At 39.3% G+C, this 72,089-nt stretch overlaps 1 protein-coding gene across 1 annotated transcript; it reads right to left on the reverse strand.

The window, feature by feature from the left end:
- Nucleotides 1-12,339: 12,339 nt before the first annotated feature.
- On the reverse strand, nt 12,340-31,113 carry UBE2QL1 (ubiquitin conjugating enzyme E2 QL1). The gene is made up of 2 exons (XM_070747012.1): nt 29,214-31,113; nt 12,340-13,672 (listed from the first exon to the last, which is right to left on the reverse strand). Exons 1-2 carry the CDS (start codon nt 30,018-30,020, stop codon nt 13,541-13,543), a joined length of 939 nt encoding a protein of 312 aa, XP_070603113.1. The 5' UTR covers nt 30,021-31,113; the 3' UTR covers nt 12,340-13,540.
- Nucleotides 31,114-72,089: the final 40,976 nt, after the last annotated feature.

The raw sequence follows: 72,089 nt of genomic DNA on the forward strand, positions 1-72,089 counted from the left end.
TAAGTTCTTAAGTAGAGGTACCACTCTGTAGGCTTTAATATTGGGATGTTGGATGCGCCGTTTATTCACCATTGCATTAAAATATTCTGGTAGGAGTTTTCTCATTTTTCTTTTGTCTTGGCCCTTATAATCTAGGTTTCTGTCTGTAATTGAGTTAAAATCTCCAATTAATAATAGTTTTTTACTTTTTGTATCTAATATTAATTTAGGAATTTTAGTAAAGAAAGCTAATTTATTCGTATTTGAGGCATAAATGTTTACAATAATTGCAGATTTACAACCTATAGTGATTTGAGTTATGAGATATCTACCATCTTCATCATTGTAAATTATTTCAGGGTTGACCCGCAATTTAATATACCGTAAGTCACTATCCCCCTTTTTTTAAACTGGGGCTGAGCTGACGAAACATGGCATATTTTAAACCATTTGTATATCACACCATAGAATTGGAATGGTCCATCCAATCCAATCCTTATCTTTAATGTACATAATTCAAAAAAGTGTATCCCCAAGAGTTAATTGTTTACATTTTGTTTGAAGAGATGCCACACAGGACAGCTCTCCATCTCACTAGGTTATGTTTTTTCTGATGAATTACTATTGCTAATGAAAATAAATTAATATTATGAGATGGGCTTTGCTGGACTTTTATTTCATTCTCTTCTGTGGATACTATTCTGGGAAAAGGAAAACATCCATGCTTACCAGACAGACCAAAAAATAAAAATAAAAATCCAAACTTGGTGTACATTTCTGACCTGCAACCATACCATATCTAGTGTTACAAGTAGTACTGTACTCTTAAAATATAGCCAGCAATATACTCAGTAGCGGCTTGCTACCGGTGCAGATAAGGACGCCCCATTGGTAGCAAAGGTTGCAAAGGGGATATTGAGACTCTAGAAAAACTGCAGAGAAGAGCATCAAAAATTATTAGGGTATTGGAGACTAAAACATATGCAGAACGGTTGCAGGAACTGGGCATGGCTATTTTAATGAAAAGAAGGACCAGGGAAGACATGATAGCAGTGTTCTAATATCTCAGGGGTTGCCACAAAGAACTGTTTAATACTCTTCTATACTAATTGAGCTATCTTTAAAATAAAGGACAGCTTTCTAAACATAAAGCTTTGTGATGTCTTTCTTTCAATTGTATTTGCCATGTCTTTGTTCCCTACCCTGTAACCTGGACTTGGTGATCTCAGGGGTTTGGGAGGAAATTGTGTTTTCCTCTGTGTTGAAATAAGATTTCACTTATCAAATGTTGTGCCACTGTGGAAAAGGAAGTGAACCTGCCCTTCCTTTCAAACAGTAAAATGTATTATTGAATAAGAGTTGTGCATATGCCTGGTTGCACACGCGGGGACACAAACACAGTCTTAAGACATCCAGAGCTAAATGCGAAAGCATCCCTCGACATTCTGTTCTTTCATATTCTAATGCTTCTAAGATACAACTATTAATTGACCTTAGCTGCAGGATTAAATTAATAAATTAATCAGCCAAAGTTGTCATCAATTAACCAGTAGGCGTCCAATTTTCAGAATGAAGCTAGGTGGTTTTAATTCAAGGGCATAAGGAATTAAGGCCATACACTCTGTCTTTCGTTCTGCTATAGTAGCTAAATGAAGCTTCTCTTTTTGAGTGGGCTTGTACAATTTTTTACAAATATTTCATATTTGCAATGAACACATTATTTATCTACATTTTAAAAATGAATTAATGAATTCATCAGCTATACACTACCAGGTAACCAACAAGAATGACATTCCGCTATCAAACTCCTTCAGATTTTAAGACTTATCACTGATTAAGTCATGCAAGAGATATATAACTGTAGTGGCAATAAAAAGAACAACAATTGAAAACCTCCAACAATGGCCCCTTTTTTAGACTTGGGAGAGAGGGAACATCATATTATTATAAAATATATTGCAATGTTAGTGTATCATTGCACTAGGGCAGTTGACAAAATGAACTGAGATTTAAAGAGCTTTCCCTGTCGTTTACTGCAAAGGTACTTATTTGGCAGTGCTACTTGCTTCCTTCTTGACTAATTGTTCTACATTCTGCGTGCATGTGCATTCTTTCTCTGAACTACAGCCTCCCTGCACATGGATAAAAGCAGCAGAACAAATACATGTGTGGAGCCATACTGTGATTGAAGACAAGAGGTTGTACGCAGAGGTTCCCATCTGAAAATTGCCCTACCGAAAGTGGCTGGATTGGAGCTTATTAATTTAAAAGCTTCAGATCTGCAGAACTGATGTGAAGAATTGCAGTTATAAATGGCTAATCCATTTATTCCATTTGCCCTTTATCTGAACAAAGCGTCAGAATCGATCAGTTGGGAGCAGAGGTGAGGGAGCAAATCAAGCTGAAATAATCACAGCAGATTGAAAAAATGCTTTTAAACCTGGGATTAATACTCATTTGTGCCTTTCTTTTTAATGCAAGTCTCTTCCACTGTCGTCCCCACCCCCACCCCATGTTCTTCTCTTAAAATCCTAAAACGTAGGTGGGTTAATGACTAACTTTGATTTAGATACAAGACCCCTGAGGATCCTAAAACAAAAACAGAAACAGGAACTTAAGATATCTTTTCTATCCACCTAACCTTCTCTGCTATTGTTACAGGAATGATTTGCAGCAAAACAAGCAAAGCATTTTATGTAGCAAACCATTATTTGGCTTTAAATGTGAATGAGTTGCTGTTCGGCTGTACCAGTTCCACTTGAATTATTGTGGAAAAGACAAATATAAAAAGGCAATTAAATCTGACGAATAAGTGATTTAGCTGATATTATTTGTTTATATTTTTATTGAAGAGCTCACTTAGAACTTGTACTCCAAAGTGGAAAATGATTAAAAATCAAAGTATATCAAAATGTAAATATTGATGTATTCATGTATACTTCTGTGACAGTACAATCCAGTATTGTTTTTATATGTATATGAATACAATAACTTAACCTTTTTGCATCCTTCAGATCTTATGTTTTACAGTTGTGGAGATAATTGCAAACTCTTTGATATTTAATGATAATAAAGTTTGTGACTGATAATGCTTCCCCTAGAACTGTGCAGCACTTCAGATTTCAAGGGGACAAAGTGATTTGGTTCAAGTGGCAATTGTAGCACCTGCCTGCTATTGCTTAAACTTAGTGTGCCTTGTGTGAAAGTATGAAAGAATGTACATTAACCTTCAGACTAGAGAAGAAACGAATGAACTGTTCAGAGGGAATTTGAAGAAAAGATTACTCAGTTCTGAGAAAGAGTATGGTGTGAAAAAGAAACTCAAAATAATCCCACCTTGATTTTCTTTAGTAGGAGGCACAGAAATGCATAAAGAAGCTATCAAGAGAAACCCTTTAAGAGAAATCCTTCCACCCTTCCACCTCTCACAATACTAGACAACACAGTATCAACAGTAGAGACCTTCAAATTTCTAGGTTCTATCATATCTCAAGACCTAAAATGGTCACCTAACATCAAAAACATCATCAAAAAAGCACAACAAAGAATGTTCTTTCTGCGCCAGCTCAGGAAGCTCAAACTGCCCAAGGAGCTCCTGATACAGTTCTACAGAGGAATCATTGAGTCTGTCATCTGCACCTTTATAACTGTCTGGTTTGGTGCTGCAACCCAACAGGACCGACACAGACTTCAGAGGATAATCAGAATTGCAGAAAAAACAATTGCTACCAATCTGCCTTCCATTGAGGACCTGTATACTGCACGAGTCAAAAAGAGAGCGGGTAAAATATTTACTGACCCCTCACATCCTGGACACAAATTGTTTCAACTCCTACCCTCAAAACGTCGCTACAGAGCACTGCACACCAAGACAACTAGACACAAGAACAGTTTTTTCCCGAATGCCATCACTCTAGTGAACAAATAATTCCCTCAACACTGTCAGACTTTCTACTAAATCTGCACTTCTATTCTACTAGTTTTTCTCATCATTCCTATCACCCATTTCCTCCCATGTTGACTGTATGACTGTAACTTGTTGCGTATATCCTAAGATTTTTTATTAATATTGCTTCTTCATTGCTTATTTGACCCCTATGACAATCATTAAGTGTTGTACCACATGATTCTTGACAAATGTATATTTTATTTTATGTACGTTGAGAGCATATGCACCAAGACAAATTCCTTGTGTGTCCAATCACACTTGGCCAATAAATTCTATTCTATTCTATTCAAGGTAGGCAGGTCAAGAAATAGACAATGCCGGGATTCCAAGGAGGGCTCTTTATTATGGTACTGAAGGATTAAAATAGAAATTCCCAGATGTCCAGAGTTCAACTCCTGGAATTATCCAGCCACAGCACAACCACTACTGAGAATTCTGAGAGTCTACATATCTGGAGGCCACCCACGTTGAGAATAATGTAGTAGAATAAGAGTTTTCTTGCCTCCCTTCCTTCTTTTTGTTTCTACAATACTGTGGGAATAGATCAGGCAGCTAATTTTGACTGGAGGGGATAGATCCAAATGTCACCATCTCTTGTTTAATTTCTATTTCTATTTTTGTTCTAATGGGACTAATCTACAGAAATAGAGCTCTATATCAGAAGTGCAAAGGTATAGCTGCATTCCTCAAGGCACTGGAACTTGTCTACATCTATATATTTTGGAACATGTCTACATCTATTTATTTAAAAAAAATATATTCCCCTATCCCGGTATAGTGATGGTAAAGAAAGGAGAATAACAGATTAACAGAGTTGGAAGGGAACTTGTAGGCCATCTAGTCCAACCCCCCTCCTCAAACAGGAGATCCTACACCATTTTTGACAAATGATAGTCCAATCTCTTTTTGAAAGTCTCAAGTGATGAAGCTCCCACAACTTCCGAAGCAAGCTGTTCCATTGGTTGATTGTTTCTCTCCTTGATCAGCTTCTATCCATTAGTCCTTGACTATCCTACAGGTGCTTTGCAGAATATCTTGACCTCCTCCTCTCTCTGGCAGCCCCTCAAATATTGGAATGCTGCTATCATGTTTCTCCTGGTCCTTCTCTTCACTGCCCAGTTCCTGTAACTGTTCTTCATATGTTTTAATCTCCAGTCCCCTGATCGTCCTGGTTATTCTCCTCTGCACTTTTTCTAGTCTCAATATCTTTTTTATAGTGTGGTGACCAAAACTGGATGCAATACTCCAGGTGCCATTTAACTAAGGCTTTATAGAATTGTATTAGTCCCTCACTTGATCTAGATTGTATCCCTCTGTTAATGCAGTTTAGGATTGCATTGGCTTTTTTGGCTGCTGCTGTACACTGCTGGCTCATATTTAGCTGATTGTGTACTAGGACTCCAAGGTCCCTTTCACTGTTACTGCTATTAAGCCTGGTTTCACCCATTTTATATGTATACTTTTGGGTTTTTTTTATCTAAGTAACTTTACTTTTCTCTGCATTGAATTTCATTTTGTTAGATAGGGCCCTGTGCTCAAGTCTGTCAAGATCCATCTGGATTGTGAACCTATCTTCTAGGGCAGACCTGGGCAAGGGGCAGTCCGTGGGTGCATTGGGCCCATCCGCTGTCTGTGATTGGCCTGCCCGCTATCTGTGACCAATCCACAGAATTTGGGGTCCGCTCCGGTGCAAGGATGAAAGAGCTCATCGCGTCTGCCGAGACTCCTCTAGTTCCTGCTTTCCTGATGAATCATGAGGAAAGCAGGAACCGGAGGAGTCCCGGCAGACGCGGTAAGCTTTTTCATTCTCACACTGGAGCGGACGCCAACCCCCTACCGAGAGCGGCTGAGCACAGAAACCACGCAAATACTCCAATGCAGTGACTGTGGTGCACCGTGTTGCCGTAAAGCAAACAATTAGGGATCTATAGCGTGGATCTGGGTGTTTAGGTCAGGCCAGGGTCTGGGTCTTTACAGTATTGGGTAGAACTGAGTTAATTATATTAGTCTGGCCCTCTAAAACCATCCCAATTTCTCATGAGGCCCCATGGCAAAATTAATTGCCCACCCCTGTTCTAGGGTGTTAGCTATTCCTGACAGCTTAGTGCCAGCTGCAAATTTATTTGTTATGTAAGTATTTATTTATTTAATTTATGGGCCACCCTTCTCCTTGAAGACTCAGGGCGGCTTACAACGTACTGGGCCTAAGACAGAGCTTTGTGATACCCCACTGCTTACTTCTCTCCATGTGGATTTAGTCCCATTAAGGACTACTCATTGAATATGGTTTGTCTGCCAGTTGTTGATCCATTTGGTGGTGAGGTTGGCTATCCCATTTTTCTGTAGCTTACGAAGAAGTAGGTTATGGTCTACTTTGTTGAATGCCTTGCTGAAGTCTAGGTATATTATGTTCACAGTATTTCACTGGTCTACTAATTTAGTCACGGTGTTGAAGAATGAAATGCAATTGGTTTGGCATGATCTGTTTTTAATAAAACTGGGCTGGCTGCTAGTTATTACTTCAGCTCTTTTCCTCCAGTTCCCTGGTGTTCCAGGATTTTTGAAAGATGTGGTGCAGTGGTTCTGAGATGACATCTGCCAGCTCCTTTAGAATACTAAAGTTGTCAGCTAGGTTGATTGGAAACCTATCTGACTTCTCAATTGGTGTAGAATTAGTTTTCCAGTTGATATCTGGGTAGTTGAAGTCTCCTATTATTACTATACTGTGTTTGCCACATACGTATGTTTGTTAGTTGGTCAGCAAAAAGGATATCAATTTTTTCTGCTTGATTGGGTGGCATATACAGTGATCCCTCGATTAGTGCGGTCTCGATTAGTGCGAAACGCTATACCACGGTTTTTCAAAAAATAATACATTTAAAAATAGTCCGCGTTTTTTTTCCTACACCACGGTTTTTCCCGCCCGATGACGTCATACGTCATCACCAAACTGACGTCAGCTGTTGCCGCCAGTGCTGCTGCAAGAGGACTCGTGCCCCAAGAAAGCCGGTGAGAGGGGCGAATTGGGCGGACGGGGGGTAGCGGCAAGGAGGCCAGAGGCGCTGGGTGGGTGGCCGACATTAAAAACAATCATTGCCAGCCTCCGCACTTTCGTCGCTCCCTGGCTCCACCATCTGCGCATGCGCGGCCATGGAAAAAGGGCACGCATGCGCAGATGGTGTTTTTACTTCCACACCACTATACCGCAGAAAATCGATTAGTGCGGGAGGTCTTGGAACGTAACCCCCGCACTAATCGAGGGATCACTGTAGTATACTTCTATGGCCATATCATTCTTTTTTTCTTTTATGTTGACTCATATGCATTCCAGCAGATTTTCTTCTTTGGTTACATGTAACTTCGTAGCAATATAGTGGTCCTTAACATACAGTGCAGCTCCACCTCCTCTTTTTTTTGGTTTGATTTTTTTTTTTAGAAACATAGAAACATAGAAGTCTGACGGCAGAAAAAGACCTCATGGTCCATCTAGTCTGCCCTTATACTATTTTCTGTATTTTATCTTAGGATGGATATATGTTTATCCCAGGCATGTTTAAATTCAGTTACTGTGGATTTATCTACCACAACTGCTGAAATATTTTTTGAAGAGTTTGTATCCTTCTATCAGTATGCTCCACTCGTGGACTTTGTCCCACCAAGTTTCTGTTATTCCAACCATGTTGTATCTACCTTTATGTATGAATATTTCAAGTTCACCCTGTTTATTCCCCAGACTTTGTACATTTGTGTATAGTGTTGTGGTTGGCTCTGGACCAGCTCCTGCCCCAAGGACTGTGGAGGTGGATGTGGGTGAATCCTCCCAGTGTCAGAGGCGGTGCCGATTGTTTCGGACAGCGAAGCAGTGTCGGAAGCAGGGAGTGACTGTGAAGTGGGACCCTTAGAGGGGGTCATGGCAGGCAGCCCATTAGGAAGCAATTCCTCCTCCTTTTCTTCACTGGACTCTGATGAAGAAGCATTCATTGACGTACGCAGACGCAGGGCAATGACTAGGAAGGAGCAGCTGCGAAAATACTTCAGGAGAAAAGGGAGTTTCACCTGTGGTTGGGTGTGGTTCAACTAATTGGGGCTGCCATTAAATTGGCAGCGTTTTGCCTGCAGAAGTGTGGAAGTTTATCCGTTCGTGACAGTGGAAGTGGCTTTACTCTCCGGATTCTCCAAGGACGCTCTGTGCTTTGATATCAGGACTCTGAACTTAAACCATAGTCAAACGTGTGAGTTTGAAAACGTTTGAAGGAGAGTAGCTGTGACGTCTTCACAGCTACTTGTTAATTGTTTTGTGTTTGTTTCTTGTTTTTTCACCGCATTCAAGTCTGTTTGCTTTGAAGGTGAGCCCTTTGACTACCGAAAAGGGTGTTTTGTTTCTATTTTTCCTTGGATAAAGACAGAGTTCTTGACTTTTCACGTGTGTCTGTCTGCTTTTTCTACCTTTGCATTTAATTGAGGGCTCGTGCCGAGAGCCGGCAGAACATATAGGCACTTGAGATTTTTGTGCCTGACTCTGGGTGTGCTTCCTGTGTCTCCTATTTGAGTTTGACTTCCTTCCCATCCCTCTTTAGTTCATAATTTTATTGGTCTATATATACACATATATTGTATGTTATTTTATTGGATTACACACACACAAACATACACACACGCATGCAGTGCTTACTGAAGAGAGAAACGGGGATTAGAAATTGGGCAAAGCCAATATATAGAAATCAAAGAAAATCTAAATTGTTTTGCCAGCTAGGATGGCTGGTATAGTAGATTGATTTGAAATAAAACACTTAAAAGGACAAATAGCGTAGCTTGCAGATCCACAATAAAAAAGAGACATAAAAAAGGCTTGTCTATCCCGTATAGAATATAGAGAAAAGTTTTTAATGAACCATTTAAAAAAATATCCATCATCTGGCTCAAATGGTTCCATTTTACTCCTGATTATTAAAGAGATTGTAGTTCTCTGCCTTCGTTCTGTGTTCCAGCCCACTGAGATTTGCTGCAAACTTTTGGCTCAACACTTATAATCAACAGTTCAAAATTAGCCTTGCCAGTATGCAAACTGGCAGGTTGAGCACCTCCCTCTCCAGCTGTGACTCCCCTTCAGCTTCAACAGTAATTAGAAATGGGGGGAAAAATTCCCCTTTGGCTCCAAGGCAAAGGTTTTTCCCAAGTCCAAGTGCTACAAGGGAGGAGGTAGAGGAAGGGCCCAATGCTCCTGGCCCAATGCTATGTGGGTTACTTGCAGTGATGGGCTCCTACAGGTATAGTCAGGTACGTAGAACCAGTAGAAAAAATTTGAATGTTTTTCTTTTTTTCCCCTTCTGGGCTCTGGGTATGTTTTTCCTATCGCAGTAAATGAGCTGGAATGTGTATAATTTTAGAAGAGCTGTGCGTGCGTGCGTGCGTGTACATCCACATACAGTTTATATAGTAATGTATATTTTTGTGTGCCTGTGCGTAATATGCATGTACACATATGACATATATACAGTACATGGAATTAAGTAGTATATTTTGGATGTTCAGTAATAGTAAATAGGGAAATTGTATCTCTTTGAGGCGAGGAGAGGCCAGGCACCCTAGCCCTAACCCTAACCCTTGATGTGAATGATGTCAAGTGAGCCATTTTTAAGCCAGTCACATGACCTTAAAGGCACCCCTTGGTCACATGATCAAACCACTCCCACCTGGTCACATAGCCAGCAAGCCACACCCACAAAATAAGCCACACACATAGTGTGGTAGTAAATGTTTTTGCAGGTTACTTATCTGCCTGAGGATCAGAAAAGAACTTTTCATAATAGGATTTGACTTCAAGGAACTTAGGATAAAGAAGTAAAATCATGACACTTGTCGGTGCCTTTAACAATTCAAGCTATTGCTAAGGAAGTAGATTAGAGAGCCAACTGGAACCTATGACAAATGAGTAACACTAGCTGTGTGAATCTGTCCCGTCACATAATGAAGTGAAATGTCCAAGGCCCTACTAGCTTGCCCCACGTCTGCCCCAGTTTCCTTTGCCCAGCTGTAGACATCTTCAGAAGGAATTTTCTCATTTCTTGCTGTTTAAGGTGCCTATTGAAAGACAGGCACATAACTCAGGGATGTTAGGTATGAATGGGGAAAAACCTGCTTCCTGTAATTTGAATTTTTATTTTGTAGGACACAAAACTCCACATATTCGTTCTTAGTTATATACCTTGCTTGTATTTATTTTTTGCATTTATTCTACATCCATACATATTATGCGTGGAGGGGGGGTATTTCTAATATAACCGAGTGAAATGCAAATTTATTTATCAAATTATAAGGCTGCCTGACCACTCCAGGAAGCTTACAATTAAAAGGTTCAATTATAGACAGCCAGAGGCTGGGTTCATAGCAGCTCCTTTTCTATAAATTCTGAAAATTTTATACTGAAGCTTGCCAACCTGATCTTAACCATGTGTGCTTAGGTTTATTCCCGTGTTTATTATTTATTCACTGTATGCAAATGCATCCTTACAAACTTGTCCAGAGGCACCAGATGGAGCGGGGTATTGCTTTAATAAATCAGTATCTGTAAACCTTACCCCAGTCCAACTTTATAGTCTCTTGATCTCCACCTATGCGCATACATTTATTTTGTCCGATACATGGTTCAACCCACTGTGGCCCTTCCAGCTCTCTTGCAGACTGGTTACACTGATGCTCCCCCCCCTAAAACCCCCCTGGTCTTTCCATATAGTTAGGCAGATGAATATGTTCAGCTGCTGCTTTGGCCCCAGCGGGGTGAGAGAGGAGTTAATGGACAAACATCTGGCATAGCTCTTCTTAGTGAGGGCAGTGCTGTCTGTTAGACAAGCACATCCCAACATTGCAACTCTGCTGCTTTGCTCCTACCAGGCTGTTCCCTTTCCTCTTCACCTTCTGCACCAAAAGAAGTGGTTGTGGGCAGCTGGAGAGGATCAGCTGGAGAGAGAGCAACACATTCCCCCCTTCTTCTCTCTTCCTAAGTCAGGAATTTATTCAGAAGGACATGAAATGCTGCCTCAGGGCTCAAAATCCAAGGCTGGAGCCAAGCCAAAACTATAGAATTTCATTCAAGTCCAGTCTCCAATGTGGCGCAGGATGAAAAAGCTAATGTGCTGCGGAGGAATACAGTTCATACCGTGTGTTTTTGTATGCCTAATTTTCTGTGTATAATAAATATAAAATACTTATTTACGTTTATTCTGTGTTGGTGGCCACAAGATAGTTTTTTGCCTGGTGACAACCCAAAGATTTTCAGGTGTCACTGGAAACAATTTTCTGGTGATGTAATATAGGAATATCATTTGAATAGGTGAGATTTCCTATTTCCAGAGTAACTGTGTGATTTGCTTGGAGATACGGAAAGAATTTAAGAGCAGAGATGAGAGTGTTATATTTCACAGGCGTTTCATGGTTTGATTCCTATCTCAAAACATGCCACCCCAGGGGTGAAATCCGGCAGGTTCTGGAGAACCAGTAGCAGAAATTTTGAATAGTTCAGAGAATCGATAGCGGAAATTTTGAGTAGTCCAAAGAACCGACAAGTATCACCTCTGGCTGGCCTAAGAGTGGAGTGGGAATAGGGATTTTGCAATATCCTTCCCCCAGTGGGGAGTCAGGAGGGAAAGGGGATTTGCACTGCCACCCCCACTGAACGGGTAGTAAAAAAAAAATGGATTTCACCATTTTGTCGCCCCAGAGCAAGAACCATATCCCCCACTTCAAATTAAAGTCAAATGTTGGCAGAGTGATTTTTAAGGGGTTTAGAGGAGACCATCGGTGGGAAGGCTATAGGTTGCCCACCCTAAAGGGATACAGTAATGTGCAGACTCTGTTCTGTTCTTTTGAAGTTGCTCACACCAAAGTGTATAATTGAAATGCCACAATGTGCATTGTTTTTTGTATATATGTCACCCAGCTTTCACAACCACACAATACTATTTACTTCCATGCTCGATGAGAGGTAGTATTTCTTCAGATGTTTCCCTGCCTCTCTCTCCCCCTCCCCCTTCAGTCTTGATTTCTGGCTATCAGCCAATTCCCTTCAGGCAGCGAATTACTCCCTGTATCTTTTAGAGCAGTGAAAAATAAAAAAATCTTTGCTATAGACCTTTTCCCAGTATTAAAAAGAATTAAGTGTTCAAGCAGAAAAAAATTATATTAATATTCAGTATTAATATCAACAGAAGCAATGGTATTAAGCCATAAACATTCTTTCTTTTTCTTTTTTTACATACGCATTGCTAAAATCTGTGTAACATGAACAATTTTTTGCAGACCAAAGCCTCTGCCTGAAATTTACTCATTAAGGTGTATTATAGCTGTAACATTTCCAACTGTTACTCCGTAGTGTAATGGTTTAAAGTAGAATGATTTAAATATCAAGACAATCAAATGGTTCAACTGATTTTATTTAGAATTGGTCCAATGCAATTTTCCATTTGGGTTCCACATTTCACATTCACCCTTTGTATTCCTCAGAACACTATAGGAAATTTTAAAAATCAGTTTAATATAAGAAGGAATGTGAATCCTTAGTACCTGCTGGACATTTATATACGTTTCTGACACGGGACTCAAATGTACTTGTTTTTTATGTTGTCAAAAGGAAATCCAGGCATGCAAATAATCCTAAAGATGCCTCATTAAAAAAAAAACTGACTTAGCTTTTGTAACAGGTCTGTCATTTCAAGCTGAATACCATGCATTTAAGGTTAAGCCTTCCGCAATCTACGTTTGGCCATTGCAGAAGTGGACAGGAAATTATCCTCTCCCTACTGGGAATATGAGAATTACTGTGTTTGGCCACCAGTTTCTTGCAATCTCCCACTTATGGGCTCCTCTAATGTCTACCTGACCTCCATGGGATCAGACCAATTTTACTGACGAACTATTGCATTCCACATATCACGCAGCTAGCACATTTTGATCAATGGAGTGCTTTTTGTTTTAAATACTAGTCTTCGTGTCTTTGCTAGAATCCTGACTTCTTCTCTTTTTTTTAAACATAAGTTCATGTTACAGAGCACAAATGAGGTCTAAAATTCAGCCACAGTAGACCACAGCTCCACAGAAAACACATCTTCAAGGTAAGTTGACCTGCTTGAAAAAAGAGATTAAAAACAGCACAGCAAACATGGATCTTCAATGCACTGTTTCCCTAATTAAATATTAACGGCTTCATTTCACAATTAAATGAATTAAGCATCAATGGATGGAATTTCCACCACCACCAATTGTCGTTGCTGTGCCATGGGGAAAAGCAGGTGACAATGTGGCTCAGATGGGAGAAGGGGGACATGGTTGGTAGGGGCTAGTGATCTCAGGATCTGCACTAAAGTGACGTAAGATGATCACAGGATCGTTCACCAGTTTCAAAATATAATCTTCTACAGTATTTCCCTTCCTTTCCTTTTGTAAACAGATCTGCTCATAAATAATTTGGATATCTCCATGACATTCATGATACTTAACAGAAGCTGAAGTAGAAAAAGGATGGATGTGGTATACAGCATCGAGAAAATGTCAAAAAGTACTTCATTCTTGTGGTTGAGTTGTGTTGTTTAGCGTCTGATGAGTGGGTTGCAAGTTGTATCAGCCGTCAGACACGGGAGGAGTGACCCATCCATATTTTTCATGGGTCTTCACCAAGCTCTTAAAAGTTGCTTCAGCTTCCTTACGACTAAAGGACTTTTTAGATTTTCCAGATTTTCTGCAGATGCGGCCCTGAATGAAAGAAAATAAACAAGAGAAGAAAATTAGGAATCTGGCATTTCACAGATATTGGTAATAAGACCACTATTATTAGTTATTGGGGCTTTCCATTTGCAAAACTTCTCTTCATCAGAAAACACATTGATGGGTGGGGGGCTTTTTGGCCACAAATTTCTCTAGCTATCCCACCCATTATTTTCTATGATTCTGGCTCACTTCTGCCTTTTTTTTCCCTTGGAGAAATTATCAGAAAATGCATGGCAGTACAACTATTTACCACATTTACTTTCTAAGTGTTCCAGAGAGCTATTATTATAAATAGAAAAAAATGCCAGAGGCTGTTATTTTACTTTGTATTATGCCAGTTTCTTATTTGCATATTTTGAAATCCAAACACATGAAATCGGGTGGAAATGCACTCTTGTTTCCTATCCTTCTGTAGACTGCTTTGTGTTGTTACTGTACAATTGTCAAAGATTATGTGGAAAGAATCAGAAGGAAACAACACAGTAATTTAGAACTTTAAGAAGCATTTCACCCATATTTCTAAAAAGGCATTAATTCATAACTCTACCATCTGTCCGGAAAGTCTTTAGAGAAAAGAAGAACAGTCATCTCCAGGCCTCCAGGCCTTTGCTTCAATGTCACCATGTTCTGCCCACCTAACACCTATGTTACCCACCCAACATTATTCCTCCCTTGGAATGTAAGAACAGAGGTAATAAAAGCATTATCCCCTTCTTGCTCCTTCAAAATTGTATTTGGAAAAAGGTAAAGATCTTTAAAATACACTGTCCTCTAATGCTGTGTTCAAATATTGGAAGTATGTGAAGATTTCTTAAACTGCAATACAGTATTGGCTTCTTAAAATGTTGGGCATTTTTAAAGGGTAGCATATGACAGTTTTATCTTGAAATGGAATATTTTATGTAAAAGGCCCACAGCTGGAATGATAACAGCAACAAAAAATAATCTTTATTCTTTGCACATTCATCCCTTGATATATTTGTAAGCCATTTTTTTGCGGTGTGGAGGAAGATGTCTATTTTATTGAAACTTGATCAACTTTCTTCAAGTTTTCTTTGCATGATATGGCAATGGCTTGCAACCTCCTTTTTTCAGGATTTTTAAAATGTTAAGTCAAGTCTGCAGTGTTTGACTTTCTAGATGGGTTTATTCCACTACTAATGAAATCCAATCTGATTTAACATTCTTGATCAGCTAAAGTCAGTTAGACACAAAGACACTTGAATATAAAGATTAAAAACACCCAAGTAGGAGATGGAGAATACAAAACTCTTTCGGTAGAGAGGGGTATCTTAAAAACATTAGACTGACTCAGCAAATCCCAACAACATTTATTATAATATGATTATCATACCATTGCAAAGTCTTATTTTGTTTTTCTATACAATTTTAAATAGGTTTTAGAAAGAAACAGCATCTGGCTAACTTGGTTTGGGTTTTGAAACAGCAGTTTAATACTTGGGTGGGAGAGACTGAGAAGTTAAACAATCATCCTGGACAAAGGCAATGAAAAAGTGCTTCTTGGGCATGTCCATGAAGTGCAAGAGTCAAAGTTTATATAAAACACACTTTGTTTAATATGTGTACACTACTTTAGTCTTAGACTACTTTGAAATTGAATCTCAAACAGCTGTTTGCTAGAATGCAAGAATTTTGTAATGACCCCTGGCATCAGAGGATTATAGTATTCAGAATTCCCCAAGAAAATCTTATCCTTATATCTAAGGTGCAGCCATTCCTAGTAAATCTATTACAAAGGAGAGATAGATATTCAGGGACATGAATTTCAGAAACGAAGGAGAGTTAAGAGGCAAAGATAAGGGACAAGTAAACAAACAAAGAAATAAAGAGTGTAAGACAAAGTTGACGGCCAGTTTATTCAACCAGAAAATTGGAAATGTCACAAACACACAAAAGTACTACCTGTATGAGGCAATATCCTACGGGAACTATAGTAGACAAAATAAACTGAACAAACAAAATGGAGACCATCCTTCCCAGCTCCATCTTTTTAGCTGTGAGCAGGGTCAAAACAAGTTCATCTCTACTTAAGCCCATCAAACCCAAAATTGACCTTCCCTGGCACTGTAGTTTTAGTTTAACAGAAACTCTGAATTTATGAAACTTCTTTGTTTTCTTTTTGCTTCTCTGTATTCTAGGATCTCTATGGATCTTCTCCAGCTACTGAGTTAAATTATTATGCATGGATCTTTCAACTGGCAGAAGGCATGAAATTGTGAATCATTTGTGGTATCATTTCTTCCCAGTCACATTCCCTCAGCACCACCACCATCGGGAAATGAAGCCTCATAGATGTACATGCCTTAAGGTTGGGCTTAGGGTGTTGGACAGGTTTGGAATAAAGGGAAAAACAGTAGTTTAGTGACAGTTCAGTTGATGGCAACTTAAGGCTGTTTCCCAAAGGGCTGGAGATGACATCATGGAAATGTGGGAGGAAATTCCTTTGCCAAAGGAGCATCTGTGTTGTGGGTAGTTGGAAGTGGGGACACGGCCCAAAAGTGACTCAGAATGTGCAGTGAAATGAATGAGGACTGGTATTTGTATGTTAACACCTCTTCTACCTACCTCCTCTCCTAGCTGAAAAGAGGGTGACTTAATAAGGAAGCAAACAATGGATTGGATGTAAAATTGGATTGAATTGATTGGATATAGAAGGAATCTGAGAGAAAAGGAATGGTAGAATAGAAAGCTGCTTTCTTTGCATTCTCTATCTTTGGGGACCTTTGGAGAGAAATTGGCTGTCCAAATGCTACCAATTTCCTGAAAAGGTTACCAACTTTTTTTAACCATGCCAGATTCAAGTAATCCTAGACTAAAAATAACGTGTTTTAACAACAATACTTAATGATTCAACTCCAACTTCATACTGGGTCAAAATCGAACCAACCTCATTAAAAGTGACAAATGCTTCAAAGAACTTGTCATTCTTCTTAGAATTTGTAAGGGAGGCTTGGGGAAATAATCACTTTATGATAATTGCTTGTTCATGGCACCTGCAGTCAGCTTTGTTTTTCAAAGTAGTGGTCGGAGTAACTGATCTGCATTCTTATGAGCTGTTTGATTTACTAGAAATATTCTACACCTTTCTGAAAGTATCATTCTCACCAAACTGTGAATTAATCTGCAATAAAAATCCTGGAGAAAGTTCTATAATGGCTGTACTGACTTTGGGGCATGTGGACTGGAGGAAGAGCTCACCAGTGCCCAGGAGGATTTTAAATGTACTGACTTTACTGCTTATATGTCCCTACTATCATAAAGTTCAGTGCGCCTTATTATTCTGGCCACGACTACGGAAAAGAGTCTTAGGACAATGCTGGCTCCCTTGGCTAAGAAACAGGGATGAGCATGGCCTCCTAGACTGGACAAGGGAAACCTTTACATATGGTTTTATAAATCCCTTGCTCTTTGTTGAGATTTAATGAGATTTCTGTTTGGGCATACTGAAGCAGTAAGGTTTTGATAATAAAGTGCTATATGCAACAAGAAAAGACCCATAGCTGTATTTAATCTTTGAAAATAATGGACATATTGCACAGAAAAAGCCACTTCTCCTTATTCTTCTTGAGCAGTTCACATATACACTTATATATACACTGGAACCAGAAAGCTGGCTTGATTTACTATTTTTGTTTTTAATTTCCCTAATCTTATTAATTTGAATATGAAACCCTCCTCTTGGCAATTGTGCTCATAAACTCAAATTCCAGGCCATAGGTTACCTTCCAGCATTTGCTGGAAGCCATTTCTCTTGTTCTGTCTCACTGCTTCCCTCTTATGAGTCTATTACTAGAACTCACATGACAAGGCAGCTCCTGCAGAAATAGTCCCATTGCATCCAATTTGCAATAACAAGCTGGAAGTCTGTCCTCTGCCCACACTACCCTTTCCTCAGCAGGTTATTCCTAGGATGTTGTGACTTGTAGTAACTCCCAGTATTACTGCATAAAGACCTATGGATTAAGCAGACCAATTGCCATTTTCCAGGATAGCTGACAACAACTGAATATTCATATTTAAGCACTGTTTAATGCATAATTAAATTTAAAAAAATAAACATTACAACTTCCTTTATCGTTAACTGTGTTAACTACCGTATTTTTCAGACTATAAAATGCACTGATGTATAAGATACATTAAGATTTCAAAGAGATATAAAATATAAGAGTATAAGATACACTAAGATTTCCTCTTCAAAGGAAAAAAAGTTTTTGTCCTCTCCGGACCCTAGCTTTCAAACCCTCTGCACACCCCATTTTTTGCAAAATAAAATAATAATAAAATAAATTGCATATAAATCAAACAAATCAAATAAATATGTTTTGGCCCTCCAAAACCTCTGCAGACCCTGTTTTTTTTTCTGCAGAAGGTCTGGGAAGTCTGCAGAGTGCTCCTGGGGACTAGGGAAAGGCAAAAATGCCCCGTTTTTCGCCGGTACAATAGGGAAGGTATGGCATTCTTCTGACCAGAAACTCAATGCAGGGAAGACTCTTGGTCACACCCATGTTATTAAGAAGGCCACCTTCAGAAACTAAAAGCTTGAGATCAGAAAACTCCCAAATTCTGTTTGTGTGGTATCTGCAGCACCCCAAAACTATTTTAAAAAACTTAAAAGATGAGAATAGTAAAATGTGAATTATTAAAGAATGTTTGCTTACCCTCATTATTTACTAGAAGATGGTGGTGTAGAATTTTATGGCCTTGAAAATGAGGAAAGTAAGAAAAAATTATTGGTGTTTGTGTATAGGTCTACATAGGTCTTGTGTATGCGTGTGTATGCATATTCACACACACAAATGCACACACATACAAATTCAGAAATTATTTCAGGAGCTCAAGTACATATAATTCCAATAAATCCTGTCTATAATCGTTGTGTACAAATCCTGATATTATCAGCATGGTTCAGCCAAGCATAATAATGATAGATTTTATGTCCAAATGTTACTGAATTTATGAGCTTTCTATCTTCCTTGCAACCCTTCTTACTGTAGAATTTTTACTCTTTTTTGCAGCTTTATTCAGAAAAAAAAATCCCCCAAAACAAAATAGCTCCTTCCCTTGAGCCATGAAGCTCTTTCTTGAAATACCATTACAGTATCTGCATTCCTTTTTTTTTTGTTCCATGTGATTCTATTCCCCTCTATTCTGTATTCTGCTTTATAAAATAATTATGACACAGTTCTTTTAGGCAGGAAACAACACTATAAAAGTGCTGGTGGTGCAATGGTTAGAATGCAGTATTGCAGGCTACCTCTGCCCACCCAAAGCCTGGAGTTCGATCCTGAAATGCTGAAGGCTGACTCAGCCTATTCTGAGCCACCTCCCAAACATAACAAACTTCTGTAGCTAAATAAACGACTCCTTTATTAGGAGCGCCAGCAGCCCTAACAAAAAGTCTCTCACAGCAGGCTAACCAGTCTGCCTGGCAGGGAGATGAATAGTTGTCTGCCATACCTATTCATCTCCGCCCTTTGCCTTTTATCCTCAGAGCTACGGTTGTGCGTCGCTAGTAGCAATGGCTCTTCCGTCCCAATGATCAGCCCATAGATTTCCACTGTTCTCCTCTCCTCAGCCTTCAGCACATTCGCACACCAGGCACAGGACCTTTCCCCATCAGCTACCTCCAGACCTGGGGACTGTTGACTCTCCATTTGAGGGCTGATGGACGGCTCAGGCTCCCCCTCTGCCTCTATATCTGACAACTCCATTCCCTCTTTCTCCTCAGAGCTGTCAGGTTGCCTTCATGCTGGCCCGGACTCTCATACTGACTTTTCATCTGATTTGACTGCTGGAGGGCCAGTGGCCGATAGGCCACAACGCAGCCTTCCATTTTTCCAAGGTTGGTAAAATGTGGATCCAGATTGTTGGGGGCAATATGTTGACATTTGTAAACTGCTCAGAGATTGCTGCAAAGCACTATGAAATGATATATAAGTCTACGTGCTATTGCTATAAAGTTGGTCCTACTCCTATCTCATTAAGTTTTACCTGAAATTCAACCAAATTTATTTATTTATCATTTCTATTTGTATGCCGCCCAACTCCCTACAGATCATGACTTGATCCTAAAGTTAGATTTCGAATGGTCACCTTGTGAAAGAATGGGCTGCAGGCTTATATCATTTTTTTTAAAGAAAGCCATTAGGATATTTGTAGTACCCCAAAGCATTCTGGAAATAAAGATTATTTTTGAAGTTGGCACTTTGTCTTCCCATGTTGCAGCTGGATGAGTTCACCAGTTTCACCATGAAGGGATGGAGCAACACAGGTTTATTTGTGTGCACAGGTTCAGAGTATTCACATAACAAAGTCTGAACCCCAGGTTCCTCCCGAAGCATGGTTCTTATACCTTACACAATAGTGGGATGACCAAGGCGTGTCATCAATCTGCCAATAACAAGTTATATTTGAGAATAAGTTATTATACAGAAAAAGGAGAAGTACCGTATTATTCGGAGTATAAGACACACCTTTTTCCTCCCTAAAAGAGGCTGATAATTTGGCTATGTCTTACACTCTGAATGTAGGCTTTTTCCAGCCCTAACTACCTGCTAACAATCATCCCAGCTCTTACCTTGCAGATCTTTATTGTTTCTCTCTGCGAATAATGTTTTCCAAGCCCTAAGTCTCTGCAGGGTTTTTTTCATTGCTCTAACTTGCTCCAAATAAGTTTCTTTCCAGTCCTACCCAGGTGCTAAAGATGTTCCCAGCTCTTACCGGCTTGCAAGCTCTTTCATTGTTACTCTCTGCTAAGAATGTTTTCCAAGCCCTAAGTCGTTGCAGGTTTTTTCCCCCTTTGCTCTACTTGTTCTGAATGTTTCTTTCCAGGTGCTAATGATGTTCCCAGCTCTTACTGGCTTGCAAGCTCTTTCATTGTTCCTCTCTCTGAATAAAGATTTTTTTAAAGCCCTACCCAGGGGATAAAATAATGTGCTGAAGCTGACCAGACTAAGGACATTAGCCAGGTGAATACCTGGTAAGCAGATTCTTTTCCCTATTTTCCTCCCCCAAAACTAAGGTGCGTCTTATACTTGGGTGCGTCTTATACTCCGAAAAATACGGTAAGTAAAAACAAATCACATCCTAAACAAGAAAATATACCTTAATATGTTCTTATTTGGCAACTGAGCCAGGGTGGCGCAGCAGGTAGAGTGCTGTACTGCAAGCCACTGTAGCTGACTGCTAGATCGACAGGTCAGCGGTTCAAATCTCAAGGTTGACTCAGCCTTTCACCCTTCCGAGGTGGATAAAATGAGGACCTGGATTGTGGGGGCTATATGCTGGCTCTGTTAAAAAGTGCTATTGCTAACATGTTGTAAGCCACCCTGAGTCTAAGGAGAAGGGCGGCATAAAAATTGAATGAACGAACGAACGAACTAACTAACTAACTAACCAACTAACAACATTATCTTACACTATCTGGTACTTTCTATCTTGTGACACAGTTCCTTACTTGTTCTAGTAAGCAAAAGGGTTTTCTAAAGGTTATGTATGAAGTAGGAAAAGGGGAAGTTAGTTATAGGTCTCAGAGATGGTACTTTATATGCACTTTAAGATTAATACATTGGTGAATGTAGTGATTAACGTACATCTTCCTCAGCCATATGTTATAACTTATATTTATATTTTTCTTTTAAAAAACCTCAAACAATATCTAATGGACAAGCTTGGCAAGTATTATGGGAGGTCTCGGCAAGTATTGCAAGAGACCAAATTTTATGTGATTTCCATTCATTTCAATGCTGCCCGCACCAGAGAACCTCCTGCCAGATTTTACTCCTTATTTTATACACTTATTCAGACTTAACATAACATAGACTTAAATGAAAATTCTGAATATATATGCATTGCAACCCTCCTGCTGTCAACAAAATTTTGTTGTGATTAGTTTGTTGGCCAATGTTAATCATGATAACTTTCAACATTCCAAGTATAGATCTGATTGTTAAAGAGACAACCATAAATTAAATACCCTAATATTCTGTATATGTTCTGGATTACAATCCTGCAATAATCTCCTTTCTTTGGACATGATAACTACAGCTGATAGGAAGCTCTGGAGATAACTAGGTTCTTTTGAGCCCTGGTAATAAGCTTTCCCAGTTTCAGTTTCGATGGACATGTTGAGCTCCCAGTCTATAATCTAGAATAGATGACAGGACATCAACTCTCACCCAGAATTCTCAACCAACCCGATGGTGAGATGAAATAGAAAACTCAAGAAGGTACCCAGTTGGCAAAACTTGGGATAAATGATATTCCTGTCTTGTATTTTTTTTAAAAAAAACAAACCTATCAGCATTGCCTAATTAAGATGACAAATTATTCTAAAGATATTATAAAGGGATACAAGATGTCAACTTACAAAGGTAACACAAAATGATTATAATACTGTACATTTCAACATCTCTCCTGGCAGATGAGAAGAGAGAGTTATAACAGAATCATTGTTTCTCACACTGATCAGAGCTTTGGTACAGCCTGTCTTAGCAACAGAATGATCTTCGTTATATAATGCAGAGCAGCTCTAAATGCTTGACAGCAGTTACATAGATTATCATGAAATCATTGACCACCCTATAATTTTAATACTGATGCCATTTTTAGTAAGAATAATATATTTTGTATCTGTTCGCAATAATGTATTTCATTTGTCTCCCTTGGCTGTTTAATAATATGTGGGGAAAAAGGCACCTGGCTTTTCTATAAAAAATGTAGGAAATAAAAACCAGTGATTGGACTCTCTAATAAAGTATTGCAGGGTGAATAACACTATTAGAAACTGAATGTGCCATTCTGGTTTGTTCCGAAGGAAAAGCCATTTATTTAAAACAGTCTTTCTCATTAGTAAACATCTGTAGCACATAAACTTTAAAAGCCTTTATTAGACTTTGCCCCATCCTGAAAATCTAAGCAGTCTGTGCTATTTAGGAGACCTTAAAAAAGGCCACAGCTGTAATCCATGCCAGGGGTGAAATGCTCTCGGTTCACTCGTGCCTATCAGTCATTGGCGAACTGGTCACAAAGGCAGCGCGAGGCTCCACCTATCTACCCGGATGCCGTCATTTGGGTTCCTTTACCCTTTGCACATGTGCAAAGCATTCTTTGCATGTGCAGAAGGAAAAAGAACCCAAATGGCAGCATTCACCCCTAGTCCATGCAGGAATGCTGGAAAAAAATATCCCAGAAGTCAAAGGCCAACCAATTATCTACCGGTGCCATGAAATGTCAGCAGTTGAGATCAACTTGAAGGAGTTTTTAAGTTTGTAATATTTTTAATCTAAAGAAAGTATTTTTCAGTTACAACATATAAACTTCTGACTTCCAATTCCCTTCTCCCACGTGATTAAAGAAATATTGAAAACTTATATTAAAAATCATATTTAAGTCATCATCTGGTTCAATTTTTAATTTTAAAATGTTCATTCTTTAATTTTGTATTTGTGAAAGATAACCTTCCATTAAAAGATGGAGTAAAGCTAGAACAAGAGTAAGCTAGTATATTGTTAAGGAATTGTGAATTTATTAGTTCAGTCTCTTTTTTCAGTGATACCAGTTATTAGATCCCAAGGAGTCAATGGGAATCTGATCTCTTTGGGCAATACAGAGCAAAGCATAATCTCATTAAAATAAGAAGCATAAAAGCCATGAACTGAAGCTAAGATTAAGGAGATAAAGTTAATTTATCTTTAAGGTATCACAAGAGTCATTATCTGTTTTTGGAAGAGTAATGGTTGAGTCACAGAAAGCAATTAAGTAGAAGCTTATTTTCTATCGGTATTGCCAGGCTATAAAAAACTCAAGCACAACCAATTTGCATGACATATAAAGGGATATGAATTTAGTCAAGTAAGTAATGAAATATGACACAATACATTTGTTTAATTAAATATACAAATACTTCTCTCCAAAATGAATAAATATTTACAGAATATAAATATTTACAATAATTATATCAGAGAATCAAAATCCACAGTTCTTTAATGAAGAATTTTGGAAATGGAGAAATAGGATTATATTCAATGTCATACAATTTGTGGGAAAATGAACATGGTTTGCTTGCATCAATAAACTCTTCCATCATAATTTTGGATGAGGATCAGGGATTACAGGAATGGAATATTATGAACCGAATGTACAATATTTTCTAAAACTTGAAAATCTATTTCCCTAAGGGTTTTCTCATAAAGGGAGGCAAAAAACCTCCACATTGCTTCATTTTTAGTCTTGATAAATGAAATATCAATCACTCTGAGATCTGAGAAACCCATATTATTGTTGACCAGGCAAAAATGATTTTCTCATTAAGAGAATATAAATTCATTGTGTTTGGCAGAGAGTTACTACTTTATAAATATATTAATATTTTAAAGTATGGAAGATGTACAGTTTCAATTACATATGTATACAGTAGTTGTTTCAGAAAAGTTATACTTTAATAGAAACTTGATTAAAATCAATATACAAATTATTGTCTTGATGTTTGAATTGTTACTTTTACACAATTTAGAAAATAGTGAATACAGTAGTTCACTATTTAATGGAATGTTGTTTATTGGTACATTAATAATATGTTCAGGATGTTCTTAGTAATTTATCATGCAGTATGTTCACCTGGTAGCCTAGTTATTTTCAATTTTGGGGGTTTTTCTAAAATATTTTACTTTTAACAGACTAATTCTAGTTGGATTTAATTCTAAATAACCCTCCCAGTAGTGAGCTGAAGGCAACCAATAACTATTGGACATTGTCCCACAATGGAAGAACATTATTGCAAGTGGGAGACTGATCTGATTTTTATAGTGCTCAAAAACCACAGGGAATTTGCTGGCGTTAAGTGAGCTTAAATTAGTTTGTAATGCTGGCCAACATTATTGGTAGCCAACTTGGAGATACTCTGATACACAAGTAATCTTCAGGGTACAACCATTTGTTCAGTGACTGTTCAAAGTTAGGATGGTCCTAAATGAATGGTACTTATGACCAGTCCTTAGGGTTCCAGCTGTTGCAGTATTTTCTCAATCGTATGATCACAATTTCCAATGTTCCCTGCCAGCTTCTCACAAGCAGAGTCAATGTCAAGTTGGTAGAAAGATGGAAGTCGTGATCACGAGATCCATCCTGAATGATCTGTGTGGCTCTCACTTAAAAATGGTAACAGGGACTGCTGAAATTGCTGTTACTGAGCAATACAATCACATGATGTCATGCTTTATGACTGTACTGATTAACAATGGAAATGCCAGTCCCAATTTCCATTATAACCCTAGGACTGCCTACAATAAGATACAGTGGATTTTTCCTTACAACTGAATTTGAGAGGTATGGTGTGAATTTAATAATCTGGCAAGATTTTTGGCTATATATAGGAATCAATGATAGTAGTCTTTAGTACTGTCTTCGGTACTCCCAACATACTATTACCAACATACTAGTCATAAAGTTCCTGGCCAACCGGACACAGAACTTAAACTGTTAAATACTATGTAGATCTATAACTGTGACAAATTCTCCATTTGGAAATTAACATAAATGAAATAGGTCATTCAAGGTAGTTAAAAAGAAAGAAAGCACCTCAGATAACCACTCTGGATCTTATATAGAGTTGTAAGTAACTTATACTATTTTAGCTAAATATTTACTATTATGTAAAACATCCTGCTCATTGTAAAACATCAATTTGCAATAAATAAGAAAATCACAGCATGCTTTATTGTATTGGGTGGAGGTAAGGGGTAAGTGGAAAAAGTATTAGGAGAATAGGCACCATAGTGGGAAGGGGGAACTGTTTACCTGATTGATGCTAATGAATATCTGTAAATAACCAGGAATAACTGAATGGGAGAAAATATCTGTTTGGGTATCCTATTCTTACCAGTTCACATGCAAACTTTAACTCCAGTAGCTTCTTGACAAATACTGTACATGCAGAATTTTCTTTTATATACACTGAGAGCATATGCACCGAAGACAAATTCCTTGTGTGCCCAATCACACTTGGCCAATAAAGAATTCTATTTTATTCTATTAATAAGTGTAGCCGTGGCACAGGGCCAACGTTTTTTGCAGATCCTGCAGATATTAATGAGATAAATAAATAGATGTTTGTATATTATAAATTGTGTCGCTAATATTAGCGATGATTACTGTAGTGTCTACCATCAGAGCAGACATGGCTGATCAAAGCAATCAGCCTTCTCACTAAAGCTTCCAAAGATGTTTCAGAGAATTTGTGGACTTTTCGGATAAATTGCCAAGTGGGGTACTTGTATGAGGGCAATAAAAATGACCTCCTCCTTGCATGGTAGTATAGTACATAATACAAGACTGCAACCAGAGCTGCATTTCAATGCAATTTTAAGATTCCATCCTTTCATTTAATAGGTTGATAAAGAGTCATTGATTTGTTCTTAAGAGATTAATAGGCTTAATGTGCATTAACACAGTTTAATTTTTAATATATTTAAATATTTTAACTTTTTTTAATTTCTAAAATTTATACATTGCCTCAATCTACTCAGACTCTGGTCAGTTCACAATAATTACAATAAAATACAAATATCCAATTTAACATGTTAATTTTTTTAAAATGATTTAAAAGTAGTCACCTGTTTATAGTCATTTTGTAAACAGATTAAAGTTTTTAGAACCTTATGCTAAATGTCTAGTATAGCACTTGAGATATTGCACCAGCACAGGGGAAGAGTTGAATTTGTGGTCCACTCTCAGCCATAGAAATTCACAGGGGAAAATCTGAGTGTGTCCCTCTCAGCCCAACCTGCAGGGTAATTGTTCTAATCTAGAGAATAGGAAGAAATACTATGTATTCAAATACTGTGAGCTCTTGAATGGAAGAGATATACTGTATAAATCTAATAAATAAATATGTAAAAAACAAAGGGCACAAGCTAACAGAAAAGAAAACCTCAAAAGACTGCACCAATACATTTCCACAATTTCATTGTTGAAGTATTTATTATATTGGGATTCTTCTGGTATCATTCATTGCCTATTGTACTCTCCTGGTTCAACATCTATTACATTAAATTAATATTAAATATTAAATTAATTATTACATTAAATGCCCATTCACAAACTTATCTGTGTTATGGATAAAAAATTCAATGGATAAAGAGGCAATTCTTCAGGTCTGAGCCTCAACCAAGGTCTCAGGTACTGGGTGGGGCTGAGGAATCCTAGGCAGAGGCCTACCAGCAGGCTCTTTGCTGGTGGGCTAGCTGTTCAGAGGCTTCTGTGCCCCTTGGTCTACTAACCAAGAGAGAAGATCTAGCCCCTTAGGGAAAACACTTATGGATTCCCGATTTAAAGCAAAGGTATTGTGTCTTTGTCCTTCCAAAAGGAATCAATTAAATGCCTACTTTGCTGCATGAAGCCTACAACTGTACACATGAAGGTGGTTCCCCCCACATTCCCCCCAACTCCCATTTTAGCCACCATAGTAATGGTGACCTTGTGGTAAAGCATTTTTCTATAGCCTATATTCCATCAATCAAGACTTTATTTGCTAAATCCTTTGCACTTAGAACAGAATAGAATTCTATATTGGCCAAGTGTGATTGGACACACAAGGAATTTGTCTTTGGTGCATATGCTTTGAGACAGTGAAAGTAAAAGGAGGTTGTGTATATAACTAGTCTTTATTTACTTGTGTCAGATTAATTATAACTGCAATGTTTTTGTTATTTCTGTGTGCCACAAATTGCCTTTTAATTAAATCAAAAGAAAAACCCTTGAAGCATTTGTATCAAAGAAAATAACTATGCAGGTTATCCACCTGTCCTTTCACAAAATGTGGCAGATCATAACAGATATTTCTTCCCACTTCTGTAATTCCAAAAACCAGCCAGCATGAAGTAAACCAGAATGTAGAGGTGTATGATGATAATCTTGATGAAGATATGAGTTATTAAGAGAGGCTAAATGACAATTTACTGTTGGGGAAGTGGACAACACGAGAAGGAAACTTAGAACAACCCTTCTCTTGATTCTTGCTTGGTGTAAGAGTAGACAGAAGAAGATAAATTCGGACAGGCTTTCAAGAATCTGTTCTCATATCCTATAACAATTAAGCACCATTTCTGTCCTCATAGTGCCTGTTTTTGATCTGAACTACTGGTACCTCAACCATAGTTTATGGATTATGAACTTCACCTGTTGGGTACATGCTATTTACTACTTCATAAATTTGTGTATAAAAATTGAATGGGTGGGATTACACAAAATACTAAGCCAAAGACTGCCACAGAGAGGAGGGGGTCAAGCTATTCTCCAAAGGCCAGATAAGGAATAATAGATGGAAATTGAACAAGGACAGATTCAAACTGGAAATAAGGAAAAATTTTCTGACAATGAGAACAATGAACCAATGGAACAGAAGTTGCCTTGGGAGGTTGTGGGAGCTTCATCACTGAAATATTTCAAGAAGAGACTGGACTGTCATCTGTCAGAAAGGTTGACAGGATCTCCTGCTTGGGCAGAGTGTGTGTGTGTGTGTGTGTGTTGCACTAGTTGACCTCCAAGGTCTCTTCCAACTCTGTTAATCTGTAAATATGGTTTGGTTTAACACACTCTATGAGCTCAGCCCCTCATTAAATGTCTTATATAAGGTCACCAGCAATATTGATATATCTACTAACAAAGCGACCAGTCCTCTAAAATGTTGCAGTGAAGCAAGTTAAGACCCATCTGGAGATGGTATAAAATAGCTGCAGCAACCAACTCAAGCGCTTAGCTAAAACTCATGGAGATCCAAGCCATTCCCAATTCAGCAAATCTCCCTTAAAACACGACAAGCAGACAGAATGAAGTTACCAGAATATTGTTTGCACTACAGTCAGGGGGCATCAGCGAAAGCCCCCAGGTTTCATATAATAATAATAATAATAATAATAATAATAATAATAATAATAATAATAATAATAATAATAAGATTTGTACGCCGCCCCTCTCCGAAGACTCGGGCGGCTCACAACAATAATAAAACAGTGTGACAATGTAAACAAATCTAATATTAAAAAAGCATCTAAGAAACCTATCATTTAAAAACCATGCAACACAAGCATACCATACATAAAACTATAAAAGCCTGAGGGAGATGTCTCAATTCCCCCATGCCTGACGATATAGGTGGGTCTTAAGTAATTTGCAAAAGACAAGGAAGGTGGGGGCAGTTCTGATCTCTGGGGGGGAGTTGATTCCAGAGGGCCTGGTCGCCACAAAGAAGGATCTTCCCCTGGGGCCTGCCAGAGGACATTGTTTAGTGAGTCGACGGACCCGGAGAAGGCCAACTCTGTGGGACCTTATCGGCCGCTGGGATTCGTGAGGCAGAAGACGGTGTTCCGGAAGTATTCTGGTCCGATGCCAAGATTCCAATTCTATCAAGGCCGTGTGTGTGTGTGTGTGTGTCCGTCCCCTATTCTAGCGCACCCCCCACCCTCAGCCGCGCAAATATCCCTCAGCAGCAGAGGAGAAACTTCCTTACCTGGCCTTTCACAAGGCTGGCGGCAAACTGGCGCATGACAGCCTCCACGGTGTAGGCGCTCGACCACCCTCGGGGCGTGAGCAGTTCCATGCAGATGGCGCCGCCATCGAGGACGTAGCCGTTCTCCAAGCGCGGGCTGAGCACCCGCATGAAAGGGGGCGCGAAGGGGAAGTTGTCGGGGAAGGTGAGGTTGAGGAGGATGTACTCGGTGTTGGTCTCCTTCATGTCCTGCCACAGCACCGAGTCCTTGTCTACCTGGTGCAGCTTCACGTTCCAGTCGAAGAGGCTCTCGTCCACGAGCTCCACCGAGATGAAGCGGTCGCTGAGGCGGGCGATGTCCTGCAGCTCTTTCATTAGCCGTCGGGTGCGCACTTGTGTGCAGTGCGCCTGCCGGGTGGCCGGCACCAAAGCCGCCGAAACCAAGGCCGAGCCGGAGCGGTTAACGCCGCTGCCCCCTCCCGAAGGTTGCTCCTTGCCGGAGCTCGCCTCCTTGCCGCCTCCGAGTGGCTGCGCTTTTTCTTTCCCGGCGTCGTGGGCCGCCGCCGGCTGGTGCTGCTGCTGCTGCTTTGCCAGTTCCAAGACCTTCTTGGGCTTGTTGCGAGCGGGGCTCCCGCCTCGGCTGCTGCTGCAGCTTTCTCTGCTGGGGCTGCCGCAGCCGCTAGCCGGCGTGGCTTGCAGCTGCTGCTTATTCTTATGGTTGCTTTTGCCTCGCTGGAGGCTGCCGCGCCGGGGATGGTGGTGCTTGGGGTCCTCCGTGTCCCTATTGTGAAGGCGGATCAGCCCGATTTTCCGGAGCAGGGTAGCCATTCTCGAAACGGCCTCGGGGGGGGGGGGGGGGGATGGGATGAGGCAGTGCGAAAAGCGGCCAGGCAAAACGGGCGGAAGAAGGAAGACTGACCTCAGATCGGCCACCTGTCCGAGCTAATTAAACCGGCGACCCCGAATCTCCCTCCCGGAGTTCCAAAGCCGATGGAAGAGAAAGGGGAGATACGGTCTGGATGGTCCTTCTGTGGTCGGGTTGGCTCCCCCGGCAGCCCTCTTTCCCCCGTGGCTCAGGTCCCCTCCTTTCACAGCAGCGCTGTCGGCAGCATTGCAGCATTCGAGGCGCCTTTTCCCGGAATCACCGAAGCAAGCTCCGCGGCCGTGGCCATTGGATTTCCCTCGCCGTCGGAAAGGAGGGGGGGAGGCGGCAATCCCCGCCCGGCAGACCCCTTTACCTCCGCCCACTCGCGCAGGCACGCTGGCTGGTACCGCAGGAGGCCCCCTCGCCTTCACAATAACCTTCAGGTCTTCTTGACCGAAAATAAAATTAAAAAAACAACCCGGGATCCTATCCAGGAATCGTCTACATGCGCGCGCGCACGACGCACGCGCACCCTCCCTTTTCTTTCTTTCTTTTGCCCGAATCAAAAAGCACCCACCCACCCACCGGCGCAAAGTACAGTGAGGAGGAGGGATCCCTGAGGCGTTTTTTTCCCCCTCCTCCTGCCCCGCTCCGCCGGTCGACAACGTCGGTCTGCTTGGAAAATGTCCTCGCTCTATAAAGCGGCGCTTCTTCCTTCAACCGCGCTTGTGGCGACCGGCGCGGGTTTGCCTTCCTTTCTTTGTTCCTCTCCTCGAGCTTCTCCCGCTGGGAAGCCGGCAGCCGGGACCGTTTTTGGACTGAAGGCGGGATTTTAAAAAAAAGCGATCTGTGAGGAGGGTTTGGAGAGCTTGTTCTTCTTCTTGGCGCAAAAGAGGGGCGACCTTGTTTATAACGAGCCTGGCGTCCTGCCCTTTACCTCACCTCTTCCACAACAGAAGTGTCTGTGTGTGGGGGGGACCCGAGTCAGCCGCGCGGCGGGTATCCCTCCTCCTCCTCCTTCCTTGCAGAGTCTGCCGCGCTTCTGCAGCGGATCTGACATTACTGGCGTCGGGGAGGAGAAAACACGGCTTAAACTCCGCCCAGCTCCTCTAATATGCTCGAGAAGAGGACGTCCTAGGGCGCAGGAGTAGGCAAAGTGGGCTCTTCTATGACATGTGGACTTCAACTCCCAGAATTCCTGAGCTGGCATGATTGGCTCAGGAATTCTGGGAGTTGAAGTCCACAAGTCATAGAAGAGCCCCCTTTGCCTACCCTTGTGACCTAGGCAAAGGCCGGCCAGGCTCTTCCTGGCTGGGCAGTGGGGGCGGTTATGTCGTGAGCGTTGGATGCTGGAGCAATACGTGATTTTTCCCCCCTCTTAGCCTCAAAGCCTCGATCCCCCCTTCCTCCCTCCCCGCTTTCTTCACCCCCTTCCCCAATCACCGGTGCCAGGCAGACGGCAGGCTGTCTGCCTTTGGGGGCTTCTAAAAATTACTCACATAACTGCTGTGGCCACTCTTTCAAACGAGAGTTTATTTATTTTATTTATTGATTTTGTCCAATATACGTTGTTTGTATTTCTTGGTAAACAAGAAAGGGACAAAAAAGGGAGAGTCTGGACACCGAGATAATAGAAATTTACAACAATTTTCTTCAAAGAATTTTTTTTCTTTTCCCAAAGACAAATCCCTGTGTGAGGAAACAGGGCTGTGGTGGATGGGGAAGAGATCTGGTACCTCTGTAGTTTGCAGGTTATCTTAACATGGAATCCCTTAAAGCAGAAAATAGAAATACAAAACTATGTTGTCTTTTATTCAGTGTGTCTGATTATATGTTTGAATAATAGCCCTTAGAATAGAAGAATATAATTATTGGCCAAGTGTGATTGGACACACAAGGAATTTGTCTTTGGTGCATATGCTCTCAGTGCACATAAAAGAAAGAATCATGAGGTACAACACAATGGTTGTCATGGGGGTCAAGCAATCAGGAAACAATATCGCCCCAAGTCTACGGAGAGGGGCGGCATACAAATCTAATAAATAAATAAATATTAATAAATTGTCAAAAATACAAGAACAAGTTACAGTCATATAGTCATAAGTGGGAGGACACGGGTGATAGGAATAATGAGAAAAACTAATAGTAATAGTAGTGCAGACTTAATAGTATGATAGTATTGAGGGAATTGTTGGCTTTTAGGAAAAAAATGTTCTTGTGTCTAGTTGTCTTGCTGTGCGGTGCTCTATAGCGATGTTTTAAGGGTAGGAGTTGAAACAGTTTATGCCCAGTATGCGAGTGGTCAGTAAATAGTTTCACAGCTCTCTTTTCGACTTCTGCAATACATGTCCTCAATGGAAGCCAGGTTGGCAGCAATTATTTTTTCTGCAGTTCTAATTATCCTCTAAAGTCTGTGTTAGTCTTGTTGGGTCCCTTAGGTCCCATGATAACTTAAAGATGTGTATTTTTGAAGAGAATGGTGTGGGTGGCCTAGTGGTTAAGACCCTAGCCTCCCCACTAGGAAGGTTGAAAGTTCACTCCTAGAGAATGGCAGATGCTTCTCACTTAAGGTACAAATATATATAAACAATTACTTAAATGTAACTTCTTTTAAATAGACTTCGATTTTGCATGCTGTCATCCACTTATTAAGCAAGTATTCAAAATAAACAATTAAAAACACACTAGTTTATAATTAGATATTTTCTAATCCATTTGTCTTATATTGCCAAATTTGGATCTAATTAAAAACCAAACCTTATTTAGTCCTCTTTGTACCTAAACAGTAGTACTAATCAAGAACACTTCAGTTTTTTTCATTCAGCTGATGATTAGATGGACTCACTATACACATCTTTGACTAACACATCTCATACATTCCTTATACGTTTATCCATAAATAAGTTGTTTAAGAAAGAAGACGTCATAGAATAGAATAGAATTCTTTATTGGCCAAGTGTGATTGGTGCATATGCTCTCAGTGTACATAAAAGAAAAGATACATTTGTCAAGAATCAAGGTACAATACTTAATGATTGTCATAGGGTATGTCATGCTTTTCATGTGGATTAATTTCAGTTAGCGGTAGGCAGGGATGAAATTAATGCTAGTGCTAGTGATTTTAGTTTTCTCCAGCCTTTGTAAACTACAGGCAGTGAAGGTTTTATTTTTCCTCTTCTAGGAAAGTCCAGAGCTAATAGATGCCTTTTTTGTCCCTCTATCGAATGATGAATATTCAGTTGCAAATTCTTTCTGACTTTTCTTACATTACATGCATCTTCAAGAACAATATATTAATAATATGTTATATAGAATGGAATGGAATAAGTTATAAAGAACTAAAATGGAATTGAGTTATATAATGTATGGTAATATTGGGTTCTGCATATCACAATCACATGGGATATGAAATAATTTTGCCTTAATAGTCCCTGATTTACTTAAACTACATATAATATGTAATGTGAAATGTTTGCTTATTTTCCCCTTTTTAATATTGCAAAATAATTTTAACTTAATAATTTTGCTAAGGCAATTGGAACCACGTTTGAGCTAGAGAAGCGCATGACCTACACAGTCAAGAGAAATGACAAAAACCACTCACTCATATCAATTAAAATGCAGCAGAAGTCAAATAGGTTCCACAGCGAATGGGAGAAATACTTTCTGAACTTATTCTTCTCCAGGATATCTAAATGAAAGGAAAAGTAAGCCACAGTGCAGGAAAATTGGGCCAGTGCCTTCTACAATTTAGGTTCAGAAAAGTAAAATCAGTACTTGATGCCATTTAGTCAAAGCTGTTGTTACATACTTAGCTCTACTTTACATTTCTCATTCCTTGTTAGAGCCTACTATTTCATTTTTGCCTACAGTCTTTTCCCTCTTGGAACACATCCTTTCTAGTTCCCATAGCAACGTCCATCTTTCACTATTTTTTCCCCAAGGACTCTTCCTTGTGGTTGTTGCATCTTCTTTCTCTTTGCTCGAAGCTATTTCCGGGATTCTTCTGATACCATCCATTGCCCATTGTACTTGTATCACCTTGGTTCAACTGAACATACAGTATATTACATTAAATGCCTATTCCCAAACTTTGCCTTTCTGGAGTATTTCGACTGCTTCCCAATAGTTGTTTTAAATAGTGGGTTGGTTTGTTTGCAAATGGGATTACTCTGGCTATCAGTCATAGTACACAAAGATATATTATTCACTTCATCCCCCATAAGTCTTAATAAATTTATACATACATATATAAACACACATACATAGCTTCGTAATTTAGGAAGAGATGGATACATGGATTGATCTTATGTGTATGGGTATATGTAAGATTATGCACGATGTAGAATAAATGGAGAGGAAGACCTCATTTCCCCCTTTTTGTAATAGAATTTGTAATGAAAATGCTAATACAGCAGGAATAAGTTTTCATAGATACAGCCATAAAATGAAATGATAGTTGCCAGGTTTGATTATTTTAAAGGATGATTAAACAACTCTAGAGATAGCCGTTTGGTCCAGGGGTTTAAGGCATCAAGCTGAAAATCAAGAGGCTGTGGGTTCTAGTCCCACTTTAGGCACAAAGTCATTTTCTTTCAGCCCTAGGAGGCAATGGTAACCGCTGCCAAAAAAAAAAAAAGTCTTGCCAAGAAAACTACAAGGATTCGTCCAGGCAGTTTCCAGGAGTCCACACAGACGTGAAGGCACAAAAAACAAACAAGCAAAACCCCATCAACTCTATACATGGTAAACATTTCAGTGTCATGATGAGTCTATGCCAGTGATGGCGAACCCATGGCACGGGTGCCACAGGTGGCACGCAGAGTCATATCTGCTGGCACACGAGCCATTGCTGTAGCTCAACTCCAACGTACATGTGTGTGCCAGCCAGCTGATTTTTGGCTCACAACAGAGGCTCTGGGAGGGCGTTTTTGGCTTCCAGAGAGCCTCCAGATGGATGGGAGAGGGCATTTTTACCATCCCCCATCTCCAGGGAAGCCTTTGGAGCCTGGGGAGGGTGAAACACAATCCCGCTGGGCCCACCAGAAGTTGAGAAACAGGACATTTCTGACCTCCAGAGGGCCTCTGGGGGATGGGGAGGAGTGGTTTTTGCCCTCCCCAGGCATTGAATTATGGGCACTCATGCATGTGCGATAGCATGCCTGCACACTTTTTGGCACCCGAGAGAAAAAAGGTTCACCATCACTGGTCTATGCTATTCTCAGTATCAGAAATATATGGGTATCCTTGACTTACACCACTCGTTTAGTGACTGTTTGAACTTGCGGCTGGAAAAAAAGGGACTTACAGTTGGTCTCCACATTTACAACCATTACAGCATCCTGAAGTCACATGATTGGCATTTATGACCTTCTGGCAAGCAGAGTTAATAAGAGAAAGCCAGATTCACCTAGCAATTGCCTGATTCTCTTAACAACAGCAGGGATTGGTTAGCAACTGTGCCAAAATAGATAGTCACATTGGGTACAAGTTATTTAACAACCACCTTGCTTAGCAATAGAAACTCTTGTCTCCACTGTCATAAATTGAGGACTATCTGTAATGTTTTTCAGTTCTAATAATTGGAAAATATGAATGTGTTCATGTCTTGCTTCTATGTTTCTGCTTTTCTTCTCTTGAAATAAAATATTGGATTGTTTCTGTTCTTTTTGGGCTCTTTTTAGGTTCAAATCTTCCTAATCATTTTCACTACTATCAGCACAGTCATCATTTGAAGCCTAACATTTGAAATACTTTCATTGAGTGTTTGAGTGCTTAATAACACATTACCTTTTAATACATCTCTGAATAGTAGATCAGTGTTTATCACCAAATTGCAGGTAGAGAATTAGAGACTGCATGATGCCGCATTGTCTTTCTAGCAGAAGCAAAATGTGAATCTTGACTTTATAGCGCTTAATATTACACATCCTTCTAATTTGGTGGGTTCCCCCCCTTCTTCTCCACCGTTAGATTCATTATTCTTTTTATATTACCTCATTTCATTTATGAAGAGTAACAAAACCAATGCAATTATTTCTGTCTCTTTTTTATTTTATGCATTAAAAAATAAATGTCAGACGAAAAAAATCTTGTAGCCTAGCCTTCCTGATCTGCAAGTGGTGTGGCATAGGCTGCTGGTTATATGCTCTAATTTTGGACCAACCAGAACACTTCTTTATGAAAGTACAGGAGACCTTCTCTATACCCCACATATGGGTTTTTATGCCATGTCAGCAACTTCTGGATACTGTTGTCTTGGCAACAGCAGATGCTGGGCCAAGGTTCAGACTGCAGTTCCTCACACCAAGTGGTTCTGGCTTTTTTCTATTGAAACTATTTACAGCTCTCTGCTGCGATATTTAAATAATTTTTATGGATCCACATTTTAATGAGTCTGCGGAGAGGGGCAGCATACAAATCTGATTAAACTTAAACTTAATGTGTGTTTCATACATAGTAATAGTGGGAAATATTTTATTGTTGGATTGTTTGTTCCAAAATTCAAATACAGATTTTAGCTGTTTACCCAAAGATTATATGCAGGAATAGGAGAGTCTATGTATATAGCAAGGGTGGGTTATAACATATTTTGCTGGCAGTTCTCTTCTGTCCACGCTGTGTGGCCCCGCGCACACATGCATAGTGCCAAAAATGTCCACATTTCAAATATTTAGGAGAGATCATTTCATATATAAAAATATTCTGAGGCTGAGCCATCAAACTCCAACAAGTTTGATGCACTTTCTAATTGTTTCACAATAAGGTCAAAAGGACCCTGAGAAATTCTTTTCTTTTGGTGCTTTTTTCAATAGGTTCCACCAAAATAATTGCATGGGTTAAGGGCAGTGAAGGACTGCAATTTTTTTTACTACCATACTGTGGGCATGGCTTGCCGGCCATGTGGCTTGATGATCATGTGACCAGGAAGGTGGCTTAGAGGGTTTGGGTTAGGGTGCCTGGCTCCTCCTCACCTCTAAGAGATACAATTTCCCTATCTATTTACTATTACTGAACATCCAAAATATACTATTTAATTCTATGTATATATGCCATATGTGTAGATACATATTACACACATGTACACAAAAATATACATTATTTGCTATATAAACTGTATGTGTATGTACACCCACACACACACAGCTCTTCTAAAATTATACACATTCAACCTCATTTACTGCAATAGGGAAAACATACCCAGAGCCCAGAAGGAAAAAAAAGAAAAAAATTCCAAAAATTTCTACCGGTTCTGGGTGCTTGACCAAATTTGTCTACCGGTTCTGCATACCTGACTGTACCCGTAGGAGCCCATCACTGGTTAGGGATAGAAACTTTACGGTATATTTTTCTGATAGACATGACCAAAGTCATGTATAGCAAACACAATACATTTGCCTATGATTTCCTTTCTTCTGTAAAAGTTTTAGCACCCCATATGTACTTGTCAATCATACAAGGGCCTTGGCTGATTAAATAGACTATACTGAGTTCTTAATCAGGGAGGCATGTTTCAAAGGCCTCTGCAAAATGTTCAGCATTTGCATAGTTTACCGGAGACATATCCAGTAAAAGAATCTCAACTGAATACTGGAAAAACTTGTCATCCTTCTGCACAGAGCTGTTCTTGGTGGGAAAAAAACACCTCATTTCACAATAACTGCTTTTGGGTAGCACCTACATTTTCTTTTCCCATTCAGTCAATAAGGTGACTGTTTTTGGTTGTCTGCATGCATATTTTCCCCCCAGCTATATCTATGCTTTCCTCGGCACTGTTCCAACCTGTCTATTTTGGACTTTTCCCTGAAGTATTAGAGTATCAACTGATGCACTAGGACAAAACTTTAGAAAGACAATCTTTAGAATTTATCAGATCTCTAGGGCAAGGTTTTTAAACCACAACCACGCTAGGCTGTTACAACAGAATCGATTTTGTTTTTCCTTAAATAAAATAAAACCTAACTAGTAGCAGAGATAGGAGAAAAGTTAAATTTAGTTTTTAAGAATACTTAGTAAACTAAAAAGACTTAGAAACTAAAAGGACAGGAAAATTGAGTGACAAATTCAGGGCTCAAAATATAAAGAATTTTGACAACCTTATTAAAATCTGCAGCAATTGGCATCTAATTGTAAAAACACTATAAATCAGACATGTACAGCACTCCCAAGCTGATGCTTTATAAAAAGAAACACTAGTAATTTGTATTGTATTTGTAATTTGCATTTCTAATTTGTATAAAATTGATAGTTACATAAATGAAACATGCATTTATTTAACTATCGTTTTTTTAATATACATGTATGTACTTGAATAATAATTGCATTAGATAGTTATAGAATTGAAACAAGTTACAACTAAAGTGATACACCTTTTCATTTTGCTGTATTTTTTTCCACTTAAAAATCATTTCAATGTGTTTTTTCCTTTTCTTTGTCAGTTCATGTATTTTTATTTTTATGGGCTTTTTCTGGGGTTTTTTGTTATTATTTTAAAAGCAATAAAAAGTGTGTGTGTGTGTGTGTGTGTATGAAACATATTTGCAGAAAAGTATATCAGAAAAAAATAATGTTCTGAAAAAACAAGACAGCAACAAAAAAAAAGTAAAAAATAAAATAAAAATAATCTTCAGGTTTAGTTGAAAATAATCAAGTCATGATTAATATGATCTATTTGATATTTATTTGTTTAGCCATCACCTTTCCCTCCTAAAATGTACAGAAACATTTTTGAGGCGATCTACAACTACTAGTAAATGACAAAAATGTGCTAACTGCATTACTTATTATAATTAAATGTCATTGTATTTTTCTTGAGGAAATCTGTTTAGGTCTAAAGTTCACACAACTCTAACTATTAGGAGAAAGAACACCCCAGATGGTTTCCATATTAGCCCTGTAAACATAAAGAAGAGTGCAAGTTTGCGCTTGTGTTCTAATGTATGACTATGAAGTGATCTTTGATTATTCACTTCAGTGTGCTTTGTGGCAGTGTTCTTCTTGGTAGATTATGCATATCACAGGCAGGATCACACTTGTTCATTTGACTCTGTGAATACTTGGCCACAGCACACATACTTTAAAAATGAAATAATGCTCTTTATTATTCATAATGAAATGGCTAAAAGAAATTCATCCTTCAACATAATCAGGTTGCATAAATATATTTATCTAGAAATATATCTCATAGATTCAAATGGAATTTGCTGGCGAAATCATTTCTCTAGTCCCTGAATTGTCCTTATGTTCTTAGCTTATCAAAACACATCTTTTATTTTATGAGTGAGCTGTCAGTTTAAAAATGAAATGGAATCACTGTAAGGTAAATGCTTCAGTTAGACTTGGAAGTTTATAAATATTTGGAAGTTTATAAATATTTTTTAAAAGATGTTTTTCATTGCATTGTAAGCTCTTAGGCTGTGTTAGCTTCCATAAAAATGTTTGGAGTAGGTTTCCTCAAATCTGCTGCCTTTCAGATATTTTGGACTTGATTCCCATTATTTCTAGGCAACGTAGAGAAAAGTTTAAGATTGAGACACCTGAAAGTCAGCACTCTGAGCAAAGATGAAATAAAGGTAAGAAAATTTCTTTATTGTCTGGAGAGAAATTTTCAAGTTCATATTTGGTAGGTATCCAAACTCCTTTTTTAAACCAATTGATTGCCTTTTTAATTTGTGTTTTACACAAGTTTCCAGGACAGAAAAAAAAGGTTCAAATTTACTAAAGATTTAAAAAAAACCTCTTGAATTACTATTTTTCATTTCAAAGTCAAAGCTTTATTTTATTTATGTATAAGCAGAATTTTCTGAATTGAAATGAACCATTATAGTAAATATAAAGTTTATCTTCTCATAATATTGGTGTATAGGCTCATATCCTTCCAGTGGATAATTTTTATTTTGGAGCATTCTAAAAAAAAAAGTGCTTCCCAGTTTAAAAGAAGGAAAAGCCAAGAAGCTATACAGTACTTTGTATTATGCAGATACAGATTGTGTTTTCAATTTCAAAGCACAGTACCAAAGAAAATTTATGCAACAAATTAAGATAATCTAATTAAGCCTCGGTGAAAATGAAAATTCAAGAGTTGGCTTTCTCATTATAGTATAAATGACAGATGCTTTAACTGTTCTACAGTTGGCAATGATTGGATTCCAAATTCTCTTGAATCCATAAGTAATCAAAAGCAGCAACCCCAGCCAAAATGGCAAAAAGTGTGTTGTTAAATCACTCATAATGCAGAGCATGTATAAAATGTTTTAGAATATTCAGCAGAGTTCACACTGTTGTGGTGACTTAACAGAAGTGTATTATTGTCATGTTGTAACAGGAGACAAAGTGAATCAAGTCAGCATTTTGTCTTAAGCTGCCCACCAAATTCTTTACTGAAGTCAGGACTGATCTAAGAACCCACAGCTCAGCCTTTTGACCACTACTTTGTATTAAAATAGGTAAAGAATTATAGTATTTTTTTTAGAACACTAAAAAGGCATGCATGTTAATGTGCAGGAAGTGTGTTTTGTTTTGGTAATGCACCGGGAAATATCTAGTGCGTACAATTGCTGTCATAAAAGACAAAAAGAAGAAACATTCATAACTGCATACAGATAGCCAAACTGGTTGCTAAGTGACAGATGGATCTATTTAGAATGATACTTTCCCTATAAGCCTGCAAAATCTACTTTTCTAGCCTTGGTCCTTCCAGATGTTTTAACCTATAACTGGATTGGTCTGGAAGTATTCAGATTGTGAAAGTTTGATTTATGTTTTCATATTACAGTGGTACCTAAGTACTCATCATTAATTGCTTTCAAGAGACCTGTTGTGTACCAAAACAGAGTACCAAACATTTTTTTTCCAATAAGGAATCATGTAATGAGTCAAAAGGCAGCTGACACAGACAAATTCTACCAAACAAATGATGAGTAACAGGACAAAATGTTTGTGTCAAAATGCATCAAATACCAAATTTGATGAGTTTCAAAGCAGTTGAGTACCAAGGTACCACTATATTCGCTTCAAACTTTCTAAGTTGTATTTAAGTTATAATGTTTCGGCCAGAAATAGTACCATTCTGGAAATCCAGCAGTTGCAAGAATCCAACAAATTTTCCAGTAAGTCATCCAAATGGGAAAAACTAAGATGCACTATACTATTTGCTTTTATATTACTTGCTAAGAATCCAGGTAATATTTCTCCTGTTTTTGATAGTTTCCTCCAAAGTATTATTCAGTGCTCTCAAGTTCCTAGACATGCTAAATATGTGGTAATGACTTTGGGAGGCAGGGGAAAAAGCCACAACAAGGCAAATGACTGGGTAACTGAGGCAGTTTAACTTATATAAATAATGAGGGCACGGCAAACATTTCAGGAGGATCCTGCTTAATTTCTTGGGCTATAAAGGCAATAGAGTAAAGAACATACAATTGAAGAAATGCAAAAGGAATTAGAACAAAATTAAACCAGGGCTGTCAAACTCGCAGGCCATGAGCCAAATGTGTCACATATTGGCCACACCCAGGCCTGGTTTAGCGAAGGGGGGAAAAGTTGATATATGTCACATGATGCAATTGTGATGACGTTAATTTGACACCTCTGAACTAAACTAATAATGAAACATCTTCAGTGACTTCAGTGACAGTTGCAATATTAAAAGGGCACTGAGTGTACTGAAGGAATGTTCTTATCCGATGGAGCCTTAGACATCAAAAGTGTTGTAGATTTTTTTGTAATATAGCTATAACATCTATTAAATTAAAACCCTACAGTTCAAAAGGGCTACATCCATAAATATTGCTATTTGGAGCTTTACTGCCATTTTGAAATCTTACAGGTGCTTTGTTCTAACCGTACATCAAATAGCAGCATTAACTAAATTTGAATAATCCTTCATAAAATAATAAAGATGCATAAGCAAATTATTTTGCTGACTTACTATGCATAAACTCTCTTTGGCTTTAGATTGGGTTATTCATTAAAATAAATTATAGCTGCTGAGAAATCAAAATAATCTGGAAATAACACATCCAGTTTGTTGACTACATATAAATTGGAAAAGACAGAGATAAAAGGGCTAGTTTGAACGGGGGAGCAAAAGCCTTGTCTTTTTTTAATTGGTTGGTAAGAAGTGAGCAAGATGTTGTTTTGCTTAAGGATATAGTAAGTTCTAGGTTGCCATCTATTAGTCTAGATATGTTTGTCGCAATCTTGGCACCTTTAAGAAGATCAGACATCAATTCCCATGGATCCACACATTTTAAGGTTGCCAAGATGAGAAATATTGATCTAGATACTTCTCTTCTTTTTTAATTATTTAAAACTCCTGTTTCTCCTCAATTCTCCTGTCACTCTTTTCTCCTCAAATACGATATCCAGCAAATGTCTAGGTATGTTGCAGAACAGGTTAGAGTGGAAGTCTAAACAATAGAAATAACCATAATCCCCCCACTTTCCCCATATTGGAAAAACAACATTCAGTATTTGTTTGTTTATGTTTTCCACATTTATTTCTTCTGCAAATAACTTAAGGCAACTAAGGTATCCAACACATCTTCCTCCTCCTATTCCCCCGCAACAATAACCATGTGAAGTAGATGTTGCTGAGAGAGACTGAGCGGCCCAAAGCTAAGGAGGACTAGAACTCACAGTCTCCCATCTGTCCTGGTAAGAAGGAGTAGCTCTATACTGGCACTGCCTTATGACTAGCATTGCCTAGCAAGATTTACTTAACTTTTTACCTGCTGTTCTCAAACCTCTTTTTATTCTTGGTAAGAAGAAGTACTACTACTACTACTACTACTACTACTACTACTAATAGTAATAACAATAACAACAACAATAATAATTTGTTTCACACTTAAGATATGAGTGCAGCAAAAATGTGCACTCAAGTTTGCTAAATTAGTCCACTGGTCATTATGTAAAACATACCTATATCCAAAAAGTAATGGGAGCACAAAGTGGAAAAACTTATTGAAAATAAGACAGTGAAAAGCTTGTGGGACTTTCAATTACAGACAGATCGTCATTTGGAACACAACACATCAGATATTTATTTAATTTATTTATTTATTTATTATTTATTTGATTTTTATGCCGCCCTTCTCCTTAGACTCAGGGCAGCTTACAACATGTTAGCAATAGCACTTTTTTAACAGAGCTAGGCTATTGCCCCCACAATCAAGGTCCACATTTTACCCACCTCGGAAGGATGGAAGTCTGAGTCAACCTTGAGCCGGTGATGAGATTTGAACCGTTGACCTTCAGATCTACAGTCAGCTTCAGTGGCCTGCAGTACAGCACTCTACCTGCTGCGCCACCCCGGTTGTTGAGGGCTGAAGAGTAGTTTATTGATAATGGTGTACCAGGAGATGCCAGAGTTGAAGAAAAAGAACTGGAAAAAATTACAAAATATCACAACCTGGCCATTGAAACTACATGGCTCTGGATTAAACATGTAACAGTGATACCCATTGTCATCGGGGCACTTGGTGCCATATCCAAGAATTTCACAAAATATATCAAGAAATTGCAGCTTCCTGCAATACCACTATCAGAACTGCAAAAAACTGCACTTGGAACATCATATATTTTAAGAGGATACTTGGTTGATACCTAAGACACTAGCAGCAACCCGTATCAATCATTAGCACCAGTGGTATCTGAGACACTTTTTAAAATGTTCAATTGACTGAGTTTCATGTTTAATGAATAAAAGAGATGATGATGATGATATAAATGCATACAAAACCAGAATTGAGAAGACAGGAACAGAGAGTAAGTGCAACCTATGTAAGGAAGCTGAAGAACCAGTGAACCACCTAGTAAGCTGCTGTAAGAAGATTGTGCAGATTGACTACAAGCAGCATCATGAGAAAGTATGGGTAGCAATAATGGTGCATTGGAAAATCTGCAAGAAATATCATTTACCTGCAAATAAGAACTGCTGGGACCATAAAATAGGAAAAAAAATCATAGAAAATGAAGTTACCTGTATTTTTTGGTGTATAAGATGCACCAGTGTATAAGACACACTTAGATTTTAGAGGAGGAAAACAAGGAAAAAACTATTCTGAACCAAATGGTGTTTAATATTGTTTAATATTTAATAAAATAACAGTGTAGCAGAATACTTTTTGCAATCATGTATACTTTTAAAAACCATGTATACTTTTTGCAAACTTCAAGCTTGACAGCTTCAAGGCTTGTGTACTTCAACTCTCAGGATTCCTCCACCAGTCATCCTAGCTCAGAAATGGGAATTGAAGTCCACAGGCCTTAAACTTACCAGATTTGAAGACCCTTGCATTCCTAACATATAACTCAGGGGTCTTCAAACTTGACAGCTTTAACACTAGTGGACTTCAACTCCCAGAATTCCTTCACCATTCATGCTACCTTAGGAATGGGAGTTGAAGTCCACAAGCCTTAATCTTTCCAGGTTTGAAGACCCTTGCACTCCTAACCCCTAACTCAGGGTTAGAAACATAGAAACATAGAAACATAGAAGACTGACGGCAGAAAAAGACCTCTTGGTCCATCTAGTCTGCCCTTTTACTATTTCCTGTATTTTATCTTAGGATGGATATATGTTTATCCCAGGCATGTTTAAATTCAGTTCCTGTGGATTTCCCAACCACGTCTGCTGGAAGTTTGTTCCAAGGATCTACTACTCTTTCAGTAAAATAATATTTTCTCATGTTGCCTTTGATCTTTCCCCCAACTAACTTCAGATTGTGTCCCCTTGTTCTTGTGTTCACTTTCCTGTTAAAAACACTTCCCTCCTGAACCCTATTTAACCCTTTAACATATTTAAATGTTTCGATCATGTCCCCCCTTTTCCTTCTGTCTTCCAGACTATACAGATTGAGTTCATTCAGTCTTTCCTGATACGTTTTATACTTAAGACCTTCCACCATTCTTGTAGCCCGTCTTTGGACCCGTTCAATTTTGTCAATATCTTTTTGTAGGTGAGGTCTCCAGAACTGAACACAGTACTCCAAATGTGGTCTCACCAGCGCTCTATATAAGGGGATCACAATCTCCCTCTTCCTGCTTGTTATAAAATGGTTTTTCTGACTCTTTTATACTTCCCAGTCTAGACCCCTCCTCCCTGAATTCAAAAACACAATCAGCCAATAGAATGTCCCTTTAAAACCAGTTATCTCCTCTCCCACTTGAATTCAGAAATACAAACTGTATAAGAGCACTATTTTTCTTTTCTCTTCCTCAGTGTTCTTAAAGTGCAGTTTAAAATGGTTTTTCTGACTCTTTTATACTTCCCAGTCTAGACCCCTCCTCCCTGAATTCAAAAACACAATCAGCCAATAGAATTTCCCTTTAAAACCAGTTATCTCCTCTCCCACTTGAATTCAGAAATACAAACTGTATAAGAGCACTATTTTTCTTTTCTCTTCCTCAGTGTTCTTAAAGTGCAGTTTAAAATGGTTTTTCTGACTCTTTTATACTTCCCAGTCTAGACCCCTCCTCCCTGAATTCAAAAACACAATCAGCCAATAGAATTTCCCTTTAAAACCAGTTATCTCCTCTCCCACTTGAATTCAGAAATACAAACTGTATAAGAGCACTATTTTTCTTTTCTCTTCCTCAGTGTTCTTAAAGTGCAGTTTAAAATGGTTTTTCTGACTCTTTTATACTTCCCAGTCTAGACCCCTCCTCCCTGAATTCAAAAACACAATCAGCCAATAGAATTTCCCTTTAAAACCAGTTATCTCCTCTCCCACTTGAATTCAGAAATACAAACTGTATAAGAGCACTATTTTTCTTTTCTCTTCCTCAGTGTTCTTAAAGTGCAGTTTAAAATGGTTTTTCTGACTCTTTTATACTTCCCAGTCTAGACCCCTCCTCCCTGAATTCAAAAACACAATCAGCCAATAGAATTTCCCTTTAAAACCAGTTATCTCCTCTCCCACTTGAATTCAGAAATACAAACTGTATAAGAGCACTATTTTTCTTTTCTCTTCCTCAGTGTTCTTAAAGTGCAGTTTAAAATGGTTTTTCTGACTCTTTTATACTTCCCAGTCTAGACCCCTCCTCCCTGAATTCAAAAACACAATCAGCCAATAGAATTTCCCTTTAAAACCAGTTATCTCCTCTCCCACTTGAATTCAGAAATACAAACTGTATAAGAGCACTATTTTTCTTTTCTCTTCCTCAGTGTTCTTAAAGTGCAGTTTAAAATGGTTTTTCTGACTCTTTTATACTTCCCAGTCTAGACCCCTCCTCCCTGAATTCAAAAACACAATCAGCCAATAGAATTTCCCTTTAAAACCAGTTATCTCCTCTCCCACTTGAATTCAGAAATACAAACTGTATAAGAGCACTATTTTTCTTTTCTCTTCCTCAGTGTTCTTAAAGTGCAGTTTAAAATGGTTTTTCTGACTCTTTTATACTTCCCAGTCTAGACCCCTCCTCCCTGAATTCAAAAACACAATCAGCCAATAGAATTTCCCTTTAAAACCAGTTATCTCCTCTCCCACTTGAATTCAGAAATACAAACTGTATAAGAGCACTATTTTTCTTTTCTCTTCCTCAGTGTTCTTAAAGTGCAGTTTAAAATGGTTTTTCTGACTCTTTTATACTTCCCAGTCTAGACCCCTCCTCCCTGAATTCAAAAACACAATCAGCCAATAGAATTTCCCTTTAAAACCAGTTATCTCCTCTCCCACTTGAATTCAGAAATACAAACTGTATAAGAGCACTATTTTTCTTTTCTCTTCCTCAGTGTTCTTAAAGTGCAGTTTAAAATGGTTTTTCTGACTCTTTTATACTTCCCAGTCTAGACCCCTCCTCCCTGAATTCAAAAACACAATCAGACAATAGAATTTCCCTTTAAAACCAGTTATCTCCTCTCCCACTTGAATTCAGAAATACAAACTGTATAAGAGCACTATTTTTCTTTTCTCTTCCTCAGTGTTCTTAAAGTGCAGTTTAAAATGGTTTTTCTGACTCTTTTATACTTCCCAGTCTAGACCCCTCCTCCCTGAATTCAAAAACACAATCAGCCAATAGAATTTCCCTTTAAAACCAGTTATCTCCTCTCCCACTTGAATTCAGAAATACAAACTGTATAAGAGCACTATTTTTCTTTTCTCTTCCTCAGTGTTCTTAAAGTGCAGTTTAAAATGGTTTTTCTGACTCTTTTATACTTCCCAGTCTAGACCCCTCCTCCCTGAATTCAAAAACACAATCAGCCAATAGAATTTCCCTTTAAAACCAGTTATCTCCTCTCCCACTTGAATTCAGAAATACAAACTGTATAAGAGCACTATTTTTCTTTTCTCTTCCTCAGTGTTCTTAAAGTGCAGTTTAAAATGGTTTTTCTGACTCTTTTATACTTCCCAGTCTAGACCCCTCCTCCCTGAATTCAAAAACACAATCAGCCAATAGAATTTCCCTTTAAAACCAGTTATCTCCTCTCCCACTTGAATTCAGAAATACAAACTGTATAAGAGCACTATTTTTCTTTTCTCTTCCTCAGTGTTCTTAAAGTGCTTCAAAATTGACAGCTTTAAGACTAGTGGACTTCAACTCCCAGAATTCCTCCACCAGTCATGCTTCTCCCGGGCCAGGAGTGCAACTGTCGGATGCTCCCAGGCCTCCGCCGGCTGAAAAAGGCTGCTTCGGCAAGCGGCTGGGCAGGTGCTGCCTCTACCTGGCTGAGGCAGCTTCACTTGGAGTGCCTTTCGCCGAACGCCATGCCCTCCCAAAGAAGCTGCTGCCACGCGCCCCACCTCATCTGCCTGACAGCAGGCGTTCCTCCCCACTTCTTCTGAGCTTATCCTCTGGTTCCACACAGAATTGCACCGCTTCCTGGTTTTATAGTCGTCCAAGCAAGGATTGACTCCTCTCCTGTGCTCCACATTTCTCCAATCTCTCTCTGACCGGGCTCTGCCCCACAGCTCCAGTTTCAGCCACTGCTACAGGACCCCCAAGATGGAAATGCAGGGGCTACCTCTGCCACAGAGGCGGCCCAACCCAAGCCTGCCACACAACAATATGGCGCCAGTGTGAATGATGGCTCTGCCCCTTCAGGGCCTGTTTGCCAACCTCCTCAGTCTCATGGTTTGGCAGCGGCAGTGGTGGCGGGGGCCTGGGGCATGGACGTGACATTCCTGGTGCTGCTGTTGCTCCTCAAAGGGAAGCCACTGGAGCCGCCTCAGCAGTTGCTGCCGCCATTTCCGCCACCTGCCTTGTCCCTGCCAGTTGGAGGCTCACGGGGAGGAAAGCTTGGGAATTCCACAGCTGGAGCCCCTGGTCCGAACTCCCAGCACCCTGCCCATCCTCGGGGCTGAGGCGCCAGCCTCCCGCTGAGGGCTACTGGGTGGCCTAGGCAACTTTCGGTGTATAAGACGCACCCAGTTTTTGATGCACTTTTTTGAGGTAAAAGGGTGCGTGTTACACACCAAAAAATACAGTACGTTTTTCTGAGACTTTAGAATTCAAACAGTCAGGCACTTGCCACATAACACCCCAGGCTTAACAGTTGTTGATAAGAAAGGGAAAAAAATCTTGATAGTGGATATGTCAGTGCCTGGACAGTAGAAGCGAAGAGAAAGAATTGGGGGAGATAACAAAACACAAAGACCTACGAATAGAAATAGAATGACTGTGATAAAAGCAAACAAGAGTAGTAGTAGTTAAGAGAATAGTAATAGTTAAAATTCAGCTTAACAAGATGAAAATGATTTGGGTTTCATTTTTGAAAATGTTTCCTTTGTTAATTTTCATTAACAAAGAAGCAATATATAAGACCTAATAGATACCTACCTTACTGATATTATGTTTCTGATAATTAATATCTTCTATAAATCCCTTTGCACCTTCTTAAAATAGTTTATAAATTCATTCTTATTTTTCAAATTTCTTTATATGTTGATTTTCAAATACTCTCGATTTTATCAAGGTGCATGCAGAACCAGTTTTACTGGCCTATGTAACACCAGGTGTGGAGGTCATTGTATGCACAAGTCCAGATCAACATTACTGATTAATTCCTGAAGCATGCAGTAAATTAAAATTAAGATTCAAGATGGTAATACCAGTAGAATGTGTATCTGAAGGAAACATATAACATCCACATTCTTTCTACTTTTATTTAAAAATGCTTTTCTTCATTTGAAGAACATAATTCCCTTGAAAGAGAAAGCAACTGCTTTTGTATTTGAAATTATATTATCCTTATTTTCTGCCTTGCAAATATCAGTTTATGTGTTCAAAGAGAGTAATTTTACTTTCAGTTGCTACCAGACCAATCAAGTGTAATTGACTCATTTCGGCTCTGATAGCTTTTATTAGAATTCTTTTTGAAGTTCTTTAGACTCTTGAAATTAAAACAGATATGCACAAAAATTTCTAAATACAATAATGAAATATATACCACACTTTTCTATTCAATATACATATCAATATATATCAGCAGCATTGCCTAACTAAATGCCTATGTTTTGTTGGATAATTCACCCCTCTACCAAATTATTTCCTTTAGAGTTCAGAGTAGAGGAAGGATCACTTGATTTCCTGTTTTCTATTTCTATTCTGCTACTGCTATGTTCCTAAAAGAGCTAAAGCTGAAATAATCAAAGGGCAATCCCTTTTGGACTGTCCAAACCACAGTATTGTTTCCAATGGACAATTTTATTATTTTTTATGCAGATATGGATATAGAAAATGTAATTATTGTTATCAAACTTTTGCCTTTTGTTCTTGCTTCTCTCCCTGCTTTTTATCCTCTTTGATTAGTTAACATTTTTTTATATTTGCTGATGTTTAATAAATAAATATCAGTAAATATCATGTTGTACTGAGTGGCATGTGTGACTTGGATTTGGAGACTTGGGAATGGACTGAGTGCAAAGTAAACAGCAATTTTTCAACAAAAGTGTCATGGGCTCAGCAGGGAGCCAGAACTAAACACAGTTCACCAAAGAGCACCCTAGTTAAAAACATTCCATTTATTTCCACATGCTTGGTCAAGCATGCAGCTGAATTCAGTTTGCACATTGGGATTACTCATTAGGACTTAAAACATCCTAATTGAGTAGCAATTGTTTTCATGTCTATAGTGTCTATGTAAAAGTTTAGAGAAAGCATGGTATTTTTGGAATTGAAATACTTGAAAATTCTAAAATTATAAGTTTTTTTCATTTTTAACACAAAACATATACATCTTTTATGAAGAGAGTGTTTTCTGGATCTTTTCTCTTAAATAATTTCTTATACATAATCAATAATATATCTTATTCAATTTCAGCCATATTCTTCTTTCCCCCCATAATTTGTTACCCTTATTCATTTTTTTCTTATTCAAATTTTTAACACATATCAATATCATTATATGCCCTATTATTATCATTTCTATTTCTCTAAACACCTTTTTAAGTTTCCCTTCTAATTCTTCAACCCTCCACATTCAAATATTTAATTTATAATCAAACACCAACGCTAATCTCAGTCTAATTTCACCTACTAAAATATTTCCACCATCTATAACATAATTCATCTTACAAATATATAAAACCATTTTCCACATTTTTAGTACTAGTATACTGTACTTCATTTTCTTCTTTTGGGAATGGAAGTTTAGTGGAATGTGTATTAGAGTATCTTTCTATTAAAAAACACTAAACCAAATTGCCGCAAACCTTTTTGATGACTTAATCGAGGCATTGTCATTTAAGTTTGCTACCACAAAACTATAAATATATCAGAGTTAATCAAATTGAAGAGTTATGTGAGAATGTAATTGCCAGACTGGAGTTATGCCAGCATGATTTCAATGATGCAGCTAAAGGAATTCTCTAAATAAGATGAAAGGGAAAAATATACTCTGTCATTATTGTAATAGAAGAGGACGCAATAAAAGAGAATTTACCTTGCCAAAACCCATCTAACACCGAAAATTAAAGAGATCACATATTCTAAACAAAAACCAAACCTCCACAACATTGCACACGTTAACAAGATGCATACAAATAATATATATCTTGGAGATAAAAGTATGTGGAAAAGGTAGGATTAAACTAGAATACCTGATAAATCATAATAGAAAAAGGAATATTTCAAGAAATGTATAGTTTACCTGAATTGGAAGCAAATTACATATTATATGTTTCTTCTGTCTTATGTGATATGGTTGTAAAACTGCTTAAAAATGAAGTTTGCATTGCCACAGGAGACTTATGTAATATTGAAAGGAAAAAATATTGAAAGAAAAAGAATTGCAGCTAATTTGTTGGATTCTAAAGCAAACAGAGTAGCAGGATGTATGCACCATTATTAATCCTACAAAATGTTATGAAAGTTTTGGTCACAGAGACAATGCTGTTATTAAGAAAATAAAGGATGAATTGGATTAAATGTTTCCTCTTGCAAGAAAGAAAGGGAATAAAAATGTGATTGTTTGAAGGAAAAAGGAAATAGTTTTCCTGGGACTGAATCCAACAAGCCAATCACCAGTTATTATTATTTTTTTTTTAGAGTTTTATGGTCCCATGACAATCCAAATGAAAGCAGGAAAAACTACTCTCTAACTTTTATGACTGTTTCTCAAATACATTTGTGCTTATCTCTTAAATCATTAAGAGTAAATTATTTTCAGAAATTAAAAGTGTACTCTACTAATACAGATAACAAATGTTGAATAAATTAGGATTAGATAGCAGATTAGAATAATGAAATTGGTGATTTGAAAAATATCTGATCAATAATGTCATAAATGTGTAAACTATTGTTACAATCATATTAAAAAAAAGGATGGGGGAAAAAACCAAAGGCAGATAAGATAACCTTTACCATCTTTTACTTGTATTTGGAATTAAAATGAAATTCCAATGCCCTGGAATTGGAAGAAGGAACAACACCCACTGAATCATGTCCACATCCCAAGGATAACAATAATAATAGAATAACAGCAGCAGCACCAAAATGCCAAGCTACACAAAAATGTTACCAAAACTTATATTAACACAATATTTTGAATGTATAGATATATGCAGACAAAAGACTCTTGAGAGTCTTGAGAGTTAAGACTGAATCTATAGGGAATAAAGCTGTTACAGAATATAAAGTTATTTGAAGCCTCCTTTCAGAAGGCAACAATGAAAACCGGTCATGAAGAAGTCATGGCATCTGTATAGGTATCTTCTGCTTGATTCAAAGTCCTCAGAATATTCTGGGGGAGAAAAACTTAACACAGCTATTTATCTGCAAAGCTGTTTATCAACAAATAGTGACATTAAAACCCTCTATAAAGTTACGGAATGGAAGCAAACTGCATATAAGGATTGACTGGGATTATGCAATCTGAAAGTTATACTGGAAATTATTACTACAGGTAGTCCTCAGTTAATGACCGCCTCATTCAAGTGGTAATTTAAACTTGTGGTGCTAGAAAAGAAGATTTATGACTGGTCCTTGAACATATGGCAGTCAGAGCATCCTGTGGTTATGCAATTCATTTAACAACCTCAGCAGAAGTGCTGACATTAGTCAGGTATAGTCACAATATATACTTGTTGTTAATGTGAGATCTAACATTTAATAAATACATTAATAAAAAAATTATAACAAATATAATCTCCATGAGAAACGTTTGATTTCTAGGAATGTCTGTTTATTCCTACTTTCCATTTACTTTTTTAAAAATTGCATAAGATTTGATAGATTATTTAAACAGACATCAAACAAAAAAAATACAAAAAGCATAATTGTTTCTTATCGTTCATTCACTTAGCTATCTATGAGATGATCTGTCCTCTTAATACAACATTATTAAATATAATTACTAACTTTTTAATTAATATTTTTATTGATTTTTATAATATAAAACACACACACAACATATTACATATAACGTGCTCAGTGATCCCACCACCAGACAATCAATCATACCCCACCATCAGTTGGGGGTATTTCTTGTATAAATCATTTAAACCCAAGAGTGAAATATTTCTTTACATATTATAGAGTGATTCCAACTTGTTTCTTATAGCTTGGTCTCGGATCCTACTCGCCTTATATCGTCTTACCTTGTCCCATCGCCCCATCAGCTGTTGCAAATCAGTTTCATTAATCGAATTCATCCTTTTATCCATAATCATGAATTGAATGTGGTCCACCATATACCTATGCCAATTTTGCATTGTCCATTTTGTCACATCTTTCCACCCCAAGACTATTACCGCCTGAGCGCTTTCTATCGCTGCTTGTTTTATTTCTCTGTATTCTCCCATCTCACTACTTTTTACTAATACTGCCATTTCCTTAGTAATCGTCCATCTTATATTTAATATCCTATTAATATCCTCTTGCACTTTTTGCCAAAAGTTCTGCACCACTGGGCATTCCCAGAGCATATGCATAAACACTCCTTTATCTTAGCACCCATGCCAACAGATACCTTTAACGTTCTGCTGAAAGTGTGCAAGTTAAACAGGTGTGTAATATCACTTATGTAATATTTTCCTTCTCATTTCCCTAACTCTTGTATTCTTGATTTTCCTTATATTCTCTACTGTATTTTCCATCTCTTGCACCTCTACTTGTATCTCATTTTGCCACCATTTAGTCAATCCTTGGATCACATCCCGTCTGACTTCACTAACATCTTATATATATTGCTTGCTTGCGCCTTAGTACCCTCAGTTTATCTCTTATTGTTTTCTCTAACTCTATCTCCTCCCAATGTAATTATTAACTTGAAGAATAATTTATAAAAGGGATCTCTAGAATCTAGAATTTCTTCTAGAATGCAAGAATTTATTTATTTAAATTTATTTATTTAGTCCAATACATAATACACATTGAAGAGAATAGATATGTAGTAATATAACTAAAGAAACGAATAGAAGAAAAGATATAAAAGTATAGGTGAACAAATTTGAAAGGAAGAAAAGATAAATGAGATAAGGAGAGACAATTGGACAGGGGACGGAAGGCACACTGGTGCACTTATGCACGTCCCTTACTGACCTCTAAGGAACTCCTTATCTGGAGTCTGATTTGTATCTCAGGATTCTGCAAGAGTAACTAAATGACAAGCAAACAGGAAAGCATGCTGAACACGGCTTCTTAAATTAGAGAGAATTTAATCTAACTTCTGTAGCAAAAGAGAGGTACAGTGATTCTCCATCTTGCCCAAAAAAGGGGATTTGGAGAAACACCAAGAAATCAACCTCACTCATGTTACTAGGAAAGCTACTCAGACAGAATACAAATTCAAAATCCAAGAATTTGTTTACAGCATGTTAAAAGAAGCTGCTCATTTGCTTTATAAGTTTTCTACAATGCCCTGGGAATGAAAGCAAAGTAGAAGACTTTGTGAAGGAGGAGGTGGTAGAAGAAAAATAGTGCTTTGCACTGACAGAATGCTCTGGGAATAAAACATTGCCCCTCACTACAGATTAAAATCCTGTTTAGAGAACTGTGCCTTTGGCCTCTCTGTAAACCCTGTTGGCTTTGCGACTTTCTGTTTCTGGGGAAAATAGTCCACAATGTTTTAAAATAGTTTTAGTTTATTAAGAAGAACATTGAATGCTTTTTAACACACTGCATTTTTGTAGCTGCTTCCTTTTCGCTCGATAAGAGAAGTAAAATGTTATCTGCACAAACATTCAGAATATATATGATTTTTTGTTCATTTGCTTATTTCATTTTAATTTTACTAATAATGGTTCTTTGGCTAACAAAGGTAAAGGTGAGAGGAGCAAAACATTCAACTGGACCTAAAAATAAAGGCCCAAAATTGTCTGTCTGTCCCTCCAACCCACCCTCCTTCCCTCCCTTCCTCTCTCCCTCCCTCTCCCTCCGCCTTCCTTCCTTATTTATTTATTTATTTTATTTATTTATTTATTATTTAGATTTGTATGCCGCCCATCTCCGCAGACTCGGGGCAGCTCACAGCAAGATACAGCAAATCATGACAAATCCAAATAAATTTAAAATATTTAAAAAGATTTAAAAAGAACCCCATTTACTAACAAACACACACAGAAACATACCATGCATAAATTGAACATGCCCGGGGGAGGTGTTTCAGTTCCCCCATGCCTGACGGCAAAGGTAGGTTTTAAGGAGTTTAAGGAAGGCAGGGAGAGTAGGGTCAGTTCTAATCTCAGGGGGGAGTTGGTTCCCGAGTACCAGAATATCTCCGAGACCGCCACCACAGAGAAGGCTCTTCCCCTGGGCCCTGCCAACCGACATTGTTTAGTTGATGGGACCCGGAGAAGGCCCACTCTGTGGGACCTAATCGGTTGCTGGGATTCGTGCGGCAGAAGGCGGTCTCGGAGATATTCTGGTCTAGTGCCATGAAGGGCTTTAAAGGTCATAACCAACACTTTGAATTGTGACTGGAAATTGATCGGCAGCCAATGCAGACTGCGGACTGATGGTGAAACATGGGCATACCTAGGTAAGCACATGACTGCTCTCGCAGCTGCATTCTGCACGATCTGAAGTTTCCGAACACTTTTCAGAGGTAGCCCCATGTAGAGAGCATTACAGTAGTCGAACCTCGAGGTGATGAGGGCATGAGTGACTGTGAGCAGTGAGTCCCGGTCCAGATAGGGCCGCAACTGGTGCACCAGGTGAACCTGGGCAAACGCCCCCCTCGCCACAGCTGAAAGATGGTTCTCTAATGTGAGCTGTGGATCGAGGAGGACGCCCAAGTTGCGGACCCTGTCCGAGGGGGTCAATAATTCCCCCCCCAGGGTAATGGACGGACAGATGGGATTGTCCTTGGGAGGCAAAACCCACAGCCACTCCGTCTTATCCGGGTTGAGTTTGAGTCTGTTGACACCCATCCAGGCCCCAACAGCCTCCAGACACCGGCACATCACTTCCACTGCTTCATTGACTGGACATGGGGTGGAGATGTAAAGCTGGGTATCATCAGCGTACTGATGATACCTCACCCCATGCCCTTGGATGATCTCACCCAGCGGTTTCATGTAGATATTAAATAGCAGGGGGGAGAGGACCGACCCCTGAGGCACACCACAAGGGAAAGACCTCAGAGTCGACCTCTGACCCCCCACTAACACCGACTGCAACCGACCGGAGAGGTAGGAGGAGAACCACTGAAGAACAGTGCCTCCCACCCCAACCCCTCCAGCCGGTGCAGAAGGATACCATGGTCGATGGTATCGAAAGCCGCTGAGAGGTCAAGGAGCACCAGGACAGAGGATAAACCCCTGTCCTGGGCCCGCCAGAGATCATCCATCAACGCGACCAAAGCAGTTTCCGTGCTGTAACTGGGCCTGAAATCCAACTGCTGGGGACCTAGATAATCGGCTTCTTCCAAGGACCATTGGAGCTGGAGCGCCACCACCTTCTCAACAACCTTCCCCATAAAGGGAAGGTTGGAAACTGGATGATAGTTATTAAGTACAGCTGGGTCCAGGGAAGGCTTCTTGAGGAGGGGGCGCACGAGCGCCTCTTTATAGAGTGTTGGAAAAACTCCCCTCCCCAAGGAAGCATTGGTAATCTCCTGGACCCAGCTCCGTGTCACCTCCCTGCTGGCCAAGACCAACCAGGAGGGACACGGATCCAGTAAACAGGTGGGGGAACTCACAGCTCCAATGGCCTTGTCCACTTCATCAGGTGTCACCAGATCAAACTCTTCCCAGACAGGTGGACAAGTACGTGCCTCAGTCACCTTGACTGACTCGTTGTCAGTCGACTCTGTTTTCCAATTGGAGTCGAGGTCGGCCCGGATCTGAACGATTTTATCAGCGAAAAACATATTAAAATCCTTGGCACTGCTCTGTAAGGGCTCCCCAACTCCCCCCTGGTTAAGAAGGGAGCGGGTCACCCTAAACAGAGTGGCCGGGCAGGATTCCACTGATGCAATCAAGGCGGCATGGTACGCGCATCTTGCCGCCTTGAGCGCCACTTTGTAAGTCTTAATAAAAGCTCTTACAAGTGTTCGATCAGATTCAGACCTACTCTTCCTCCATAGCTTCTCTAGACGTCTCTTCTGGCGTTTCAACTCCTGGAGCTCCTCGTTGAACCATGGAGCTCTACGGGGTCTAGCGCCACGGAGAGATCACAAAGGCGCAATCCGGTCAAGAGCCTCCGCTGCAGCCTTGTTCCAGGCCTCCGCAAGAGACTCCGCCAAACTGTGGACGAGTGCCTCTGGAATAACCCCAAGCGCTGTCTGAAAGCCCTCTGGGTCCATCAGGCGTCTGGGGCGGAACATCTTAATTGGTTCCGCCTCCCTGCGGGGAAGGATTGGAGCCAGGAAGTCAAGCCGTAGTAGAAAATGGTCTGACCATGACAAAGGCAATGCTTCTAAGCCCCTTAGTCTCAGACCATTTCTCAATTGCTCGGAAAGGAATACCATGTCAGGTGCATGCCCTCCCTCGTGAGTCGGACCCTGTACTACTTGAGTCAGGTCCATGGCTGTCATGGTGGCCATGAACTACTGTGCCAACCCAGAGGTTTCACCGAGTGACGGCAGGTTGAAGTCCCCCAGGACAATAAGTCCGGGGAACCTCACCGCCAACCCGGCTGCCTCCTCGAGTAGCACAGGCAGGGCTTTTGACATGCAGCTGGGAGGCAGGTACGTGAGAAATAAGCCCACCTGAACCCCTAAGTCCAACTTCATCAAGAGAGACTCACAACCCGCAATTTCCGGAGCAATGAGTCTACGTAGGCAAAGGCTCTCCCTGGCTATAATAGCTACTCCTCCCCCCCTTCCCTGGGGTCGAGGTTGATGCCATATCTGAAACCCGGCTGGGCAAATTTCAGAGAGAGGAACACCTCCCTCTGGGCCCAGCCAGGTTTCAGTAATACATGCCAGGTCAGCCTCCTCATCCAGGATCAAATCCCGGATGAGGGGAGCTTTATTTACCACTGACCTGGCATTGAGCAGCAGCAACCTGAGCCAAGGGCCAGAGTTACACTCATCACAAGTACCCAAGATTGGGCTCACGGAGCCAGAACAAGGGATCATTATTAAGCAACGATCCCTCGTTCCCCTGGAACGGCTAACTCCGTGGCCCCCACCATATCTGCCTCTCCCCAGCAACACTGGAATATTTCGACCCTCTGCCACCCCAGAGATCGGTGCCCCTTCCTCTTCCTTCCTTCCTCTCTTCCTTCCTTCCACCTTCCCTCCCTCCCTCCCTCCCTCCCTCCTTCCTTCCTTCCTTCCTTCCTTGCTTCCATTTATAAACCATAAGTGTTAATATGTCCATTTCAGTATATGGAAAACTTCACAAATATCCTTCCCCTCAAAATCATTTAACAATTTCATGAAGCTTAATCATTACATTTTCTTATTAAATAATCTGCAAATTGAATCAGTTACTGTATTTTTTGGAGTATAAGACATACCGGAATAAAGGACACACCTTAATTTTGGAGGAGCAAAACAAGAAAAAAAACAATTCTGGGCATTTAACTGAAGTGGATGGAGTGGGAAATGATTTTCATGGGGGCAAAAGAGAGACTTGCGATTCTCCCACCTGATTCCTCAAATTGGGTTTCTTGAGATCTTGATTTGGATATTTTTATTTATTGATTTTGGCAATATGTGCTGAACTTCTGGGCAGTTTGTGCTGGAAGACCCAAGTTATTTCAATATCTTGATTACTATTTCAGGCTTTATGTGCTCAGGTCAATCACTTTCCTCCCCATTCCAAAAATGGAGTGCGCGGAGATAAAAAAAGAGCATTGTGTTTCAGGTGGTAGGCAACATTGGCTGCATGCCTCGTTTTTGGAATGGGGAAGAAAGTGTTTTCGGGCTTAATCACCCACTGCCTAAAACGCAATGCGTTTATTCGTAATATAAGACGTGCCCAGTTTTTTACCCTCTTTTTGGGAGTAAAAAGATTTGCCTTATCCTAAGAAAAATATGGTATATACATACTGGACAACTAATGCAATCAATTTGAGTTTTATGTATGTGTGTCTTGGTGTATATATATATAAAGAATGGGGTAAGGAAAGATTACTGAGAGTTGTAGGGTGCAGTGCATATTAACAGCATCATCTGTCAATCTATTTGCTTGGTATGCAAATTGCAGGGGGTCTAATAGTGGATCCGTAATGGTTTTCAAGTGGGACATTACTAGCCTTTCTGATACAGAAGGTATTTGCAAATACTCAGTGTGAGCTTAATTCACTTATTTCATATGGAAAATCTTTCTTATTCTTTTGTAATAAATTTTGACATTTAAAATCTTTCCATTATTTTGCTTTAAACCTTTTTGCTGTGTTATGATATCATCATTTTCTCAGCCTATTGGTTAAGAGCTTTAATGCTTTTTTCCTAAGTTCAGAAAAAAATTGTTAGAATAGAATAGAATTTTATTGGCTAGGTGTGATTGGACACACAAGGAATTTGTCTTGCTGCATATGCTCTCAGTATATATAAAAGAAAAGTTAGTCAGGAATCATAAGGTACGACACTTAATGATAGTCCGGGTACAAATAAACAATCAACTCATACTAAATATAACATTTGTGATACCAGAATGAGATAGACCTTTGTTTCAAGTTGTATGTTTTCAAAGAGCCTGGTATGTGTGTATGTGTGTGTAAGAGAGAGATAGAGAGAAGAAAGAAAGAATATTTAATCATTCACTGATTTTAACTGTTTAGTTTAATTACACTTTTTGCTTTTACTTTTCTAAAATGATCTAAGTTTAATACACACATTTCACATTGTTTTAAAGCCTTCCAGTATATTTGGGTGTTCAATCGAGATTGTCTATTAAATAATTATTCAGTATCTCATTTAGTACTTGCTATACATCTTACTTGATAGTAACATAGGATTTAATTTCCATTAATTTTCTCAACAGAGGTAGATAACTATTTGAAAATCGAGACTGTTGTTTTAATTAGGCCAGTTGAGAGTTGGGTAAGATTTTGAATATATTTTGCTAATATCAAAGTATAATTAATCAAATTAATCTATTATGCTTTTTGAAATAAAAATTGGAACTCTTGCTATCTTTATGTTGAATTTTCCAAATATCAGAAAAACCATATGATATTAAACTATCATTTTTTCCTAATTTTTAATTGAATTATTTTAATCCGTTTAGAACTTGAAGGCTTGTAGGATAGAATCACAGTTGATATTGCCTCTCCCTATAACAGTTTCTGTTGAAAACACTGTTGTTGTTTCTGGAGAAAAAAGAATTTTGTACCTTTATAGAGAAGTATATTGCCATTAATATGTGTGGTTGTTAAATCTTATATATCTTGTTTTTCTTCAGAATTGGGTTGTTCATCAGTTATGTTTCTAGAAATACTCAAGGTTTCTGTCCATCTCCTAATGTGAGTATAGGGGTCTATCCTACTCCAAGCAATGTTCCCTCTAATTTTTTTTGGGTGTGGGCGGAAAGGTATAGTGTCTGAGCGACAGTCCCTTTGGGACTGGGTGGCATAGAAAAATAAACAAACAAACAAACAAATAAATAAATAAGAAAAAAATTCCCTTCTTTTTTTATTAAAATAAATTAATAATAAAACAAAACCAAAATCTATTACTATTATTATCTTCTCTTTTTCCATCCCTGTCTCCTCCCTCCTTGTATGTGTGTGTGTGTGTGAACTCTTGAACCATTTCCAATTAGAGGTGAGCTATTGGAAATGGTTCAAGAGTTCACACACACACACACACACACACACACAAACGGCTGGGTTTTTTTTTCTCTGTTATTATTTGGGTGCTTTTTACCATATGCTTTAAATCAAGAGTCATTTCTCTCTCTTTCTCTCTCCCCCTCTTGCTCTCTCTCTCTCTCTTTCTCTCTCTCTATTGCTTTCTCTCTCTCTCACTCTTTCTATCTCTCTTGCTTTCTTTCTCTTCTCTCTCTTGCTATCTCTCTCCCCCCCTTTCATCTCTCTCTCTCTTTCTTGTTTTCTTTCTCTCTCTCTCTTGCTTTCTTTCTCTTCTCTCTCTTGCTATCTCTCTCTCCCCCCTTTCTCTCTTTCTCTCAGCAGTGGTAGTAGCCATGGGGCGGCGGCAGGGTGATCAGCTGTGAGGCGGAGCTCCGGAACGGAGGCACCGACGGCGAGGGTGCTGCGAGAGCGCTTTCTCCGAGCGCTTCGGGAATGCCTACCCTGCCTCTACTGCAGCCCCCTTGCTGGAAGTCTGGGACGAAAGCGCTCCCAGCGAAGGGGCTGTGAGAAGGGCAGGGCGGGCATTCCCGAAGCCTGCGGAGAAAGCCCTCTCTCGCAGCCCCCTGGCTGGCTGGCAGCGCTTTCGTCCCGCAGCCACCACTGCCGTGGCAGAAGTCGCACCCCAAGGCAGGAGGCGGCGGAGGAGGAGAGGGGGAGGATCGGCCAGCAGGGCCGAGAAGCCAGGGGCATGTTTGGCCGGAGGCACCATGGGGAGGCAGGGGCGGCCGCGGCTTCCTTTCCTCCTACTGCCGCACCTCCCCATCCCCGCCCCCCCCGCAGGCTGGCAGGGGGATAGGGAGTGCGTGCCCATGGAAAAGGGCATGCGCGGGGGTATTTTGGGGCGCGGGCGCACGCACACGCACAGCTTACGGGAAACTGTGACTCCAAGGTGGTAAAAATAATTGGGTGCTAACTAGATATGTGGACTACACTTGAATCCAGATCCTAACACTGCCACTGATGTTTGTCCATCATGTTCGAAGAGGACCTTGACATCTAATGGGTTGTGGGCTGTACATGATGTGTCTGCAGGTGACTGGTAAGGCCTGTACAGGCAGAAAATGTTCTGCCACATGTTGGGCAGACATGTGGGCATAATTGTCAGAGCATTTGCAGCTCTGGCTTTGTGGAGTGCTTGCTTCTCTTCTGCTATGAATGTTCTTCTGGCCTTAGATGGCAGCCTTGGTGGCTCAGCATATACCATGTTGGTCGATCTTGTGCCAGGGTTTCCCAAGAGGTGGTGTCGAAATAGAGGGACTTGAAGGAGGCTTTCAACATGTCTTTGTATTGCTTCCTTTGTCCCCAACACGATCACTTTCTTTTAGACAGCTCACCATAGAGGAGCTGTTTAGGGATGCAATGGTCTGGCATCCTTGCAACATGGCCTGCCCAGCGTGTTTGGGCTTTCATCAGCAGAGTGGGAATTGATAGGAGGCCTACCCTGAAGAGGACCTCAGTGTCAGGCACCTTATCCTGCCACTGGATCTTCAGAATTCTATGGAGAATTCCACTGCCACTACTATGCAAGTGGAGACTTTTAAATATATTTCAGGATTTGATTGAAAAAGAAAAGAGAAAATAATTAATCTACATCTACATCTATTCTATTCCCGAGCTTTTGGAGTGAAACCATCAACAAAGCCCCACTATTTTTGTTTTAAATCACACTTTTTACTGGAAAACACAGCATTAAGCAGAAGGCAGTTTGTTAAAGTGTTCAGGGAGTATTTTTTTCTTTTCTGAAGTTATCAGATTAGGTTCCGGGAAAGGCGTCAGCTTTGGCCTAATGGCATTCCAACAAGATAAGAAAGGGAATGCAGCATAGAAGAGAAAGGTCAGATCACCAATTTTCTAATAGTCATGTAGAGTCTGACAAAAAGTTCTTAACAAGATAGAAATCAGGTTTTGGGGAAGGCATTTTCAAGCACCCCAACTCTAACATAGCATCCATGAAGCAATGTTGAAACCCCACCCCAAAATACTTTGCTTTTATACTTCATACTGCATCAAACCCCCAAGAGGTAAAGCTGCAAGCTTATTTCCTTTTACCATACAAGTTCTGTTGTCTTCTCAGTAACCTCCTGAGAGTGGGTTATGTCTTCTTCCTCCTCCAATTGGGACCACTCCACCATTGGTATATCAGCCCCCTCTGATAGTTCCTCAGGTTCATCCAGGTCACTTTCTCCCTCACTCTCACTCTCTGCATCAGTTGGCAACCACACTGGCCCAAGGTATCCAGAGGGGCCTGGTTCATCCTCCTCAGAATCTGACATTGCCAGAGGTGGACAAGGAGCGTTCACTACAGATACCTATACCTGTCTCTCTCTCTATCTATCTATCTATCTATCTATCTATCTATCTATCTATCTATCTATCTATCTCTCTATCTCTCTATCTATCTGCATATGTATGATTTTTCCTTAATTGTATTCATTTAAAAGAAAGCAACATGCAGGTTCCACAAAGTTTGTTTTCCTAATTATTTATTTTGCATTTTAATGAGCCACACCTTCTTCCAGACTGACAGGGTTAGGCGCCAGAAGTAAACATGCGGAGTGAGCATCCCCCACCCCAGTCTAACATCTAGTTCAAAGCCATTTAAACAGGAATTTCTAGACATTATAGTATTAACTTAGGCTATGCACCTCAGATGCATGCACTAGTCCACCTTGCTAGAGTTAGGAATAGACTTAAGGCTGCACTATCTAGCATTCCTTCATCAATCATGTTATGGCCAGAAGATTCTACAATATTCTGTTACTGGGGAAAAGTTAAATTTGGAGTTGTTAAGCAGAGAAAGCTGTATGTATTAAAAGTTGTTTACCTGATTCTCATTGGCTGCCGCGGTTTGGCGCCAATCTTGTAGCGCTGTCAAGCGTCGCTTGTTGCCAGGGTAGAAAGTATAAAAGGAAGAGTGCCACTGGTGTTACGCACTCTTCTCTAGCTCGCGCCTGAGTGAAAGTGTATCCGCGTATAGTTAGGCTCCTGTCAAAATAAAGTTTTGAAGTTAACTACCGTGTTCCAGGTTATTTCACTGGCGACGAGGATGGGATTCGAACCCACGCGTGCAAATCACAATGGATTAGTAAGGGGGAGGCTGGAAACAGCCAGTCTCAGAGAAAGCCTGGACAATCCAAGTAACGTGGTTTCTAATCCTTCACTCCCCACAGGGAGTTATGCCCGACCCAGCCGTGGCCAAGAACAAATTGATTGGGACTTACCGGGGTTTAATGACCATTCCTGCGCTGCCTCAGCTCTGCCCAGTTCCAGCTGTGGAAGTTCTTCACCTGCGGGACAAGAGGAACTGTCGTCCTCTGTGGATGTCCAGGTCCTGAACGAGCCACACCGGTCAGAACGTATTCCTAGGAAGCCTGGCCGGCTCGAGGACTTTATAACTTGTTTGTCCGAATAAGCCTACAAAACAAACCAGAAGGGGAAGGAGTGTTATGGCCAGAAAATTCTACAATATTCTGTTACTGGGGAAAAGTTAAATTTGGAGTTGTTAAGCAGAGAAAGCTGTATGTATTAAAAGTTGTTTACCTGATTCTCATTGGCTGCCGCGGTTTGGCGCCAATCTTGTAGTGCTGTCAAGCGTCGCTTGTTGCCGGGGTAGAAAGTATAAAAGGAAGAGTGCCACTGGTGTTACGCGCTCTTCTCTAGCTCGCGCCTGAGTGAAAGTGTATCCGCGTATAGTTAGGCTCCTGTCAAAATAAAGTTTTGAAGTTAACTACCGTGTTCCAGGTTATTTCAAATCAGACTGAATGCTAATTGTCTATAGCCAGTCTCTGACAATCTTGAATCTTCCTATCTTCCCTAGAAAGATATAGATATATATAGATGTAGATGTATAATATATCTATACGCACAAACACACACATACATACTGTATACTGTGTTTCCCAAAAAATAAGACCCTGTCTTATATTTTTTTGAATCCTGAAATAAGTGCTTGGCCTTCTTGCCAGGAACTCAAAAGCCTGACAGGGCTTATTATCAGGGGATGTCTTATTTTGGGAAAAACAGGGTATATATTTATATCTGTATTGCCTAAAGGAAAGCACCAACATATGCGGTCAATTTGGTTCAGTTGCTGTACACAAATTAGGAAGCCTCTGTAATAACATCATTTAGAAATATCGATTGGTAAAAGGTAGGGAAAGATATGGCAGCAAGATTGTATTGTTTCATCTTTCTTATTCTTATGCCAAAGTGATTATGAGGAATAAAATTAAAAATTGGAGTAAAGACTGGAGGAAGTAACATCAGCAATCTTAAGTATTCTGACAACATAACTTTTATCTCAGAAATCAAAGATGACCCAAAACATCTGATCAAAAGGATTAAATAAGAAAGTGAGAAATTTGGCCGATGCTTGAACATGAAAAAGACCAATCCCATGACCATTGTGAGGAATGGAAATGTCAAAGTAACAATTTATGGTGTAGAGATCAAATGTGTGTAAGAATTAACTTTTCTATGATTGCACATTGATCAAAGTAGTGTCTGTAGTCCAGAAATAAATAATCAAATTGCATTGAGTTGTACAGCAAAGATTAGCATAAATTGAAAATGGAAAAGTGAGGGCATTAACCTGGCAACCAAATTAGTCTGCATAATTGCCTTTCTCACAGCTACCTAAGGGTTGTGAAAATTGGACAATGAAAAAACTAGACAGGAGAAAATCATTTGAGCTGGGGTATTGGACAAGGCCCCTGTGCAATTATTGGACAGCAAAGATGACAAAGAAGTATTGGAGCATATAAAATCAGACATATTTTTTAAAGATAAATCACAAAAAACCAGCTTTACATATTTCGGCCATGTCATGCAATGAAACTCACTGAAAAGGCTTGGGATGATCACCGGTAAATGGAAATGAGGTTGCAAATGTCCATCATGGCTAGATCAAAAAACCAATACCAAAACAAAAAATATGACAAAACAGCAGATATCGAAACTAGAGGAATCTACCAAAATCAAAACCGCCAAAAAAGTTAAATACCTAGGACTATGGATTACCGCAAATTGCAGCACTATCAAGAAAGACATTTACGATAAACTAATCAATGAAATGGACAAAGATTTTTGCAGATGGTCGAAGCTCCCACTTTCTATAATGGGGAAAATTGCTGTAATTAAAAGCAATATACTCCCTAGATTTTTATACCTTTTCCAAACTGCACCCATTAAATTAAACAGGACCTTCTTCAAAAACTTACACAAAAAAATTCACAAATTTATATGGACAAAAAAAAAAGGCCAGAATAAAACTTAAAGACCTAGAAGACCATAGGTCAAGAGGTGGATTTGGGTTACCAAACATGGAACTATATTACCATGCCTCAATTGCAAATTTACTGAAAGAATGGATAACACTTAAAAATTCTAGAATATTAACACTCAAAGGCTATGACCTTCAAGCCGGGTGGCACAAGTTTCTGATGGCAGACATAGGTAAAATACCAACATACTTCAGATCACACTACATTCGAAAAACCTTAATTAACACCTGGCACTTTATTAAAAAAACCCATTACCTCTGTATCCCAAAATGGATATCCCCAACAGAAGCAATTATATACCCGAATGCATTAACCCCTGACAAAATTATAACATACGACCAACTGTTAAACGAAAATAATGATCTAATCCCTAAACAAAAGCTCATGGAAAAAGGTATTAAAGTGGATTGGTTACACTACCTACAAATTACTGTAAATCAAAATATAATGAAGATAAGAACAAATTAGGCTTTCAAAAAAACAATCTTCTTGACAAGATAATTTTTGGTCCACAAAAAAAACAAATATCAAACATATACAATATCCTCCTTCAACACGATACTGTAGAAGAAATAGTTAAAGGAACTATGATAGCGTGGTCACAAAATTTTGGGTACACAATTTATTTAAACAAATGGGAAAAAATTTGGACTGTTAATTATAAACTAACGATGGCAACTTCATATAAGGAAAATCATTACAAAATGTTCTACAGATGGCACTTGCCACCTGCTAGACTTGCGAAAATGTATCCAAACCTATCACCACTATGTTGGAAGTGCAGGGAAAAACCAGGTACATACTACCACATCTGGTGGACATGTGAAGCCACCCAAAAATATTGGTATAAAATCAAAACTATGCTAGAACAAATTACTTCCCAGATCATCCATGCAAAACCCGAACTATTTTTATTAGGAATCATAAGACAAAACTTGAGTAAAGAAAACAGATATATTATAATTCACATTATTACAGCCGCAAGGATTTTATATGCACAATTCTGGAAACAAGAAAAAACCCCAACCGTTCTATCACTTTTGATTAAAATAATGGAATGTGCAGAAATGTCCAAGCTAACAATGGAACTGCAAAACAGGGATGAGACAGATTTCTACAAAGCATGGGACAAATGGTACCTCTGGTTAAAAAAAAGGAATTACTTAAAAATTATTCATCAAGAAAAGTATCCAACAAAAACAACTTGAAAAACTAGCAACCTACATCACAAATCATAACATCAAATTGAAACGACAAACTGTAAACATCGATTGACACGAATTTTAAATTACAAAGAAAACAAACCCTTAAACCACTGATACGTACTGGCACTAATAATTACATCAAAAACATATGGATAAAACTTTAGGGAAATTTACACCACCTATGTGTTCAAACCACAGGCCGCAAAGCATGAAAGCCCCAGCTCTAACGCTGGCCTTCTCTTCTTACCACTCTCCTCCAATTTCCTATCCCACTTTCCCTTATATCTCTTTCCCTTCTTTCCCAACCCCCTACCTTTCTTCTTTTCTCCCTCTCCTTCGTGTACTATATAAGTAAATTCTAAATGTTAGAATGTATATTGTATATATCCCTTTTGCTTTTCTGTACCCTGTTTTAATAATAAAAACAAAAAACCCCCAAAAAAACCCCAATACCAGTCAGAGCATAAAATAACTGAAAGAGGCTGTATAAGATCAGAAAATATGGAGAGCACTGTTCTGTTCCAGTGATGAGCCCCACCAAGATATAATAATAATAATAATAATAATAATAATAATAATAATAATAACAACAACAGAGTTGGAGGGGATCTTGGAGGTCTTCTAGTCCAGTGTTTCCCAACCTTGGCAACTTGAAAATATTTGGACTTCAACTCCCAGAATTCCCCAGCCAGCGAATGCTGGCTGGGGAATTCTGGGAGTTGAAGTCCAGATATCTTCAAGTTGCCAAGGTTGGGAAACACTGTTCTAGTCCAACCCCCTGCTTAAGCAGAAAACCCTACACTACTTCAGACAGATGGTTATCCAACATCTTCTTAAAAACTTCCAATGTTAGAGCATTCACAACTTCTGGAGGCAAGCTGTTCCACTGATTAATTGTTCTAACTGTCAGGAAATTTCTCTTTAGTTCTGAGTTACTTCTCTCCTTGTTTAGTTTCCACCCAATTGCTTCTTGTTCTACCCTCAGGTGCTTTGGAGAATAGGTTGACTCCTTCTTCTTTGTGGCAACCCCTGAGATATTGGAACACTGCTATCATGTCTCCCCTAGTCCTTCTTTTCATTAAACTAGCCATGCCCAGTTCTTGCAACCGCTGTTCCGGTTTCTAGCACTGTTGCAAGCCTAAGGTACAGCTGGGTGCATGTGCGCCAGAAACCTGGAAGAGGTGCCATAGGTTCACCATTACGGTTCTAAGGTTAACTTCTACTGTATGTTGTGGTTAGCTCTGGCCCAGCTCCTGCCCCAAGGACTGTGGATGTGGGGGAGACATCCACATGCTGCAGGCCTGTTTTGCCCCCGGTGGAATCTGCTGATGAAGGCTCCTCTGACCATGAAGACATAAGTGACAGGGAGGAGGAGAGTGGGGCAGACAGCTCAGAAGGAAATCAATTATCTAGCTCCTCCTTGGATTCAGAACAAGAGTTAATGATACAGCCACGCATGCGGAGAGCGATGCATAGGCAACAACAACTGAGAGATTATTATCAAAGAAAATGAGGCCACCTGTGGTTGGTTGGGGCTGTGGTAATTAGTGAGGCTGCTATAAATAGCAGCCTGTGGGTTTGGCCATTGTGGAGGATTATCTGATCGTTGTGTTTCATGACTGCTTTGCTGACTTTGATCTTTGTGTGCTGATTTTCCCCCGCTTTGAAACTAACCCAGAGCAAAGTGTGTTTCACTTTGTGAAAGAATAAGGACTGTGAATTGCCTCACAGCTGCAAGCTAAGTATCACAGAACTAATAAGGGACTTGTACAAATTACCAATTTGTTTGGAGACAAGTGCTCTTTGCTATACAAAAAGAGTGCTCTATTTATTTGCATTTTCGGTATAAATAACATTGTTTTGAATTTTCAAATGTGTGTGTGTCTGAAATTGTATCTGTGCATTTTTGGGAGGATTCTATCAGAGAGCTTGACAGAACACTGTATATGTTGTGCCCAATTCCTGAGAAACTGCATAATGTTTCAGTAATTAAAGAGAGGTTTTATTTAATGGTTTAAAAGATTGATCCTATTTCTCCAATAACAGACTTTGAAAGGTAATACATTTTATTATAGGTTCACTTTACAATCTCCATGTTCCATAGAAGGCCTGTTTGGATCTTCTAAGGACAATTTTATTTTTTGTTGTGGTTTACCAAGATCCTTTTGCTGAACAATTGAAATAGAAATAAATGTTTGCTTTTTTTTTACTTTTAATAACCAAAAAAAGTGTTGCAAAACATACCCTTTGGATTCATAACTGTACCTAATTATTTTAATAAAAAGATTTTGCTGTTTAACTAGGTTAACTCCTAAAGCTTAAAACTTGGCATTTCCAAATGATATCCCCAATCTGTTTGCCATTAACATACTAATTGTCTTTTTTTCATATCATCAGATGTCCTCACCAGTGGATTCACATAGGTGCTAAGCAGCGATGGGCTATGAGCCGGAACGCTAAATTGCGCTCGCCACAGCGGCTCATAATTTCTTGGGGGACCAGCGCGATTTTGCTGCTGCACCTGTAGAGGTAGCAAAATTGCATCTGTGTTTCAGCAATGTTTTACCTGTGGCTCCGTGCACAATTTTGCTACCTTCACAGGTGCAGCAGAAAAATCGCACTGGTTACGCAAGAACTTACGAGCCGCGACGGCGAGTGCAATTTAGCATTCCGGCTCGTAGCCCACCGCTGGTGCTAAGGCAAGTGGGGGAATCATACTAAATCTAGGGGTTAGATCAAAGCCACAGCAGACACGTATTTGACCAGATAATACAATGCCATCTTCTGAAAGTGCCAATTTCTGGTTAATCTTAAAAGATAGCCCTGTATAAAATCACTGAAATAATTCAGCCTAAGGGTGTTGAGGGCCAGGGTTTTCTCACAAGACCTTTAACTCCCCAGAAGGCAGCAACTGGAATATTAGCCATAATTGGACAAAAGCTACCTGAGATAGATTCTTGGACTCCTTCATGGGAATGTAATCTACAGGTAATACAGAAACTGACAACAGGCTGGGCAGATTGTGGACAAATAATATTTACCTATATCTTGCATGAGTTTGATTTCAGCTTTTTATCCTTTTTCAAATCCCTACAGACTCCACAAGCTGGGTAAGGACTTTCAGTACATAATAATCTTGCTAGAGCTGAAAATGTACAAGTGGATATTTATTTATTTATTTGATTTTTATGCCGCCCTTCTCCTTAGACTCAGGGTATGCAATGGATTTGCATGAACCTTTTGATGATACATCTCCTCAAACAGAGGAAAACTTCTGTTTTTCAGAAGTTTTGTAGAGCTAGATACTGAACATCTGGAGAGACATCTGGGATTTGTGACACTCCATAAAAAAGTGGCCAATGGACTGATGACTTCTTCAGCAATATTGACTGAAATCACGTGTCCATGTATGGATAAAAATACTGTAGAAAACTATCAACTCAATCACACCCCTCTTAGACAACCTAGAAAAATGCCATTAGAGAGAGTGATTGGCCCAAGGCCACCCAGTTGATTTTCACGGCTAAGGCAGGGTTAGAACTCCCAATCTCCTGCTTTCTAGCCTGGTGCCTTAACCACCAGACCAAATATGGTTGAATTGATGCCCCAATTAACTCTATAGAATCACCAGAGCCAGTTTTGGAAGAAATAGATACAGTAATGGTTTTTTTCAGCAGTTGTCAAAGGAATTTCTTCTACAGTTGATGCCAGCCAATTTTGTGAAAAGACTCCCCCTCATGGATCAAAATCTCTCATTTACAAGGGGGGGGGGGTGGTTGGATTTCTTTCCATGCTCAGGGGTACTGTCTGTTAGTAATGGGGGGGGGGGGGCAATGCAGTTTGTATAGTTGGAAAGAGGTTGCAATTATGGGACAGAATTTTTCCAGAAATCTTTTAATAGTTGGTTCATAAAGAATAGTCATGATTGAGCCTGTCTGTGCTGCTTCACACACCTGATTAATTGGGCAATAAAACATTTTAAGCAATTAGCTATTAGCCTAATTTTATAGTGACACTTCTAGGAGGAAAGGAACAAAAGATGTCTGTAAAATGCACATAGTATCCATCTTTATATACTTACTTATATTAAAATATAATTAATATTCCTGGAAATAATGCTTACAGTAGATTCCCAGTTGATTATATCAAAACTGAAAAAGAAACACAATGAAACATATGAAACATTCTCATTACACATTAGGGTTATGAGATTACAGAAAACCCATCATGATGTCTTATGGTCTTTGGGGAAGCAGGAACTGACGCAAACAGGGATCAGAGCTTAAAGGATATATTTTGATTTTGGTCCCCAGAGCTTAGATTTGTGCTATGGAGAAAATTGCTGGCGTATCATTTTCAACAATGTTTGTCCAAAGCCACTAACTTGATTTGAATCCTTTTATGTGGAAATGAACATGTAGTTGCAACATATTAATAATAATAATAATAATAATAATAATAATAATTTATTAGACTTGTATGCCGCCCCTCTCCGAGGACTCGGAGCGGCTCACAACAAGCAATACAAATCCAATATTTAAAAAAAACAATTTAAAAACCCTTATTAAAAACAATCATACAGCCCAAACAAATCATACATAAAATGGAACAGCCGAGTGATATATCAATTTCCCTATGCCTAATGGCATAGGTGGGTTTTCAGAAGTTTACAAAAGGCAAAGAGGGTAGGGGCAATCCTAATTCCAGAGGATTGGAGCCACCAAGGAGAAGGCTCTTCCTTTTAGTCCCGCCAAATGACATTGTTTTGTTGAAGGAACCCAGAGAAGGCCAACTCTGTGGGATCTAATCGGTCGCTGGGATTCGTGCGGCAGAAGGCGGTCCCAGAGGTATTCTGGTCCGATGCCATGTACCGCTCCCAAATAATTTTACAGAG

The sequence above is a fragment of the Erythrolamprus reginae genome, chromosome 3 (genome assembly GCF_031021105.1).
Source record: "Erythrolamprus reginae isolate rEryReg1 chromosome 3, rEryReg1.hap1, whole genome shotgun sequence".
In the NCBI taxonomy this organism is placed as follows: domain Eukaryota; kingdom Metazoa; phylum Chordata; class Lepidosauria; order Squamata; family Dipsadidae; genus Erythrolamprus; species Erythrolamprus reginae.

Excerpts from the sequence above, each read along its gene's own strand:
- UBE2QL1 (XM_070747012.1), bottom strand. The coding sequence starts at position 30,020 with ATGGCTACCCTGCTCCGGAAAATCGGGCTGATCCGCCTTCACAATAGG. Across the intron at positions 13,673-29,213 it reads CCAGCCTTGTGAAAGGCCAG|GGCCGCATCTGCAGAAAATC; the intron begins GTAAGGAAGTTT and ends TCTTTCATTCAG.